The 72,089-nt window shown below is 37.1% G+C and overlaps 4 protein-coding genes across 6 annotated transcripts; 1 reads left to right on the top strand and 3 right to left on the bottom strand.

The window, feature by feature from the left end:
- Positions 1-7,446: 7,446 nt before the first annotated feature.
- On the bottom strand, positions 7,447-9,591 carry LOC145043308 (Mov34/MPN/PAD-1 family protein). The gene is made up of 6 exons (XM_078991922.1): positions 9,368-9,591; positions 9,076-9,253; positions 8,492-8,573; positions 8,228-8,404; positions 7,980-8,147; positions 7,447-7,758 (listed from the first exon to the last, which is right to left on the bottom strand). Exons 1-6 carry the CDS (start codon positions 9,507-9,509, stop codon positions 7,567-7,569), a joined length of 939 nt encoding a protein of 312 aa, XP_078848048.1. The 5' UTR covers positions 9,510-9,591; the 3' UTR covers positions 7,447-7,566.
- A 9,220-nt stretch (positions 9,592-18,811) lies between these two features.
- LOC145039012 (uncharacterized) lies at positions 18,812-20,054 on the bottom strand. The gene is made up of 2 exons (XM_078987175.1): positions 19,660-20,054; positions 18,812-19,563 (listed from the first exon to the last, which is right to left on the bottom strand). Exons 1-2 carry the CDS (start codon positions 19,846-19,848, stop codon positions 19,120-19,122), a joined length of 633 nt encoding a protein of 210 aa, XP_078843301.1. The 5' UTR covers positions 19,849-20,054; the 3' UTR covers positions 18,812-19,119.
- Positions 20,055-35,377: 15,323 nt separating this feature from the next.
- LOC145043306 (uncharacterized) lies at positions 35,378-40,268 on the top strand. The gene is made up of 9 exons (XM_078991917.1): positions 35,378-36,248; positions 36,344-37,375; positions 37,445-38,620; positions 38,719-38,837; positions 38,940-39,024; positions 39,275-39,358; positions 39,463-39,564; positions 39,669-39,767; positions 39,876-40,268. Exons 1-9 carry the CDS (start codon positions 35,487-35,489, stop codon positions 39,996-39,998), a joined length of 3,582 nt encoding a protein of 1,193 aa, XP_078848043.1. The 5' UTR covers positions 35,378-35,486; the 3' UTR covers positions 39,999-40,268.
- A 78-nt stretch (positions 40,269-40,346) lies between these two features.
- On the bottom strand, positions 40,347-45,701 carry LOC145043307 (uncharacterized). 3 transcript variants are annotated; one of them, XM_078991921.1, is made up of 17 exons: positions 45,571-45,701; positions 45,399-45,493; positions 44,427-44,800; positions 44,110-44,335; positions 43,753-43,995; positions 43,543-43,655; positions 43,376-43,474; positions 43,198-43,285; positions 42,871-43,100; positions 42,610-42,794; positions 42,330-42,529; positions 41,906-42,250; positions 41,719-41,820; positions 41,350-41,647; positions 41,122-41,270; positions 40,748-41,032; positions 40,347-40,665 (listed from the first exon to the last, which is right to left on the bottom strand). In XM_078991921.1, the coding sequence occupies exons 3-17, from the start codon at positions 44,723-44,725 to the stop codon at positions 40,447-40,449; spliced, it is 3,081 nt and encodes a 1,026-aa protein (XP_078848047.1). In that variant the 5' UTR covers positions 44,726-44,800; positions 45,399-45,493; positions 45,571-45,701; the 3' UTR covers positions 40,347-40,446. The 3 variants fall into 3 exon arrangements, with proteins under 3 accessions (XP_078848047.1, XP_078848046.1, XP_078848045.1); XM_078991920.1 differs by having other exon boundaries at positions 45,575-45,696; XM_078991919.1 differs by having other exon boundaries at positions 45,399-45,698.
- Positions 45,702-72,089: the final 26,388 nt, after the last annotated feature.

Raw genomic sequence — 72,089 nt, 5'->3', positions numbered from 1 at the left:
CCACCCTTAGTTCTCACACATAAACTAGTGCAATTTCAAGTGCCAATGACTCTTTTATATTGTGTGGTGGATTAGGGTTACATCCATGTAAACCCTAATACCCATGACCTTTCATTTCCATGAGATCCATGGGTTAAAGCTCCATGGACTTACCATTCAAGCCTATCCCATTCTAAATAAGCATTAGCCCACACTATATAAATACAAGAGTCCATATTTAATTAGTCATACTTTTGATCACCAAATTAATTCTAAATTAGTTTTAGATCAATACTAATTAAATAATATGATTTCATATTAATATATTAGAACTTATAATATATTAATAAATCATAACTTATACTATTCTCAAAAGATTATCCATATAAATTGTTCGGGTGAAGTGCAACCTAAATGGACCATGTCGGGTCGGGTCAAGTATATCTCAAATATAGTGATGGACATAGACACCTTATCCAACAGTCTCCCACTTGGATAAGTCTAATAACTATAGTTGCAATTATGACTTCATGAAACTCCCAAGACTATTCAACTTATATTATTTAATTTATGATTAATTGAAATATTGTGATTCGTAACTTCCAAAACTCTTCAAATCATGCTATTTAATTGATGGGTTAAATGAAATATTTAGCCTATATAAGAACATTGTAGCTTGCATATTGCATGTATGTCAAAACAAAATGATAGATTATATTGGTGGAGTTTGAAGATTTATATGATTGGTTCCATGGATGTAAGAGAACAATTGCAACTTTTCTAAATGTAAATGCAAGTAAATGCAAATTTGGTACATGTAAAGTTGTATATATAAACCAAGCTTCAAATTTGGGTATGTGTGTGAAGGTATACTTGAGACAATTTTTTTAATTTTATGTGTTATGGATTTTTTTATAATCATAAGATGATGAAGTGGGACTAATAATCACTTCTCATGAGCTTTTGGTAAATCAATCTTTAAGCTATTTATCAGTTAGAGCAATTAACTTTGTTAACATGTATGTATTTTTATGTCATCTTTCTCTTTTATATTAAGACAATCTATTTTTATGTCTAAGAGAACATTATTCAACATGTATTTTATGTTGGTAGTTATATATTATGTTAGTTTATATCATTTATTTTGGTGTAAATAACATCGATGGAACTTTTGATAATTGATTTTGATAAAAATGAATTTACAATTATTATTCCAAAATGTTAGTGATAGTGATGAATTAGAACGAATGATTTTAAATATGATGTAGATTTATTGTTGAAAACCAAGGATTAGTTATGTGTTATAAAAATATATTCATTATGTTTTCACAAAATTTATATGTATGTATCCATTTTTTTAAATGTTTTATAGTAATAATAATAAGTAATCTATTATATCATATTACATTAGTTAATTTCCTTTTTCCTATTCGTTCTTCACCTTAAAGTTAAAGTAAGACTAAAGAAAATATTAATACTTTTATAAGAAAATATAAGTGATAAAAATATATTTTACGTGTCACACTTCCCACTCCATAACCCACTCTTAACATGTTTTTTTTAAGATTAGTCTTAATACTTAACAATCATCACTATAGCTTTTAATTTCAAATCACTATATTACTTAACCTTTCATTCTATTCCAATGGTTATTTAAAAAGAGTTGAAAAAATAAGTTTTGTCGCATCAATGGTTATTTCAACGCAATATTTTTATAACAATGTTTTTATATATCAAATGTATGTTGATTTCTAAATATTCTTTTTGAATGATTTATAAGTGTTTAATAAGTTTTGTTTAATGTAAATGTTATACTAAATATTGTAATGTTTTTATGTTATTAAAAGTTGTAGTATTTTTTTTTTTTTGGAAAGGGAACTTCCCTAACGAGGGTTTCCAGGCCAGCTTTCGCGCACCGACTAATCCCCCGCTGCAAACATAAAGTTTTGTCTTATGCCCTGGAGTCACTGCAGGCAAACCTCCATGGCCACAAGGGCTGAGTGGTGCCAGGATTTGAACATGGGTCAATAGGTTATCCACCATATCTTCCACATGCCTTACCAAGTCACCACAACCCAAGTGGTTAAGTTGTAGTATTTTTCCATATTATTCTATTATTTTTTTCATTTTACTTTTTTATTTGATATATATGTTTGATGTACAATTTACACAACATAAAACGGTCTATAAAAGCATCAGTTAATAGTAAAAATAACCAATGATATAAACTTATTACAGTTAATAAAACTAATAGGTTAACTATATGTGTTATTTTTCTACTGACATTGGTTTTTTCATTTATAAATACTAAATCACAATTTGTAAAATTTTATTATTTTAATTAAATAATTATATTCATGCAATGCGCGAGGATTCGCCTAGTCATACATACTTATAAAGCTAGTATTTTTTTCTTGAATCCCATGAATTTGAAACCTCCATTTTTTAACTTCCTAAAACCACATTCATTTGAAACCCTCTTTTTTAACTAATGCAACTCAAAAGTTTTCTTAATTATGATTTAACACTCAAAAGTTTTATAACTTATATTATGTTTAATTAGCATTTAGTGAAAAGTTTACTATAAAAAGGTTCATCTTTTGTGTCTTTTGTGTTATATAAAATCTTACATGTAAGAAGGATGTCAAAACATCAATGTTTTGCTTGGAATATCTTTCAACCAAAACAAATGAAGTTTTTTCTATTCTTTCTTTATATTCATTTTCTCATTTAATCGTTATATGTGATTTGTATATATTACTCAATCTTGAATGTGACTCTTCAAACATCAATGTTTTGCTTCGAATATCTTTCTGATTCTTCTTTTTCATGAAAAATATTTTGATTGCAGATTAGTGAAGAATTGTCATCAAGTTTCTATGGTTGAATGGTATTAAATGAAGAAAGAAGATTCAGAAAACGGATATAGGATTTTTTTGTTTCAGAAAAGTTGACGAATATTAGTTTTTTCTTTTGATTTAAATGTATGTTTATGTTACATCTTTATTTATATATTCAACCACTCAATGCTCTTATTTATTTGATTGTAGTTTTTCCATTCTGATTATGTTTATTTTCTATTATTTTTTGTTGGGTTATCCTACACAACATATTTAAAACACAATATTTAAAAGATAACATAATTTTTAACATTTGATATGTAATTATGATAGACTTATCATGATATGTTCTTCATATGAAAGTAATTTATCCATATTACTACGACAAGAATTACATATGACATTTACAAATATATATATATATATATATATATATATATATATATATATATGTGTGTGTGTGTGTGTGTGTGTGTGCGTGTGTAATTTGTTTAACATGTATATGCACCTATGTATGTTATAAATTTATAATTAAATATTTTTATGTTTAATAATTGATGGGTTTAATAATTGATGGGATTAAAATAATACATCAAAACCAATTATTTAGATGAATATAATAATATGTGGTTTTTTTTACATGTATATGCACCTATATATGTCTTCAATTTATAATTAAATAACTTTATGTTTAATAATTGAATGGATTAAAATGATACATCAAAACCAATTATTTAGATAATAATAATAATAATAATAATAATAATAATAATAATAATAATAATAATAATAATAATAATAATAATAATAATAATAATCGTAATAATAATAATAATAATAATAATAATAATAATAATAATAATAATAATAATAACAATAATGATGATGATGATAATAATAATAATAATAATAATAATAATAATAATAATAAGTACACATTTCCAAGTACCGCATTCATTTGAAACTCACACTACAACTTAAAAGTTTTCTAATTTATATATATTTATTAGTTACAACTCAAGAGTTTTTAACTTATGATTATTAATTAATAATCACTAATAACTTTTTATTTTCCTTTCTTTTATAAGGTTGTAAAATTTTGCTCATTAAAAACATTAATATATTTGAAGAGATTTGTGATTTAAATATGAAGAGTTAATATAAATATTATAATAGATGTTTTAGTGTTTTCATATTATTAAAAGTTATAGTGTTTATTTTTCATGTTTTTTATTATTCGTTGTATATATATCTTTTTTAATACAAATGTTATAATAGATGTTTTTCTATTTTTATGTTTTTAAAAGTTGCAGTTCATATTTTTGTTCATACATTTTGTTACCAGTATATATTATCATTCGTTTGATATATAATTTACACAATTTTAAGCGCTTTATAAAATTATCAAATAGTTGTATATATTACAATGACTTAAAAATTAAACTATAATGTTTAATAAAACTAATATGGTAACTATATGTTTGTTTACTACTAACATTTTGTTTCAAAGTAGAAATATTAAATAATAATTTGGTAAAGGTTATTATTTTAACTATATAATTCTGTTCTCGCGCAACGCGCAGGGATTCGCCTAGTATACTTATACAAGAAGCATTTTTCCTTTAACCACATTCATTTAAAAGTCCCCATTGATTTTTCCTTTAACCACATTCATTTGAAACTCCCATGACTTTTCAATTTCTTTCTAATAATGATTAAAAGTTAGTTAATAGGGTTGAATAAATATTAAACCTAAAGTGTAATCATATATAAACTAAATTTCAATATTAAAAAATATATATTTTCTTCTACTTATAAAGTTATGTTTTTAACTTTTAACATATTATACTTAATTTATTAGGTCTAATATGTTGTTGTATGTAAACCGTTATCATTTTAAAGTTGCAACTTTTGAACAATTTGTATAAAATGCTTAAAATTTTAATTTAAATATAACCTTACAGGATCAACTTAAATATAAATTTTAGTTCAAATTAAACAACCCAAATAATATTTTGTAAATAGTTAAGAGTGATAAATTGAAGTGTCTTTCTAATAATAATTGTAAGTTGGTTAATAAGGTTAAATAAGTATCAAACCTAAAATGAAATCATAAATAAACAAAATTTTAATATTAAAATAATATTTTTACTTCTACTTATAAAGTTATATCTTTAAATTTTAACATTTTATACTTAATTTATTAAATTTAATATGTTGTTTTATATAAACCATTATCAGATTAAAACTACAACTTTTGAACAGTCTTAACAAAATACTTAAATTGTTAATTTAAATATATAAAATTACAGGGTCAACTTCAATATAAATTTCAATTCCGCTTAAAAACTGAAAGAATATTTTATGAATAGCTAAAAGCAATAAATTGTAGCGGTAAATGCAAAAACTAAATTGTAATATCAATTTATCTAAAATATTTTCTAAAGATATTTTTATAATTGTTAAAATTTTTAAATAAGTAGCTTATAATAACATACAATAACAATATTTACATATAACTCTATATAAATGATTATATTGTTATCATTAAAATCAAATAAAAAAATTGTTTGATGTTTTAAATAATTACAATGATAGAAATTAAAATTTTAATCAAATAATTTTTTTAAAAATTAATTAAAAATAACAACTATAAATAACATTAAACCATATATTATATTTAATTTTATTAATGAGTAACCCGTGGGTAGAGGCTATTCAAAAGATTGAGATTATTCAGTTTTAATATATATATATATATATATATATATATATATATATATATATATATATATATATATATATATATATATATTATCATATAATTCAAAACAATCAATATATTATATCAACTTAGTATACGAATTATTATATCAAATTTAACAACGTTATTTTCATATTTAAAAAAAACATGTATTTGTAAAGATTTCAGCTATATAAATGTTATGCACAACGTGTGGGCATTCGCTTAGTGTGTGTGTGTGTGTGTGTGTGTATATAAGGTTAGGCTCGTATGAGATGACCTAATTTTGTGAAACCGTGAGACGCAGCCACTCATTTATTAGATAAAATAAAAACATTTTTAAAATGCAAAATAATTGAAATTTTTTGAAATTTTTTTTTCCAATATTATTTTCGGAATATATATTTTCCAAAAAAAATACCAAAAATAAATAAAAAATAAATACAAAAAAAATACATTTTTTACATATTTTAGTAGAATATTTAGAATATTCTACGTATCTAACAAATCTAGTAGAATATTCTAAACATTTTAAAAATCATATTAGAATATGTACATTGTTCGGCAAAATGATGTGATGTAAGAGGAAGATGATAGTGAAATTTTCAAAATCTTAAAAGTAAATCAAGTTACGAGTAATGACTATATCAAATAAAACGACGTATCATGGTTTGTTTGGGTATCTAAGTTTATATATCTTTAAGTGTATATATATATATATATATATATATATATATATATATATATATATATATATATATATATATATATATATATATATATATATATATATATATTTAGAGAGAGAGAGAGAGGGAGAGATTTGACAAAAAAAAAAAAACATATAAATCCAAACAATCTCATTCGCATATCTTTCCAAATTCATTTCATTATTGAATTCATCAAATTTATTCCAATTATTCAAATCTCTCACTAACTATTCAAGAATATGGATAAAAAATAGAATTTTCTACTAGTTTGAATAGTCAGCGTCTCTCTCTGCTGAATCAGGATTTATTTATACTCATCCCTAATTCACTCCAAATTCATAGAGGAAAATAGAATACGAGGCTTTAGGATATATTTGACAAAAATAGCTGTTGAATTTATTCTTATACAAGTGTTTTGCATAAATAGTTGTAAGTTCTTAAAATACGTAAAATTACATGAATCATAAAAATTAGAAGCTAAACGCTTCAATAACTCTCAAAGTCTACTTTTACCAATGTTTTAAAACCCGGGTTTTTGGTTGACCCGGTATGATGACCGGTTCACGGGTCAACCGGTTCAACCGGTTGAACCGCCGGATCAACCCGATTTATGGTCTTTTTCTATTTTTATGTATTTTTACATTCATGCATAATGTATAAATATATAAAACCAATAATTTAATATCCACAAAGTTTAAATATTTAAAAGCATTGAAAAACATTGAAGAAACCGTAAACGGCTCGTTGTTTTGGCGTTCGCTACTTGTTTCCAACTATTCAAACCCTATTAAAACGGGTCAATCCGGTTTTAACCGGTTCGACATAAGCGGTTGAACCGCGGTTTAGGGAAAACCCGGCCGGTTCGATCCGGTTCGTATTTTTACAAAAAACCGGTCTCAATTGACCCGCCTTCTATCCCGGGTCACGGTCCAACCGGTTGAACCGGCCGGGTCAACCCGGGTTTTAAAACATTGACTTTTACTCTAGTATTAAATCCGTAGTTTAATTCAACTCATGATACTTTCAAATAAAAATTCGTCAATAAAGAGTAGACACAAAAAATAATAATAATAAAATAATGCATATTGCAAGCTTTTCAACAAGTCCAAGATAAAACTACTAAAAACACCACAATATAGAAAAAAAAAAAAAAAAAAAAAAACACACACACACATTCTAATAAAAGAAACATTCATTTCAGTTCATTTAAATCCATCAACACAACAAACAACTTAACCCATTCATTTCCAAGTATACCAAAACACACTTTCCCATAACAGATTCATCTAGAGAACTAGAACACAACAGTGTCAAGCATTGTCCCCAATGTCTGAATGATATTTGATGACATCAAATTGGAAACATGCTCTTCTAGATGCTTCTTTGCATCCTGTCTTCCCACATTTGCAATCGCCAGCTTCTCCGGTGACAATTTGTCCTCTTCCTCAACCGCTTTGTTATACTTCACCGCTAAACCCAACATCTCCTGCTTTCACCAACATCACTCTTACTATTACTATAATCCAGTACCAGTCATAGTAACATTACTGTTCCTATGACTGATACAGTACAATAATATTACTGTTACACAATAACAGTAATATTATTATGCTACTGTTACTAATATAGTAACAGTAACATTATTGTATGTTACTGTGACAGATACAATAACAGCAAAAAATTTATGAAAAAAAAAAAAAGTCTGACCTGGACAGTCTGCTCATTGGTTTTGGAATGGGTATCAAAGCGTTCAAGAGTCAAACCATCGGTCCACTTCTTCTTATGAAGGTTCAACAGCATCTTCTCCTCGAGTTTATTTTTCCTGTAATTAATGGCAATGGAATAGTAATGCCTGTTTAAACCATGGATAAGTGCCTGCAAAAGTTTAAACAACCATGATTAAGTGATTAACCCATTAAGCTCACTAAGTAAAAAAAAAAAAAGATTTGACTCACTTGGATGGATGGTTTATTAAGATGTCCAAGATTAGATGTTGTTTGGCGTGGCTCTTGGCCAAGCATCATAGTTTGGGGGTTGATTAAACGGAAAGCATCGATTACAACTTTTCCTTTCACACTTTGGATTGGATCCACCACAACTGCAACTGCGCGTTGATTCAGTGCTTCAAAACTCTGAAATTTATTATTTATTAATTGTTGTAGCAATGATTATGTTATTTATTTTTGAAATAATGAAATTGAGAGAAATTAGTAGAGAACCTGTTGAGTATTGATGTCGACTCCAGATAACCAACATCCAAATCCAGGATGCGAATGATACCACCCAACCACCATCTCTGGTCTGTTTAAAAAAAAAATAAAAAAAAAACAATTGATATTGGAAATTAAAATACAAATTACTTGTAGTGTTTCAATTGGAAAAAAAAGGTTATGAACAATATTTGGGAGCCTAAAACAAGGTTATACAGATGTTATGATTACTTAGTATAAAGAAGCATCTTTAACATTTATATAAGCTTTGCATCCATAACTCATTACAGTCACTTTTTGTTTACCATTTTCCACTATAATTTTCTAGTAAAATAATTTGGCATCTAACTTTCTTCTAAGTGATTGTAAAGATTTTCTTAGGTGCATGAGATCATGTTGAGTTATCCCTTATGACGCCAAATTTGAACATGCCCTAAGTTGTAACCACAGACATAAAAACCCAAAATATATAAATTTTTTGTTGTCGTATGACATCAAAGATTATAAACTTTGAACAGGTGATAACTTAATGGAATTCCCGAGGATGTAAATCTCTAAGTCTGCAAATAGAGAATCAATAGAATCACAATTACCTGCCAGTTTGTTTAAGCATATCAAGCATGTTGGTCTGGAAAACATGATCAACAGCTTCAACGCTAACACCAGTACCACTTTGAGGCATAGCAAAAACATCCACCACACGAACCGTGTATTCATCGACGAATTCCCCAAGCATCAAGCCCATGACTTCCATAGGAACTCCCGCTCTTCCTACAAAGCATAGGAAATCAATTTGTTAAACCCTAATCGATTTCATCAACAGTATAATCACCAATATGTAGGTCTATGTGACAAAAGCAAATAACCCTAAGGAATAGAATTTACCGTGTTTAAGCATCTTGAGGAGGGCCAGGGAGGAGATGTAAACTTGCTCCGATGTATCGAGAGTCGGAGAGTCCGGTGGTGGGTGACCTAGTGCGCCTCCTGCGCCGGCGAACATCCTCTGTAGCCGTTCCATTCCTGACATTCTGTTTTAGCTTCCGATGAAGGGATTTGAATTTCTTTGGTAACAAGCCAAGATCTGTTCGAACTCAACAGGGTTTTCTCAAGACGGATGATGGTACTTATTATGCAAACGGTTTTCAGAATAGGCCCTTAATCTTTTTCATTTTTTCATTCCCCACCCAACTTTTCATAATTTATGCGGGAAAAAAAAAATAGGACTAATTAAGGTAATTAATTTTTCGGTTTATTCACATATAGATAACTATCTTTTTTTGTACACATCTAGGTAACAAATTTTTTGGAACTATTCACATTAGGACCTGCTGTAGCAGGTTACATCCGACTACAGTAGGTCATAATGGTTATATATTAACACTTTCAACAAGTGCGTTACCCAGATTTGTACAGAAAAAATAGTTACTCAAATATGAACAAAACTAAAAGTAAGAGTAGATTACACGAATGGTCCCTGTGGTTTGGGGAATTTGTGTGTTTGGTCCCTAACTTATTTTTTTACTAAAAGGGTTTGGGCCTTGTTTGGGCCCAATGGGCTTAGGCCAATTGTGGGCATGGTTAGTTGGACTATTTATGGTAGTAGTACTTGGTGGTTTTGTTATGGGCAACTATTAAAGAAAAGATGGTTGTTGGTTTAGTTCGTGGAAGCCGGTTCGTAGCAGCTGCAACAATTATGGGATTTATCTACCGTTCGAGGTGAGTTATCCTCACTATACCCAAGGGTATAAGGCACCAATGCCAGCCCTTTGAATTATTATTTGGATTTGTTGTTGTTATGATATATTAGATCGATATTTTGGTAGATAGGATGGTTATGCTTGGTAACTTGTAGTTTGGTCTGACCGTCTGTATGTTGATAGGATGTTACATGTTATATGTGTACATGATTGATCGGTAGTTGAGGGTATTCCATCCTGAGGATGATAGGACCCTAGTATGTTGTCTCTATAGACTGTTATATGATTATCTGATATAGGTGCACATGTTTGATTGGTTATGGGCATTCCAACCTGATGGTTGTGGGTCGAGAGTATTCCATCCCGAGGATGATTGGACTCATAGTATATGGGTATTCCAACCCGATGGTTATGGGCCGGGAGTATTCTATCCCAAGGATGATTGGACTCATAGTATATGGGCATTCCAAACCGATGGTTCTGGGCTGAGAGTATTCCATCCCGAGGATGATTAGACTCGTAGTATATGGACATTCCAACCTGATGGTTGTGGGCCTAGGGTATTCTAACCCGATGGTTGACTAGACCCATAGTATATTGGCATTCTAACCCGATGGTTGATGGCCTAGGGTATTCCAACTCGATGGTTGACTGGACCTATAGTATGTTGTTTTTCATTGTATGTGTATTGTTGTGTGTATGGGTATTTTGGGGGTAACTTGTTAAGTTTTCGAGCTTACATTTATCGATTATTGTTTCAGGTACAGTGGATGACCGCGGGAAGGCGAAGATGTGACCGTACACTTCTGTGACAATCGTCAATCTTGAGTTAAGTCGAGTCATCAAGTCAAACCGGTCAACTCGATTAAACCTTGTGTATTAAGGTTTGTGTTATGTTCATACTGTATAACTTGCGATATTAATGGGAAAACATCACTTGGGAAAAATCTTGTGTTAAAATTTCCTGAGCCTTAGAGCAAATTAATGAACTAAACTGATAAAACCATGTTGCATACTAATCGGGAATGTGTAAGATCCTTAAACAAGGCTTAACAGTGTTTACGGACCTTGCATTGCGAAGCTGGACACTCACAAATGCCACACTCGAAACCCCTCTCAATCGTTTTCACTCTATCTCTCTCTATTTGAAATCTCTCTAAGTATGTGAAATCTCTCCCAAAACTCTCTTTGTATGAGAAATCTCTCTAAGTATGTGAAATCTCTCCCAAATCTCTCCAAGTATGTGAAATCTCTCTCAAATATCTCTCTGTATGAGAAATCTCTCCAAGAATGTCAAATCTCTCCAAGTATGTGAAACCTCTCTCAAATATCTCTTTGTATGAGAAATCTCTCTAAGTATGTGAAATCTCTCCCAAATCTCTCCAAGTATGTGAAATCTCTCTCAAATATCTCTCTGTATGAGAAATCTCTCCAAGAATGTCAAATCTCTCCAAGTATGTGAAACCTCTCTCAAATATCTCTTTGTATGAGAAATCTCTCCAAGAATGTCAAATCTCTCCCAAATCTCTCCAAGTATGTGAAATCTCTCCCAAATCTCTCTCAAAAGCTTCCCGTAACTTTTTAGAATCATTCAAGTCATTCCGATCCTTAATCGGGTCAAAAACGGCTTAAAACGGGGTAAAAACGAGAAAAATAGACCTTAGGAACCGAAACCTCTTGAGAGGAGAGAAGCTTCTTAGGACCCGAAGGTCCTCTTAGGGACCGAGAGCAAGAGGGTCGAACCCGAGAGCAAGGAACCGAACCCTCCTGAGCCGAAGGTCCTCTCAGGGCCGAACCTCGCCCAGGAGGAACCGAACCCGAAAGACCCTTGCAGGCCCGAACCTCGCAGAAGCACCCGAACCCGAAGGCACTGTTCACTACTGTTCATTCGGTTCATTTCGGGTCTGACTTCTCGCCTTTCATCTCCGGACCGAACCCTCGCTTTCGCCTCTCACTTCCGGTTCGCCTCCTCTCGCTTCCTCGCCCCTTCGTTTCCCTCTGTTCGTTTCTGGCTACAATCCTCAGCATGGACCGAGTCTCGGCCTAGGGACCGAACCTCGGCCTAGGACCGAGAGGTCTCGCTGGGAACTCATTTTCTCCCGGTTTTCGCGTAGTTTTGCGTTTAAGGCCCGTTCTTAATTATTTTAACGCGGGATTTTCACCAAAAATCATATTTTAACATAATAAACCCAAAATATTCACAATTTAACCATATTTTCATAAAAATCTTTATTTAAATAATAAAAGCAAGTGAGTAAAGTACAAAGAGGTGGAGTGTTGACTTTGCTTTACCTTATGACACAAGCAACCACTCCTACACCCACTCTATGACCAGCCACACCTCCCCACCTTACCTAGGTCACTTCAATGTCCCTTACACTCAATCTCTACTCATTCCCACGTTTTTAGAGCTGGAACAAAACACCCTATCTCCTCATTTCTCTCATTTGCTCTCATTTCACTAAGTATCAAGCACCATTTTTTTTCTCTCAAACTTTTTCTCCACAAATTTCGAGATTCAAGGCTGATTTTCAAGTGTTCTCCCACTATTAGTAAGTAAAATTCATCCTCCTTATGATTATTTCACTTGTTATACTCAAATCATGGATATCTTACACAAACTCCATCATGGTTGTGTTAGAGCTTCGAATCTTCAAGTGATTCTTCAAGTGTTCTTGGGTTGAACACTTCTCTTCTTCAACACTTATCTACTGAAATCACTCAAGGTGAGTTCATACCCCTACATTTTCATGTTTTCTCAAGCTTTTAGGGGGGGGGGGATACAAGTTAAAACACCAAGAACATAACTAAAATTTTCTAACAGCCTTCATCAGAAAAGTTCAACCCCATTCACGAACTGTTTTGGGCATCTTAAACATTTTTGTTTTCAAAACTGTACAAGGTTCAAATAGTTCAAATTTTTAGCTTTAAAATGAGTACTTGCACATCTCCATACGATTTTTCTACAATTTATGGTGATTTTTACAAAACTGCCTATCATTTCAAATAACAATCCGGACTAGTCTGTGATTATGGACTTTTTCACCCAAGTTGGAGGTCATTAAAAATCATGATAAAAATTATGAGTAAACTAGACTTATTTTGTGAACTCTCAGAATTTACGGATCTAGTTTTCGACTTCGTATGATTTTTCTATGATTTTTCCAAAACAGGGCAGAATGGCTAAAGTTAGCCAACAACATGTAAATATCATAACACTTTGTATTATGTTGAGCAAAGTGTATAATCATAAGTTCTAATTATTGAATGTGTTTCTTTGTTAGTTTGTCATCATGAACTGAAACTAAGTCATTCATAATAAATATTAATCATTCATTTTAGAACACGTATATTAAACTATAAAAGTATAGTTTAATAAATTCATAACACTAATACATTTCCATAAAAGAGTTCATACATATTACATACATTTTAGATAAACTATAATAGGTATAGTTTATGATACATCACACAACACACTCGTACAGAACGAGTACATTCATACAGAAAAGATTTATATTCACACACATTTCACGTAAACTTGTTAACCTACATTGTGAGACTCTCTCTCTCCCCGTACGTCCGAGTGCGGGATATAATTCCTGGTAGTTATAATCAGAATCTCCTTGAGGAAGAACGTGATACTTGTATATAGATCTATATTGGGTTTGACACCCCACACCTTGCTGCTAGCTACAGTGGGACCTGCAGGTCTACGGGTGACAAATGTCATTTCATTTTCGCGACGCCTGAAAAACATTGTGGCAGGTTCACATAGTCATAGTATGATTATAGCGACTCAAATAGGGAGATAACAATTCATAAAGTTTACGGGACTTCATAAAACCTAAGTAGGTTTTGGGTCGATTTAAATTCACTTTTTATAACAATTCAAACTCACGACATTTCTACTAAGTAAGAATGATTTCTTATACATTTTGGTCTTTGGTTATAAGGCTACATTATTCGGATTTTAAGGAAAATATCGGATTTTTCTGAAACAAACGCGACATTTACCTGTGAAAGACTTATACTAAGTTTTATAATAAAAACTTAGGAACTCACCAACCTTTGTGTTGACACTTTTTCAAACAACTTGTATTCTCAGGAAATCACTAAACAGGTAATCAAGTGCTTTTGAGGATGGGACGTTAAGGCGTCAAATTTTTCATATTTTGTCAACATATTGTAATTGATTTTGAAACATGTAATTCATACAAGTGATGTAACTTTTTCAATTATATATATGTTGGTTGTGTTTGCTTGAATTACTATTGAATTTGTGGTTATGATACTATACATGAAGTCCTCCACCCCCGGACGTTTCCGCCATCCTTGGTTTGGGGGTGTGACAACTTCCTCGATTTATGATTATGATTTATGGGACTCTGATATGAAACTATTTTGAAAACACTTTGTAGTAATTAATGGTATTTGGATATTTAAAAAGTTTTAAATTTTCATGAATTTTTATAGATGTTACAGTTGTATTACTTTCTTCTTCTTTGGTTTTGTTTAATATTTCTAAGTAGGGATGAGCATTAGAACCGCCGGAACCAGAATCGGACCGGAACCAAAGCGGAACCAGAACCGGAACCGGAATTGGTAATAAGGTCCGATTACCGGTTCTCCATTTTTATGAAAACCGGTCCCGATTCTAAAAACTGGAACCGGTTTAACATTTTTCCCATTTTTTAAAATGTGCATAACTCACATATATGAAGTCGGAATTATTTGATTTTTTTTCCAACATGTGATTTGGAGTTTGTAATTCCTTTTTTACTATACAAACATATGTTTTGGTTAGATATTGAATCGGATACATGCTCCGAAAGAAAGAATATCGATGCTGCGATTTTTCTATTTCAACATTTTTTGTTTTTTTTAATCTGTCCTATTTTTTTTAATGAGCATAATTCATTCATATGACGTCGGAATTACTTAATTTTTTTCAGCATGTAATTTGGTGTTTGTAGTTCATTTTAGACTATAAAAACACTTAATTTGGTTAGATGTTGAATCAGTTATAGACCCCGGAATACAACATATCAATGCTGCGTATTTTCTATTTCAGCATTTTTTTGGAATCTGTTCGGCTTTTAAAATGCGCATAACTCACTTATATGAAGTCGGAATTACTTGATTCTTTTTTCATCGTCTAATTTAGTGTTTTTACTTCAATTTAGAATGTAAAGAGTCTTAATTTTGTTAAGTATTGAATTATTTACAAGCTCCGGAAGATAGCATATCATCTATAATATTTCAACCGGTTCTAATTTGAAAAATAACCAAAAAACTGGAACCGGCACTAGAACCGGTGGTCCGGTTCCCAATTCTTATAATATAGGAAAACCGGTTCCGGTTCCGAACCGGTCCGGTTTTAAAGCTCATCCCTATCTCTAAGTGTTTGCAAAATGATCCTTAGTGGGTATAAAACTAGTTTTATTTTATTCAAATTACAAAGTCTTTCGTTACTAATTACGTCTAATTATGTGTTTATAATTGGACTATTTTGAATAAAAACTCAACAACATAGACATAGCAACCGTATGACAAATCCACTTATTGGAAATGACTTGTTTGATATAAAATTTACAAGTTTCATAATTTATATTGTTCAAAAATTATCAGTGACCAAATAAGATCAAAACTTAAAGTTGGTAGCGTAACAAATATTACATCAATCCTTAACTATTTATTAAACATTTTGTTATTTAGTTTTAATTTTGTTCAATTTAATGCATATTTAATAGAAAAGAACAAAAAGAAAATGTTAAATATTAAATGATTTCAAGAATAAATATCAATTTGAAATTTGAAATAGTTTCATTTTAACATTTGAACATGTATCTTTGTTATAAATATTCATTGATTTTGTTATAAATTTTAATCAAATTATTATTATTATTATGGAATTTCTTCAAAATTAACTTATTATTATGGAATTTCTTCAAAATTAACTTCTATACAAGTTACCCAATTCACGTAGTCCCACGGTACACTTCGCATAACCCACTTCTAAGGACTTTTTATAAGTCATTTCCTTTTTAACTTTAAATCAACATTTCTAAATAATTTCAAATTTGGTCCTTTGACTTTGCGTGGAGTCGATATTTCTGCAAATTAACTAAAACATGAAATATAACTAGCAAGAAATCACACGCCAATCATTGTTGGTTTGGTTCGGATAGATGGGGAGATAATCTTTATGCCAAGTGATTTCGTGTGTGTTGTTAATAAGACACCCTTTATACATTTCATTGTTACTTTTATAAAAAATCAATCTATAATCATCTATTTATAATCAGTTTTTTCGGAAAACAATGCAATTTCAACCAATAAAAATATTTTAAAAATTAATTAGGGTGTCTATATGGTAAAATAGAATGTCTTTTTAGCCAACCCCTTCATCATCATCATTTGAGCACCAAAGAAATGTTTTCTTTATAATTTTCTATATTTTTATACTTCATTTTTGTTACAATGTAATTTTCAATGTTTGTCAAACATAAAAGTTTTGGCAACCCCAACAAGATAACATGGCTCCAGCCCTAAAGAGTATCATGTGGCAGATAAATTAGTATTAGAAAGCTAGAACAGTAATCAAAAATATATAATTAAGATAAAACTTCAAAAATAGTTCCTGTGGTTTTCGAAAATATCAAGTTTAGTCCCTAAGTTCAAAAAAACTCATAGATGGTCCTTATGGTTTCAAAACTTTTAATGTTTAGTCCTTCCACCTAATTCCGTCAGCTTTCTACCGTTAAGTGAGGGGTATTTTCGTCATTTCAATATCCGGGGACCATTTATGAGGTTTTCTCTTATTATCTTAATTTTTTATATAAAAAATGAAAGAAATTTGATCTTTCTCTCTCTCTCTCTTTCTCCCTCTCTCTCCCCCTATTGCTTTGAGACTTGTACATTACGTATTCTTATAGCTTCATCTTCCCCAAAAAGCCAAACCAACTTTGACCTTGAATAATCATCGTATCCATCAGATTGGGCAAGAAACAGACAAACGAAAGGCAGATCGATGGGAGGTCCGATGCGGCTGGGAAATCACGAGGAGGGAAAAGGGTGTACGTTGAGACCGATAACCCATTGTTGGTTTACGCCTTTTCTTCATTGATCGGGAAAGGGAAGAAGGAACACGAATGGAAGCAGTCAAAATGGTGGTATGATGGTTAAATAGATCACAAGAAGGGAGTCGATCTTTAGCAAACTCCCCTTGGCTTTTCTCTCATCGTCGGCGATCACAAATCGAGGGGAATAGGAAACACTAGATCGAATGGAGAAAGAAGAATGGAAGTAGAGGTGGTTCGGTGAGGGGTTTGGACAATCGCCAAAATGAAGGAAGAAAACGAAGGCAACTTATGATGTTGGGTGACTGTTATAGCAAGGGGGTTGCTCCGTTGGCCTCCTTGGTCGTTCCTTCTCTGTTCCACTGGAAAAACACGAAGGAGGAAGGGAAGGAAACAACGAAGTAGCAGCGGAGGGAAGCAGCGATCCTCAGGGGTGTTTGGTTGTTTTCGATCAACAGGAGGAGAGGTGGAGGAGGGCTGTCCCCATTTCGTCTTCTGGCTGCTCCAGTGACTAAAACGAAGAACCTGTTTCTTGATTTTATGAATGATTTCATTGGGGTTGCTAATCGATTTCATGTCTGCTCCGGTGAGTAAAACGTAGAACCCGTTTCTTGGTGAACTTTTAGGGAGGAAGAGAAGGATGGGATGGGGATCGGAGTGTTTACCAGAGGAACCGGTGGTAGAATTTGGTGGTGACAAACGGTGAGGAATGATGTGATGGTGGTTGCAACGAAGAATGATTTGATTCACGAGAGAGAGAGAGAGAGAGAGAGAGAGAGAGAGATGTTTAATATTAAATAATTATACTTATTTTTCTTGTTTTTTTTAAAAAAAAATTAAGAGCAAAACTTCATAAATAGTTTATATGGTTGTGAAATGACAGAAATGTCATTCACTTAACGGCTAAATGTTAACGGAGTTAGCGAAAATGATCACTTGTTAAAAGTTTTGAAATCATAGAGACCATCTGTGAGGTTTTTGGAACTTAAGGACTAAACTTGATATTTTTAGAAATCACAGGAATCATTTTTGAAGTTTTAATGAGTCCACTTCTTGGGAAAAAACCACATTGTTGGGCTCATGCCCTAGGTTTGTTGGTTGTCATTCACCTAGGGATCAACTGGAGCTACACGGCTACACCTTATGGACTCATTGTAGTGTGAATTAGCATGTATATATTTTCATCATTTAAAATTTGCTAGAGACCATGCATATACACCGATAAAATTAGTTTACTTTTACATAGTAGCACCAGCTAGACCAGGTGAACAAGCCCTCTCTATCAAACATGTCGGAGTCCCTTGTTGGCTAGTCACATCTCAATCACTTGTTGGAGTCTATTTCTTTTTTTCCTTTTTTTTCTTAAAGGCTCAGATAAATCTATGAAATTGTATATCCTATATCAATTAACTAGCATCGTAGCTAATTGATATAAAATATGTAGATCCATATATATTTCTCTTGGAAAAAAATATCGACTATATATATCAAGGTAACCGAGCCGGTGTGTAATGCTTAAGGGGTTGAACACATATATCCTTGTATCCTAATCAAACTAACAAAACAAATGCAATAAATATCAATTGTCGAAAGTACATTCCTTTTGCATGCATGACCATTCTAGGGACATCCTTTTGGTTCTATATATCGAGCAGAAAAATGCAGATATAGATATATTTTGTTACTCCAGAAATACATCATGACCTCAATCTTATTATCTTACCCTTTATACTTCCTAATGATTTTTGAATCGCATCTATCAATTAATTCGCTTGAGTTTTGTTCTCAGCTTCATCAACATAACATGATTAGAAAACGGAAAAACTGATAAGTGGTGATAAAGCATGCATCTTAAGAGCTAAAGTATCTTGATAAATCTTGTGCTTTTATGCCACATCCAAGATTCCGATGGGGATTTGGGCAATGGTGGAACAAGAAGAGCCTTCCTACAGAGACCAAAGGGCCAGCCCTCACAATGACAAAGCTCTCGCATGATAGATCGCCTCTTTCTATACGGTGGGAACTCGATACTACTCATGCTGGAACATCGAGAAAGATTGGTCTTTACAGACATGAATGCTTGTGCTGCAGTCATAGAGCTTGAACAGCGAGAAAGATGACTACAAGTAGAGTAGAATTCATCTTTTTCTTCAGCATCACTTTCATATGCATGCTGTATTTCGTTTCTAGGTGGAAATACTTCAGTCGGTGAGAAACCCCATATGAAGCTATCCACCGAAAGTCCGAGCTTTCTCTTTGACTTTGCTTCCATGTATTTACTTAGAACCGCCGAAACAAAAACCTGAGGGAAAAATCATACGCATACAAACATGATATATATACAAATTGAAGCGAGAAGGATACATATATATCATTCAAATGGGTAGAGGAACATTACTTCTTGTTCATCGTCGTAATTGCTGACATCATCATCTTCTTCTTCATATCGTTCGAGGGTTTGAGAAGAAAGTTCTCTGCAAAAGGTATAGCAGGTCACAAGGGCGTCCTTAAGGAACTTGCATCGCTTGGAGGGGTTGGGTGGTTCTTCATGATGAAACAAACTCATGATTAAAAGGGAGGCATGCATGGTATTAAGATATGTTTATAGACCAAGTATATATATATACTAGTATTAGTATTCAAATTGGGATGATAGTAGCTAGTTCAATAGAAATCGATCGCAGGGGTTATTGTCCTCATTCTTTGGGTTGAAGACAAAGTAAAGATACTTTTACATAATTTGAATCTTTTAATCCAACATCATACGATCCTTTGACAAGTATCATATACCAAATCGACGGCAACAGGTTGTCTCTTAATGTTCTTGGTTTGTGATCTTTGTGCTTCTACTATGCTTAGTGCTTCGAGTTGTTTAAGTTTTTACTTTAATCTTAAGTGATGGTAACTGTGACATGCCACCAAACTCTGATTACTACTTAAAGTAAAACTTATAATATAAAGAACACCCCTCATCTCTCTTTTCTATAAAACATATCATTTTGGTAAATGTTGAATTATAAAATAAAAATAAAATATTAAACACTAACACGCATACCTTCGCCCCTTCGCAGAAAATGTGAGTATAGTAAATCACAAGAATATGATGTCATGATTAGTACATCAAATTATTTATGGATTATTACCTTATTCAAAAAGAAATTAATATATGAATTATCACCTTATTCCTACATTAGCAATCATGAAAAAAAATGTTGATTTATAAAAAGAACAATTATTGATGTGTTTTTTCATATTCTTATTGCCAATATGATTAGAGTATCTTGGTTCAATTTGCTATCAAATGTATAATTACAAATTAATACAGTAAAAAGCAATATACAAACAAAAAAAGCAAGAGAAGGAAATATAAAGGAAGCTTTAAAAAAAATTAAGAACTTGGAGAAAGAGCAAAATAATATTTCAATATATTAGCCAAATTTTATAAAACTCATTATAGATTGGCTTTTTGGTCTAACCAACACCAGATATTTTTTTTGTTACCGAAAGTTTGTTTATTTTTTTCTAAACCTTTTATATATATATATATATATATATATATATATATATATATATATATATATATATATATATATATATATACATTACAGCCCCACCTAAGCTTAGGTACTAAACTTCTAAAATATATATACCTAGTTTGGTTTCACTTGGTAAATATATCATTCTCCATAACATTTCTTTCTTTCATTATCGTTTTATCATCTCCGTTTTCTTTCATCAATTGTCGTTTATTACTTAATCCAAGTGAACATTACTAAACCCTAAACCTAAACCTAAACCCTAAATTTAAACCCTAAACACTAAAGCTAAACCCTAAACCCTAAATTTAAATCCTAAACACTAAACCCTAAACCCTAACCCTAAACCCTAAACCTTAAACCCTAAACATAAACCTAAACCCTAAACCCTAAACCCTAAACCATATTGTATCGATCTTGAATTTACATCTTGAAGTATTAATCGTGAGTCCATTAACCGTAATTTTTATATAGTAAAACAATGTATTTTCATGAGGTTTAGTACCTAAGCTTAGGTGGGGCTGTAATGTATATTCCCTTTTTCCATATATATATATATATATATATATATATATATATATATATATATATATATATATATATATAAGTATGTTCAAATGAGAACATTTATTTAGTTTGAGAATATTTGAGAACAATTTTAAAAAATACGGAAGACGTCTTTTAAGTTTTAATGAAATTTAACATAAAGATTATTTGTGATTTGTTTTTCATTCACATAACAACTGACACCCCACTTCGATCTCCGCCCGCCCAACACTGCCTCCTTCCGCTTTATCAGTCGGAGCTTCCTCCCTGCCTTCAGGTTTCCATTTTACCACCCAATTCTCTTCGTTTTCCTTGTTCTTATTCCTTCTATATATGTAGTTCATGTAATGTAGTTCTTATAACTTGATAATTTTCTAGATCGAATCAGCAGATCAAGGATTTGACGGTTTGTGTTTGCGGTTTTTGATTGTTTGATAATTCATCGCTTCCATGAAACATGTACAAATCATTTGCAAATGATAATTAACTACATATCAAAAGTAATTCTCTTGTGCATAGGACCAGGTGGTTCTGAAGGTTTATTTGCTCAAAAAACTCTTGAGATCACAGATGATGTTCTTGCAACCTATAAAAATCAAGGTAATTTTATAGCAAACACAATTTTGGTAAATAAATAGTTTCATTCTTTGTTTATATCATATTGATTTTTAAGAAATTGGTGTCTCACCTAGTGAAACAAATAGCGCCCACCAGGTGTTTGACAAAATGTCACAAAGGAACATATTTGTTATTAATATCTAAATACAACCCTTGTTGTTAACATTAGTTATTTTACTTTTATAAGGCAGTAGAACTGAAAATTATTGTAACATGTCTTCTACAAGTAAGATAGATGTAACTTATAGAGCTTAATGGGTTAAGTTGGCAACTTAACCCTAATAAGTGTAAAAGTGATATTTTATTTGAAAATTTTTAACTTTGAACCCTCATTAAGCCAAACATTAAGGCCCTTAGGTTAAATTGAATTTCACATATCTATATCCAAATAAGTAACCAACAATTATGTTAAAAGTGATAAACTTAAGGATGAACCATTAATTCCTTAATAGAACACCAAAAATGATTTATAAGATATTATGATCAATTTTCCCAAATCTGTCCTCCAACTTCTAAAATCCGTGCAAGTCAATACAAACATCTAAAAATCACGAGACTAAGTTTTCTAGAAATCTTAGTGTGTCTACTTTCTTCAAACTTTGAATCATATTTCAAAATTCCAAATCCTTGAGGGGTAAAACTGGCAATCTTCTCAGGCTGGTCTATGCTGTCACAGATTTCCTGCACTGTCTCCAAAAAATCATAGAAAATTCATCATAACTCCAAATACCAAAATTCAAAAGCCTATAGTTAGATATTGATGTATAGTTTCCAACATATAAAGGGATTGATTTAATTCTTAGCAGATTGATACAATTTATTCCAAGAGTGTTAAGTGGTCCAGAAAGTGTCAACTAAAAGTTACCAACTTGTAAAATTAATATAAAATAAGCTAAAAATCATTAGAATGAGATCTTTATATTTCTGAAAAGATAAAAGGGGAAAATTTACCAATATAATTTTATCAAAATTTAATAATAGGTTGAAAGGTAAGAAAACATATCCCAACCAGAGGACTACGATCAAAGAGAAAATAAGGAAATATGTACATAAGTTTTATAAGATTAATAAAACAAACACAAGCTAAATAATGTTATAATTTTTGTGTAGGTTCTTGGAAAGGAAAGGATCCATCTTGCTCATGCTAGCTAATTTTCAAGATCAAGGAGGTGAGTACTAACTCTCCTATTATGTAGACATTACTTGTTTTATATTATTGTTCACAAATACCCTAATAACATTTGATTATGTGTATCTAATCACATATGATTTATGTGGCTAAGATTCTTTTTCGCGTTCTCGATTCAATAATTGTTTTTTTCACTTTAATCATATGTGATTAAATACATTTAATTAGATGTGATTATATGTTTCTAATCACATATGATTTTATTTGAAAAAAAAAAACAATTCTATCTATTTAAATCATATGTGATTAGATACATACAATCACATGTAATTATATACACGATAACAAATATCGAACCAAGAACGCTAAAACAAATCTTTATCCAAATTAATCATATGTGGCTAAACACATATAATCGCATGTGATTATATGAATCTAATCGCATGTGATTTATGTAGACATAATTCATTTTTGTTTTGTCGATTTAATAGTTCTCATGTAATTTATCATATGTTATTATATGTATAATCGTATGTGATTAAGTACATGAGCACAACTATTGAATCGAGAAGGAAAAAATAAATCTTGTCGACCTCAAATCATCTGTGATTATCTGCATATACTCACATGTGATTAATTACACAAAAGCAATTATTCAGTCGAAACCGCAAAAATAAATATTGTCTACATAAATCATATCTGATTAAATACATATAATCACATGTGATTATACGTATATGATCATATATGATTTATGTGGATGAGATTCATTGTCACATTCTCGATTCAATAATTGTTCTTTGTCCACTGTAACCATATGTGATTAAATAAATATAATCATATGTGATTAAATGTATCTAATCACATATGATTTATACATAAAAAAATAATGATGTCTATATAAATCATATGTGATTAGATACATATAATCACATATGATTATATACACAAGAACAACTATTGAATCGAGAACACAAAGATAAATATTGTCCACATATATCATATGTGATTAAATGTAACATCTGGATTCTCAGATATATTATTTATTCATTTAATTTTTGGAGTTTGTGGAGGAACTCGGCGAGTTGGCGCCAAGACTCGCCGAGTAGGGACGCGGATGTTCATACTAGTTCATGTCCGGACTCGGTGAGTCCACGCTGTTTGGTGAAGCCCTAATTTCCAGGGATTGGGACCAATTTAAAGGCCCTTATGGTCGTCCATTGTGGCTACTACCCCCCCTCCCCCCCAAGAGAGTCTCAGATCGTTTGAGAAGCAAGGAGTGACCATTGTTGATCTTTGTGGTGTCATTTAGTAAGAAGAAGGAGGTTCTAGCCAAGGGAAAGCAAATGAGGTTGCTATTCTAAGGACTAAAAGCTAAGATCATTCATTTGAGGTATTATTTCGACTCTTCTTCTGTTTTGGGAAGGATATGTGGTTTTAGGGTTTCTTGTACCCTTGACTAAGTTGATTTGAGGTCCAAATAGTCCCTTCTAGAGATGAGGCTTTCTACCTGGACCCACAGAGGTCCATAGAGCCTTATTCTTCAAGCTTTATGAAGAACAATGGAGGTCATGACCTTGGGTTAAGGTATTTGGGACAAATTCACCATTTAATGCCTATTGGTTGAGTTATAAGCATCACGATTCAGACTTTATGTGACATTTATGCTTGGGAAGGCCAGATCTACGGATTAGGGGCATAGATCTGACCACATAAGGTCAATAGAGTCTGTGCATGGCATGAACTCACCGAGTTGTTCTTGAGACTCGACGAGTAGGGTCAAGGTCCACGCAGATCACTCAGTGAGTAGACTTGCTGAGTCGGGGGATAACTCAGTGAGTCAGAAGGGGGTTAAAAGACTGGAGTTCAAGGCGGTACTCGTCGAGTTGTTCTTGAGACTCAGCGAGTTGAGTCGGGGTAGCCCCGCGATTCACGCCAGGTGTGACTCGTCGAGCATAGGGTAGGAGTCGACGTATCAAGCGGGGCAGAGAGTTAGTGGACATGTGTGTACTCGCCGAGTCACCGGAGTGCACTCGGCGAGTTGGGTCAAAATTGACCGTTGACTTTTGTTGACTTTTAGGGTTTGGTCAATAATGGGGTCCTTGAGTCAAGAGGGGGGCAAAATAGTCTTTTAGCCTTCTGAGGGTGACAACAGAGAGTCGAGTCTAGCCTCGAGTGTTATGTTTCTGATGGTATTTACTTTGTGTGAATAGACGGAGGCTAGGCAATACCTCTACCGAGTTAGAGATTTACAAGACGTCTGAGGTGAGTCTTCTCACTATGCCATACCCGATGGGATAATTATATGTGACCGAAGGGTCTTATGTGTATGATGTATATGTGATGTAAGTTATATGTGATATGTTATGTGATATGAGCATGATGTGGGCCGGAAGGTCAAGATGATACGGACCGGAAGGTCAACAGAGTCTGGGATGGAAATCCTCTGAGACACTTGGATCGGAAGGTCCTATGGCCTGGAAAGGCGTATGTGCTATATGTGGTATTTTGGGGAACTCACTAAGCATTTATGCTTACAGTGTTATGTGTTATGTGTTTCAGGTACTAGCGATGATCGCGGGAAGGCGTCGGCATGAGTCGTACATACGCACATTAGAGTTTAAACATTTTGATCTTCAGGTTTTTTACTGATACAATGTTGATACAATTTTTTTATTTATGAATGCAAACTATATTTCATGGTTTTTCAAAAGTGAAAAATTGTTCAAATGTTTGCGGTGTTACAAGTTGGTATCAAAGCCTTGGTTTGAGGGATTCGGATACATCTTCGGGCGTATCTGAACTCAAATTGGGGATTTGAGGAAATTTTTAATAATAAAGTAATATTTTTGAAAAAAAGAAAAAAGGGTTTTGAGACAAATGGAGTAGAGCCGTGTGTACGATCAGCCAGCGCCCGAACGGTGATTTCCCAAAATACTCCCATAATAAGTGTTATCAGACATGCTATGTTATGTTATATGATGAATTACGATATGCATGCTAGAGTAGACTAGGTATTCTTATTAGGACTAGAGTGGTCTGATATATGATGCCTTAGTCTAGGGGGTTTTGCTGCTAGAAATGCTTAAGAGTGTTTAGGTAGCAACGAGGTGCTTATGAGAGAATTGCTAGCGAGTAGCACATGATGGTAAGAGTAGAGCACTTGGGATTTGGAGCTCAAGGAGGAGGACTTGGGATGAATGTCGATGCGGTATGGACGGTAGTATTGGGCCTGTACTACTGAATATACCGGGTTGGTGCGCAGTCCAAGTAAGAATCCTTAGGGTGCTAAGGAACCAGTGGGGTGGAGTTATCGAGTGTGATTATACTCGAGTGGGTCCCTAATATTCTTATGTTGTATTTCAGAGGGAGATCATCGTTGGGACGTGCCACACACCAGAGGTCAACGGGACAAGTGATGAGGAGATCCGTAGGATCATCCACGAGGAGGTGGCTACGGCCATCAGGGCTGAGATTCCAGAGATGTTCGGGTCTATTAAGACCACTTTGATTGAGACTTTTGATGAGCGGTATGCTGCTCTTTCTGATGTTGCTATTGCTGCAGCCACTGCGGTCGTTGCTGCTGCCAGGCCGCAAGGGGTGACTTGTTGTTGTATCGGGAGTTCAGCAACACGAAGCCACCAGAATTTGACAGAACTCAGGATCCGATAGCCGCGATGAGGTGGGTTTCTAACATAGAGGGGTGCTTCTACACATGTTCCTGTCCGGAGCATCTGAGAGTTCGGTTCGCGCTGAACCAGCTTCGCTTAGGAGCGAAGGACTGGTGGAAGTTTGTGACGGCACACTACACCCCTGCTAAGATTGTTCACTGCTATGTTCCGAGATGAGTACGTTCCCCCGGTGGAGAGGGAGCGATTGGCACAGGAGTTTCTAACCCTTAAGCAGGGTACTGAGTCGGTTACAGAGATTACACGGAGGTTTCACGAGAGGGTGATGTTCTGCCTTGAGCACGTGTCGACCGAGCAGGCACGTATGAGTCGATATCTGAGCATTTTGAGGAGATACATTCATGAGTTTGTGGCAAACTCATCATGCCGGACATTTGCTGAGCTTCAGGCAAATGCCCGGAAGAGGGAGATCGAATTAGAGACGCATGCCAAGGAGGAGGCCGAGTCTCAGAGGATGGATCGGCGGTCGGTACAGTCTCAACCGGCAGCCAAGCGGGAAAAACCCGCCGATTCGAGGACTGGGGGTCAAAAGTGATGGGTTTTGAGCATTCTAACACTTCCTAGGTGTACATGCAACCCTAATAACCTTGGATCTATGTTTGTCTAATTATCATGCAAAGTTGAATTCCAAGGTTATATTCCTATCTAGCATACATGGAGAACAATTTTAACTTAAAGTATTGATAGAATAACTTACCTTGTTGTTGTTTGTGTTCCTTGAAACCTTGTGAGCCTAGCACCCCAAGTGTGATGCCTCAAATGCTTCACACAACACCAAATGCTCTTGGAAGAACTTATGAGAGAACACACACTTCTCAAAATCGGCCAAGTCCTCTTGTTTCTTAGTGTAGGACCGATTTTAGGTGGAGAACATGTTTCTTATATAGTGTTGACACATCTAGGGTTACACCCTAATGTGTCATGACTTTTCATTTCCATGACCCATGGGTTTGTAACTCCCATGGAGCATCCTATGGGTGGAACCCAACTTGATAGTCCATGGAGCCTTTTAGCCCACTATACAAGATATGGATGATTTACATAATCAACCCATATATTTAATTAGTTATCTTTTGATCACATAATTAATTCTAAATTAATTCTTGATCAAACTAATCAAATAATATTATTAATATATTAGAACTTATAATATATTAATAATCTCCAAGTGTTATTTCTCTCATTTAGTCTATCCAATTGCATGATGCCATGCAACCCAAATGGACCATGCCGGGTCGGGTCAAGTACATACCAGAAATAGTTATGGACTTAGACACCTTATCCAACAGTCTCCCACTTGGATAAGTCTAATAACTATTACTGCAAATATGACTTCAGGAACCGATCGGCAATCGTAGCTCTTTACAAGGTTTCTCGAAACTGAGAAGATGATGGTACGCCATTTAAGATAAGTGATCATATAATCCTCTGTTCTAGATATCAGTCGGACAAATACATGGAACAATGTCTTACTTATTGTCCAACAGTTTGTTTCCCGATTTCCGATTTGTTTGACAAAGAACTTCATTGAACACATCAATTTAGTTCTGACCGGGCCCGGTACATAGGTCAAAAACAAAATCATCGAGGGGCCCAGATATCAGCTTCTAATCCAAGAAGGAACAGATAAACTTCGACTCATATGTTTGTTCTACTACTCATTGAATTACACACAAGAGCGCGATTTATAAGATCGAGTTACCAATGCATTTTTCGTACAATCAATGCATAACCAACTTGTAAGTAACAAATCATATCTCTAGGTTTAAAGACTTATATGATATTACCGTCTCACGATCACTCGAGATAGAATTCCATGAAGTGATTCTAGTGAGCGTGGGTTGAGTCCAATGCTCAGAACTTTTGAGCACTCATGATTGTTGTAGCCTTGTCCAAGACCTCTACAACCAAACATGACAGTCTTGATTCATATCTACTTCCGACATATGACCGACTGTGGAGGTTTGAATAATATGTTATACCAAACAAAATTATTCTGGAAGTCAAAACATGCAAAAGAAATATAGTAAACGATCGACAAGAGATAGCAACACTTTGCTCATAAATAAAACACTTTTATTCATCATCAGATGTCAATTACACTTTACAAATTTTGAGGTTATCTAACTACTAAATCTAATATCATCCTTCAGCCCTATGCTCTGAGCATGCTGGAGATGCTTAACCCGAGTCAGTCCCTTCGTGAGGGGATCTGTCGGATTCTAATCTGATGATACCCTCTTTGCCACGAGGAGTCCTTCTTCGATCCGATGTCTGATGAAATGGTATTTTCTGTTGATGTGTCTGGATCTCCCGTGATCCCTTGGTTCCTTGGCTAAGGCAACAACACTTTCACTATCACAGAAAATTTCCATTGGCTCTTTAATAGCTGGTACAACTCCAAGGTCTCCAATGAAGTTCCTCAGCCATAACGCCTCCTTTTCCGCCTCGCTAGCTGCAATATACTCTGATTCACAAGTAGAATCTGCCACTGTCTCTTGCTTGGAACTCTTCCAAGAAATTGCTCCTCCATTTAGGGTAAAGACCCAGCCCGACTGAGAGCGGAAGTTATCCCTATCAGTCTGGAAGCTAGCATCACTATACCCTACAACTCTCAAGTCATCACTCCTACCGAGGGTAAGGACCCAGTCCTTAGTCCTTCGTAGGTACTTGAGAATATTCTTTACCGCAGTCCAGTGTGCCTTGCCAAGGTTCCCCTGAAACCTGCTAACCATGCTCAGGGCAAAAGCTACATCAGGTCGAGTACACGTCATAGCATACATGATCGATCCTACAGCCGAAGCATAAGGTACTCGACTCATTTGTGCTATCTCAGCCTCAGTGCTAGGGCTTTGTGTCTTACTCAGTTTCGCGTTACTCTGGATAGGCAACTCTCCTTTCTTGGAGTCTTGCATTCTGAATTTCTTCAGCACCTTATCCAAGTAGGTACTTTGACTAAGTCCAATTAGTCTTTTACTCCGATCTCTCAAGATCCTTATCCCCAAAATATAGGCAGCTTCACCAAGGTCCTTCATAGCGAAACACTTTCCAAGCCAGGACTTTACTTCCTGCAAGGTTGGAATGTCGTTTCCTATGAGTAGTATGTCATCCACATACAGTACCAAGAAGCTAACTATACTCCCACTAGCCTTGACATACACACAAGATTCATCTTCACTCCTAGAAAAGCCAAATTCCTTGACCTTTTCATCAAAGCAAAGATTCCATCTGCAAGGTGCTTGCTTTAATCCATAAATGGACTTCTCAAGCTTACACACTCTATTAGGGTACTCGTTGCTGACAAAACCCTCTGGCTGACTCATGTAAACATCTTCAGCCAACTTTCCATTAAGGAAAGCGGTTTTGACATCCATTTGCCAAATTTCATAGTCATGAAATGCGGCTATGGCTAACAGAACCCGAATAGACTTAATCTTGGCTACCGGTTAAGGCTGAGCACCAGCGTCCGCATGGCAAGTTGCAGCCATTGGAGGTTCCCGAGTGGAAGTGGGAACAGATCACCATGGATTTTATCACCAAGTTGCCGAGGACTACTAGGGGTGTCGATTCAATTTGGGTGATTGTGGACAGGTAGACGAAGAGCGCTCACTTACTTGCCATCAATGAGAGCTCTTCTGCTGAGAGGCTGGCAGAATTGTACTTGAGAGAGGTGGTATCGCGACATGGAGTGCCAATCTCGATTGTCTCAGATCGAGATGTGTGTTTCACTTCCAGATTTTGGAAGAAATTCCATGAGGAATTGGGTACGAAGTTGCATTTTAGTACCGCATACCACCCACAGACTGACAGACAGAGTGAGCGGACGATTCAGACACTCGAGTACATGCTTCGAGCATGTGTGCTAGATTTCGACGGGAGCTGGGACACGTATTTTCCCTTAGCGGAGTTTTCCTACAACAACAGCCATCATTCGAGCATTAGTATGCCACCCTTTGAGCTGTTGTGTGGGAGAAGGTGTCAGACCCCCATTTGCTGGGGAGAAGTAGGGCAGCGAGTGATGGGAAGTACAGAGATCGTGCTTCAGATGACTGAGCAGATTCAGTAGGTCCGGTAGAGGTTGCTAACCGCTCAGAGTCGCCAGAAGAGTTATGCGGATAGGCGACGATCTGAGCTCGAGTTTCAGGTTGGCGACTTTGTGCTTCTGAAGGTATCTCCTTGGAAAGGAGTGATCCGATTCAGGAAGAGGGGCAAGTTGGGGCCCCGATATATTGGGCCATTCAGAGTGATCGCGAGGGTGGGCAGGGTAGGGTATCGTTTGGAGTTACCTGCGGAGTTGGACCAGATTCATGATACCTTCCATGTGTAACAGCTGAGAAAGTGTATAGCTGACGAGTCGGCGGTGGTGCCATTGGAGGATATTCAGGTGGATTTGGGCCTGAACTACATTGAGAAACCCGTGGCGATTCAGGATCGAAAGATCAAGGTCCTAAGGCACAAGGAAGTGCCTCTGGTGCAGGTCCAATGGCAGCATCGAAAAGGGTTGGAGCTTACTTGGGAGCCGGAGCGTGAGATGCGTGAGCAACATCCAGAGTTGTTTTCAGAGTGTGACTTCGAGGGCGAAGTTTGATTCTAGTAGGGGAGAATTGTAACATCCGGATTCCTAGGTATATTATTTATTCATTTAATTTTTGGAGTTTGTGGAGGAACTCGTCGAGTTGGCACCAAGACTCGCCGAGTAGGGACACGAATGTTCATTCTAGTTCATGTCCGAACTCGGCGAGTCCATTCGTGGACTCGGCGAGTCCATTCGTGGACTCAGCGAGTCCACGCTGTTTGGTGAAGCCCTAATTTTCAGGGCTTGGGACCTATTTAAAGGCCCTTATGGCCGTCCATTGCGGCTACTACCCTCCCCAGAAAGAGTCTCAAATCGTTTGAGAAACAAGGAGTGACCATTGTTGATCTTTGTGGTGTCATTTAGTAAGAAGAAGGAGGTTCTAGCCAAGAGGAAGCAAAGGAGGTTGCTATTCTAAGGACTAAAAGCTAAGATCATTCATTTGAGGTATTATTTCGACTCTTCTTCTGTTTTGAGAAGGATATGTGGTTTTAGGGTTTCTTGTACCCTTGACTAAGTTGATTTGAGGTCCAAATAGTCCCTTCTTGAGATGAGGCTTTGTACCTGGACCCACAGAGGTCTAGAGAGCCTTATTCTTCAAGCTTTATGAAGAACAATGGAGGTCATGACCTTGGGTTAAGGTATTTGGGACAAAATCACCATTTGATGCCTATTGGTTGAGTTATAAGCATCAAGATTCAGACTTTACGTGACATTTATGCTTGGGAAGGCCATATCTATGGATTAGGGGCACAGATCTGACCACAGAAGGTCAATAGAGTCTGTGCATGGCATGAACTCGCCAAGTTGTTATTGAGACTCAACGACTTGCCGAGTTGGGGGATAACTCAGTGAGTCAGAAGGGGGTTAAAAGACTAGAGTTCAAGGCGGTACTCGCCGAGTTGTTCTTGAGACTCGGTGAGTTGAGTCGGGGTAGCCCCGCGATTCATGCCAGGTGTGACTCGTTGAGCATAGGGTAGGACTTGACGTATCAAGCGGGGCAGATAGTTAGTGGACATGTGTGTACTCGCCGAGTCACCGGAGTGCACTCGGCGAGTTGGGTCAAAGTTGACCGTTGACTTTTGTTGACTTTTAGGGTTTGGTCAACAATGGGGTCCTTAAGTCAAGAGGGGGTAAAATAGTCTTTTACCCTTCTGAGGGTGACAACAGAGAGTTGAGTCTAGCCTCGAGTGTTATGTTTCTGAGGGTATTTACTTTGTGTGAATACACGGAGGCTAGGCAATACTTCTACCGAGTCAGAGATTTACGAGACGTCTGAGGTGAGTCTTCTCACTATGCCATACCCGATGTGGTAATTATATGTGACCGAAGGGTCTTATGTGTATGATGTATATGTGATGTAAGTTATATGTGATATGTTATGTGATATGAGCATGATGTGGGCCGGAAGGTCAAGATGATACGGACCAGAAGGTCAACAGAGTCTGGGATGGAAATCCTCTGAGACACTTGGATCAGAAGGTCCTATGGCCTGGAAAGGTGTATGTGCTATATGTGGTATTTTGGGGAACTCACTAAGCATTTATGCTTACAGTTTTATGTGTTATGTGTTTCAGGTACTGGCGATGATCGTGGGAAGGCGTCGATATGACTCGTACATACGCACATTGGAGTTTAAACATTTTGATCTTGGGGTTTTGTACTGATACAATGTTTTTATTTGTAAATGTAAACTATATTATATGGTTTTTCAAAAGTGAAAAATTGTTCAAATTTTTACGGTGTTACATTAAATGGATATAATCACATGTGATTATATGTATCTAATCACATAGAATTTATGTGAAAAATATTTATTTTCGCGTTCTCGATTCAGTTGTTGTTCTTGTGTTCTTAATTACATGAGATTATATGTATCTAATTAGATATGATTTATATGGACAATATTCATTTTCAAGTTCTTGTTCAATAGTTGTTCCTGTACATTTAGTCACATATGATTTATGTACACAATATTCATTTTCGTGTTTTTGATTTAATAGTTTTTCTTTTTCCACATTAATCATATGTGATTAATACATACAATCACATTTGATTAAATACATAAGAAAAAATATTAAATCATGAATATTATCAATATAAATCATATGTGATTTGATACATATAATCACATGTGATTAAGTAGATGAGTACAACTATTGAATTGAGAAAGAAATAATGAATCTTGTCCACATAAATCATATATGATTAAATACATATAATCACATGTGATTATATATTAGAACAATTATTAAATCAATGCAAGAATAAATAGTTTACATACGAATCATATGTGATTAAATAAATATAATCACATGTGATTAAATACACAAGAACAACTATTAAATCAACACGTGAAAACAAATATTGTCGATCGATGTAAATCATATGTGATTAAATACACATAATCACATGTGATTTAATACACGATACCAATTATTAAATCGAAAACATGTGGGTGGTGACGGGTGGTGGGGGTGGTTGCGGTGGGTGGATGGTGGTAATGGTGGGTGCTGGTGGGTGGTGGGTAGTGATGGGTAGTTGGTGGTGGTGAGTAGTGATGGGTGATTGTAACACTCTAAATCAGGTATGGCTTGAAAACCCTTGAAAAATTTCAAGTTTGTCATAAATGGTCCCTTGGAGTACATGGGGCGTACTTATGAGTACGCTTAGCATACTCTACATTTTAATCGCGGGGGCATCTCACGTACGCGGGGCGTACGCCGGTGACGACCAAAACCCTAAATCCAGACTTGAGACCCTATTTAAACAACTTATGACCTCTTAGACCAAACCCTACCAGCCTCCTTAGCCCCATTTCGTATATTTCAGCTGAGTTTGAGTGTGATTGAGTGTTTGGGCTTAAGAAGAGGCTTTTGGTGAGCATTTTGGGAGTTATTTCAAGAAGGTGATTTGCTAGACAAGCTTGGGACGATTTGGTGCTTCAAGAATCTGTATTGTGGACATCTTGCAAGGCTTCTAGAGGTAAAAAGTTTGCACCTTGCCATTTAAACCTTTAGATCTAGCAGGGTTTCTAGTTTGTCCCTTTTTGTTGATTTTGAACCTCATTTGATGAGATAAGCTACTCCATGAGGTGGGAAGGTCAGATCTGAGGTCCCTTAGTCATTTAGAGACATAAAAATGAGATCTTGATGGATGTATTGGTTCCTCAACTCGTCGAGTCCCTCCTCCAATCCCAAGATTAACATACGCAATAATGTCTCTGAAAATCTGGATGTTACAAATTTTGCTACCAATTGGGGTCCATGCCCCAAAAAAAGGAAGATCATGCTTGCTACCCTTTATGGCTATTTTTGGGGTGATTGAAATGCAGGAATGATATGCTTTTTAAAAAGATTTGTATCCACCCTTCTAAAGAGGCAAATAACATCATTTCGACTGTTTTTGGATGGGTGAGGGGTAATTTCGATAATTTTAATTGGGTAGATTAGTGTTGCAATCCATTTAGTATCATGTAAGTGGTGCTAGAGGTGCACAAAAAAAGGTTCACGATCCGAACCGGTAAACTGGTCCACTATGAACCGAACCGATTCAAGAATCGAATCACTGGTTTGCACCCATTCGAGATTTTAGACATTGAAACTGGTTTAGTAACGATGAACCAGTAGTCGATCCGATCAAACCAGTTTAGAACCAATGTAACCGGTTTAGATAGGTTCGAGTTTTTTCTATGATGGAACCGGTTTTACTATTCTTGAATTGGAACCGAACCAGTTCGGTTTGAAGAAAAAAAAAAGGGTTTGTGCACCTCAAGTGTTGTGTTTTGTATGTTTGTTTTCTTGGTCTCGTACCTTTCAAGGTTGTTGCTTTTTTATTTATATATTTTTTTCCGTAGTTTTCAAAAAAAAAAAAAAAAAAAAAAAGATCGTATTTATTTGCTAATGATAAATCGTCACATTAGAACCTTGGTTATGTGATGATGTCAGTTAACGCGGTTGACTGTAAGATTTATAATAAATAAATAAACTTTAAATTAAAGAGGCATAAAATCAAGATACCACCGTTTTATGCCGTATCTTCCCCCCAATTTTCGGTCTGGCAGATTTAAAACATTTTTTTGGACAAAAATTCGATGGAGATTTCTTCATCCGTTTTGCCTCATGCATACGTATTATGATGCTCTATCGTATATTTATAATTAGAACCACCGTCAACAACCACCGCCGCCGTCATGTATCAAATTTCTCTATCCGACGCCTCTTCTCTTCCTCCCCTTCCGCCAATCACCACGAGAATTCCACCGGTTCCAACAAAAACCTCAAGAAGTTGCAAAATGCAGGCCCGCTATCATCGCTTCACGGGTTCCACCGTCTCCGGCATTATCCGCTCTCCCGCTTTGCAATCGCCGCGAGCTTGATATCCGCAGCTGCTGCCGCCTCTTGCATGAGTTTCTTTGACGACGATGAATTTGAGAAAATGAAAGCGAAGAAGCAGAAGAAGAAGCGCGTTTTTAGAGATTTTACAATTGAACGTTCGAACGAGTCGTTTAGGAGAATGTTGGACACGGTGAAGCATACAGGCGTTGCTGTATCGGTTCTCTGGAAGTCGTTGAGTTCTATTTTGTCTTCGGCGAACGATGAGGTTCGGTCAGGGTTTGAGGTTAGGGTTGCGGCGTTGTTAGCGGACATTGTGGCTGGAGATGAGAGCCGGAGAGCTGCGATCGTCGGTGCCGGTGGTGGCCTGGTGGTGGATTGGTTGTTGGAGGCGGTGGCGTTGAAAGGAGGGGGAAATTATGGAACTCAGGCGGAATCGGCTAGGGCTTTGGCTTACTTGATTGCTGACTCTAATGTCTCTGAGAAGGTTCTCCGAAGGCCTCGTGCAATCCCTAATCTTATCAGGTTCATCCTCTCTGCTCATCCTCATCCTTGGGAACAGGTATATTTGTCTGAAAGTAAAACTTTTGACTGCAACTTGTTCCAATTTCCAAAACATTCAAACAATTTTGACATCCTGCTTCTCCATGTAAGCAGCAATCAAGGCATAATTCCTTCGATATTGCTGATCCTTTGAAAGGCAGGAGCATGCTTGTTACAGCTATCATGGATATTGTGACTTCCAGCTGTGACAATGTGGAAAAGGTCCATCTTAAGCCTATGTTATCAGCAAAAGCTGCAATGAGAGACATTGCAACTGCACTTCAGGTTGTTGAAGAAGGTGGCATCTACTTAGATGAATCCCCAGGATTAAAAGGCATTACAGGATATGGGAAACCTACTCCTAAAACCAGAAGAATATTTTTTAACAAAGTGAGTGATAATTATCCATCTCAACAAACTGTTATCCCTGGTTTGTGGGATGATTTGCAATCACAACATGTTGCTGTTCCTTTTGCTGCATGGGCTTTAGCAAATTGGGCAATGGCATCACCTGTAAATAGATCTCATATCCAAGAACTAGACCATGATGGACATGCTATCATGACTGCTTTAGTTGCTCCAGAAAGATCTGTAAAATGGCATGGAAGTTTAGTAGCTAGGTTTCTTCTAGAAGACAAAAATCTCCCTTCTGATGATTTTGTTTCTGATTGGAGTTCCAGTCTTCTTTCTACTGTTTCCCAAGCTAGCAAAAGTGATGATGTTCCTTTAACTCGTGTGGCTTTATCTGCATTCTTATTATCACTTGAAAGATGCCCTGGTGCTCAAAAGAAAGTTATGGACAAAAGCCTTGATCTAATGAGGGAAACTGCTAAAAGAATGAAGAAACATGAATCTGTACAAGAAGCATTAGCAAAAGGTCTTGAATCACTTTGTTCAGGGAACATTCATTTGCCTTTACATGAAGGTCAAAAATGGTCAAGCATTTTGCTTCGATGGGTATTTGGTGATTCTTCTTCTGATGCCACTAGATCTTCTGGTATTAAAATTCTCTCACATGTTCTTGAAGATCATTCCCCATCTTCCATCCCAATTTCACAAGGTTGGTTAGCCATATTGCTAACTGATGTTCTAAACCATAGAAAGTCATCACTAAAAGGAAGCAATCAGCCTAAAGATAAAGTCAAGGTTAGTTTAGTCTTTTTCTTATCATTATTTACTTATTGTAATTGACGAATTTATGATTCATTCTTGTAGACTCAAATCGATCAAGCAAATGTTGTATCTGGCACACAGGCTGCAGACAAGTTAGCTACAGCTGTGGTTAATTTAGCAGTGAATCAATTACGAAATGGTAAAAACGATTCATCTGCTCTTGAAGATCTTCTTTCTCTTGAGCCCTTTGTTAAACCATTTAAAAATATAAAAAAAGACAGTATACCTAAAGTCAATGCTGCAGATTCTACACTCGCAACACTTAAAGGAATCAAAATCATGTCAGAAATTTGTAGCGATGATTCGTTTTGTCAAGCGAGAATAATCGATCATGGTGTAATCTCTTTACTTCGTCGCCTTTTACTAAGAGATGATTATGAGAAATTAGCTGGAATCGAAGCATATAAAAGTTCATTAAATACAGAATCCAAAGATCAACAACAAAGTGGCTCCGATTCTAATGATTCATCACCTCGTACGCGGGTCCCATTTGCTGCACATATCCGTAGACATGCAGCTAGGTTTCTGGCTGTTCTTTCTGTTCATCAAAAAGTTAAAAAAATGATATTAAACGATAAAGTTTGGTGCGATTGGCTTGAAGAATGTGCAAATGGGAAAATTCCCGGATGTAAAGATCTGAAAACTCAAAGCTATTCAAGAGCAACATTGATGAATATACTTTGTAACGATGAAGATACTGTAAATAGTAGTGGAAATGGAAGTGGTAGGTGTCCTCATTTTACTGAGATGATTTATTTAATCAACCCTAATTTACCTCACTGGAAATACAAACACCCTGTAAAACAAAAACAGGAATCCACCATGGAGACACCATTGGTAGATAAGAATAAGAATAAGAATAAGAACAAGAATAAGAATAAGAATCCAATCAATCCATTTTTAGAACTCCACGAGGGTGATTATGATTGTGAGAGTAATAGTAGTAGTAGTAGTAGCCAATTAACAAGGAATGTTGATAATACTGATACTGATAGTGAATCAGTGGGTCCCACACAGCCTTCACTTGATGTTGTTTTTGTTCATGGGTTACGTGGTGGGCCCTTTAAGTCATGGAGGTTATCCGAGAGTAAGTTATCATCTAAATCTGGACTTGTGGAAAAGATTGATGAAGAGGCTGGAAAGCATGGGACTTTTTGGCCCGCTGAATGGCTTTCGGCTGATTTTCCTCATGCGCGTTTGTTTAGTTTAAAGTATAAGGTTTGTGATTGTTTTGATTTTTGAAAATGAAAATGAAAATGGTGGTTGCACTTTTTGTTTTGACAAAATTACGATTTTACCCTTTTGGATGATTGCAGACGAATCTTACGCAGTGGTCGGGAGCGAGTTTGCCACTTCAGGAAGTGAGCGCGATGTTGTTGGAAAAATTAATTACTGCAGGCATTGGAGATCGACCTGTTGTATTTGTAACTCACAGGTGTCTTTTTATCATCATATGTTCTTCTAAGAATAATTATAATTTTTTTAAAAAAAAAAAAGTTAAATTAGTTATTTTGATATTGTGTAAATTTTTTTGCAGCATGGGGGGATTGGTTGTGAAGCAGATGTTGGATCAGGCTAGGAAGGAAAACAGAGATAGCCTTGTCAGTAACACTATCGGTGTGGTATGTTCGATTCAAAAAAGCTTTCTGGAGTTATTTTTTTATGAGAAGGGCATTTACGTTTTTTACACAAACAAGAGATCGAAGCTAGCCCATGTCCCATCTTTTTGGGTCGGATGGGACAAAAATTGTAATTTTTGTCTCAATGACATCAATCCGGTCGGTTGATACAGACATATATTACAACTTGTTTTGTCATGTCATGTCATCTGTAGGGTTACGTCTGTAATTGACATTTTTGCCCCTGGTTTAGGTGTTTTATAGCTGCCCTCACTTTGGTAGCAAGCTTGCAGATCTACCTTGGAGAATGGGTTTTGTTTTACGTCCTGCACCAACGGTTGGTCCTTTTTTTGCTATTATTATTATCATAGGTCGAATATACCCTTTTCAGGAAATTACTTATTTGATAAGTTTTTTTTTTTTTTTTTTTTTTTTTTTTAGATAGGAGAATTGAGAAGTGGGTCTCCGAGATTAATCGAGCTTAATGATTTTATTCGTCGTCTACATAAGCAAGGTGCTCTTGATGTTCTCAGTTTTTGCGAGGTAGTAATACTATAAGTTCTATTGCTTTTTAGAGTTTCAATGAAGTCGCGTTAATTACCCAATTTACCCTTGTGTTGTTAATTTGGATAATGAACTTTTTTCAGACTAAAGTAACTCCAATCGTTGAAGGTTATGGAGGTTGGGCTTTCAGATTGGAAATAGTTCCAATTGAATCATCGTTTCCTGGATACGGGAAACTTGTGGTAAGTTTTCACTTCAGAAAAGGCCAAAAAAAAAAATAATAAATACAAAACTGTGTTGTTATATTTTAAATGTGGATATATTTTTTCCTTTTTTTTTTTTGTTGACAGGTGTTGGAATCAACTGATCATGTAAATTCATGCAAACCAATAAGCAAAAGTGATCCTTCATACTGTGAAACTCTACGTCTTTTGAACAAACTTAGAGCTCGTATCCATGAAAAGACATCGTAGATGTACAATTACATACATACATACATAACAACAGGCTCCTGAAACCATGTAAATACCCTATGTACAGTGTGTATCTATCAATCCTTTAAGAATAGAATATGTGTAGATATAGAGACCACAGAAATGACATTTTTACCCTTTCTAATTTCTGGGGTACTTACTACTTAGTTAACCTATTCTACCCCTGTGTTGCCCCCCTTTCTGTATTTTTAAAAAAGGAAAGGTCTGTTTGCTGGGGATTGTACATATAATATATTTATTTATTAAAAGGGCAGATAAGATTGATATTATGATATTAAAGATGTTTTTTTTTTAATATATTTATATGATTTCATATTATGGTAGCAATTCCATTGAAGAAATAAAATTGAACCACCATAACTACTACACTTTACATTCTAATGATCATATTCTATTTCTAACTTTCTAAGCTTACAGATAAACTTGATCAATGAGAAACATTTCCATTTCCATTTCCATTTGCTACTCCTAATTCTTCTTTACATGTTTGAATAACAAAACGATCAACAATTCGAACAGTATTAACTGGATCTTGATTATAAGCATTCGCCCTCCATTTACTTGGATACTTTCTGTAGTGATTCAGCTGCTGAATTTGTTTTAACTCGTTATCCCACTCCGAATCCACCTTCCACTCCTTGGGAACCTACATAACATTAAAAAAAATCAATCTCATAAATATTATACAAAGATACATAAGAAAAAAATAGATAAAAAAATCATCTCACTTTATCAACTGCGAGAGTGAAAACTTCAAGATTTCCATTATCCTTGATGTGAAAGCGAGTGAAAGACTTGTAATTAGCAATGCGTAGAGAGGAAAAGGCCTCGTCAAAATGCAAGTGAAGCCAATTGATACAAGTATACAAATAGCTTCCAAACACAAGAGAAACCACAGGAGTCGAAAACACCCAAAAGTAAAGGAAAACAGATGCGTAGTATATAATCGCACCCCCTCTAGACAGAGAATCCATTCCGTTTTTGCATATGTTAGTCCTCGTTACAGCCATCACCTAATAATCCCCCCAAAAAAAAAAAGAATTTTAGCGTCACCTTTTTTTTATCCAATTAAGGAATAAAAGGTGTCATGTCAGAGTCAAACCTCAGGAACATCAAAAGCTGACATAAGATATTTAATACACGCTGGATAAAGCCCAAAAGTCCATTGCTCTATACGTGCCCTAAGACCCGTTGGATCCGGGAAATGTTCACTCTCCACTGATCTATACCACTCATATAACGAGTGATAACCTGAAATAATTAATATTCATTCAAAATTAATTATACAATTAATTAACAATCATTGACAATTCAAAATTAATAATCTTGCCTGAAGTTGCCAAGAGATTATGTCTGATGCAAGTTTCAACACCAAGCTCCATTAACAACATAAGAACCAAAGCTGCAGCCAGATGTGCAGAAACATGAAGAACTCCAATCACAATTTTCTTTTTTCGCGACACTTTTGAAGGGACAAATGAGATTGCAGCTACTAATAATAAGATCGAACCCATAGAAGATACATATGATTCTCCAACCATGTACATAAAAATATCCCAAACTGTGCAAAAAAAACTCTTTACATGCCCAGAAAACGTGTCAGCCTGTAGGATATGATCTAGCTTACACTGTCACACACACACAAAAAAAAAATCAGAATGTTTTATTAAAAAAAAATAGAGGAAATAAAAATACGTACAAGTGGAAACATTGAAAAGGTCAATATGAAGTATATGAATCCACCAATGAAGTCAAACTGCCAGTTCTTCTTTCGGAACTTCAATATATTCCCAAGTGCAATCTGCATACCACAATTTTTCATCAAAAAAATAATAATAATAATTTCAATCGAAATCTGTCATAGGAATTGGATTCTAAATACATACACGGCTGGAATCTTGAATGGATGGATACGAGGCTTTATTTTCATATGTCGTTCCATATATTTGTTTAAAATCACTAAACACATGCGTAGGATGCAAAAACGCGCCTCCACACCCATTCACAATCAAATGTTGAACATTCACAGAATTAGGGTTTTCAATTTCAGATGCGACATAAGAATGTCTCATGTAATGATGCAAATCTCCAGCGATTCTAAGTTTACACCTCCCTTTCAAATAATCGCGTGTAAGATGCGACACGTTTTTTCCAGTCACGTCATCCCAATACCAATCAAGTAGCCAATTTGGTTCATGCGTCATAATGATCACCGAATCATTTTCTTTAACCTGTTACACATAAACAATTATTATTGTTATGACTTACGATTATGTTGAATTATAATGGAAATTGGAAAATGGAAAGTACCTGTTTGTGTATTAGCTCTGTGAAGAATTTGAATTGATCACTATCGATGTCTGAATGAAGAGCTAAATCAAGACCAAATACCCACCACCCTTTTGGTAGTTGTAATGCAAAGTAGCTTTTCTTTTGTGGCATTAACCATCCACCTAACCAGCTTTTGTGACAAATGTATCTCATGAATGTTTGAAGCCCATCAAACCAATCTGATGAAAAACCAAAATAACAAGATTTTTTAATTGCTATTTTTGCGTTTAAACCTATCAACACTACAAAGAAAACTGACCATGGTTTCCAGGGATAACAAAACACTGTGGGCCATCATATAGTGTGAGTTCAGACACACCAGAGGGTAATTCAGGCTTATTTACAGCTATATGTTCTTCTTTATACCATGAAGGTGGTTGAAGAGCATACTCAAAAGGACGAAAAAACCGCTTTTCATAAGTGTATGCTGATGGATTAGGATACCTAAATTTTAAAAAAAGATTTGATAAATTATTTGATGTTTATAATTTTTATATAAAACAGAAAAGGTGAGACTTACGCTAAGTCGCCTCCGATAAGAAGAAGGTTCCCACGGGGTAATTTGGTCAAATGACCATCATTCCAAACACAAAGTGAAGGTTGAGCAAGAAGTTTAGCAACAGAATATGAAGAGTTCCCACCATCACCAGTATCAGCCATGAAATCAAACCAAAAGTCTTCCTTTTCACTAAAATGATCATAAAGAAAATCTTCCTGTTTTGCCCCTTCATGCCCACCACTCATTGCTGCCTACAACATGAAACGCAAAATAACAAAATAAAAAGTTATAAAAGTGAAAAGGTAAAAAAAGTGAAAAAGATAGAAAAAAATAGAAAAATCAAGAAACCTGCATCATGCGCATATCAAATCTTCCAACAAATACAGTTACAGATACAAGAAGATCAAAAACTGTCTTGAATAAATCAGCTGATGTCCTGCATTACATGATCAGGTTATCTCTCATATGTGAAAAAGACATGAATGCCCTCCATTGAAAAAGTAAAGAAAGAGGAAAATATTTATACCCAGAGTACCAAGGAACCATATCCAAGAAATTAGGCTTCATTTGTTTGTTCTTCAACTTCTCAGTTTCTTTAACTGAGAGAGGGTGTGTAAGAGCCCATCTGATCATTAATTAACACTATTAATTAAAAAGGAAAAACCAAAAAATAAAAAAATAAAAAAAACTTACCCTGTTGATCTTTCAACAACATAATTAGCAATATAGAGACCAATAAAAGTCGCCCACAATGAATATATTGGAGAAATTTCATCCGATGACTCACATGAACCACTACAAGAAAACTAAAAACAAATGGCAATAAGAACATAAACAGAAGAATTAAAAAAAAAAAAAAAAAAAAAAAAGATGGAAATATAAATAGAAAACCAGAAGCATTACTTCTCCATAGATAACCCACTTAGAGAGAAGTGGATAATCACGTGCAGATCCAACTGGAGCAAACCAAGATTTGCATACTTCATCTTTGAATTCATACATTTTTAGAAACTTTGCTAACAATGCATTTCTTTCTCCTTTATTCCAAAGTGAAAAAAACCCAGAGTCTTTTCTTCCAAATGGTCTTTCATTCAATGCATGATTGCCACAGTGGCTATAAAATACACAACAGGCCACACTTAATACCTACACGGATACAAATTCCATGAAAAAAATATAACCAAATATCACATACAGAAATACCCTTCCTTTATACATAAAGAAATTAATCGAATTGGGTATGTATTATGCAACACTTACAGCACAATTTTGGAAAATAGTCAAGAAAGCAGGTCTTCTTCCAGCCACACGAGAAACAAGACCAATATACCAAAGCCCAATGAATACTAAATGAAAAACAAGGAGAACAAAAACAGAGGAGATGAATATTGTCAAAAATAAAGAAAGATTCATCCTCAAATCAACTCCCATTGACTGAAAACTTGGAAGATGGTATAAAGCTGCTACTAATATCCACGCTATATACCTACACAACAACAAATAATCTCAATTACCCTAAAACACATCCATGTAGAATCACTGAATCGGAATGAATCAGGAAATTAGAATTACATTACCATCTACTGAAATTTGAATAGCTTGGTTTCATTGTCTTCCCCACAAATGGAGAGGAAAAGAAGTAGAAAAAACCAAGTAAACAGGCGTAGATTGACCACCATTTGATGTTCTTGTCGAGCTTCTGAATCAGTGTATGCATGTTGTCTGATGAAATAAAAAATAAACAGCCCACAACTACTGCGATTATGGCATGGCGTGAATGCTCATGGGGGTAGGGGTATTTATGGGTTAAAATTGTCCGAACTGTTTCCATGTTGATGGTGTCTAGTATACCAGCAGGCTGCTTCTCTGTCCCCATTTTTGACCTTTCGTTTCAAACTCGAAGTCGATTCACAATCGGGAAGAATCAATCAGATTTACTTCGATACATTAGCTGCATGTTCAAGAGTACAAGTTAATCGGTTTATAGAACACATATATGAAGATCGATTCATGGTATTCTCGCGATTTAACAAGGTAATTTGGGGTTTTTTTATGTTAAGTTGTTAACCAATCGTTTTCGTTATTCCTATTTGTGAAGCAGGGTACTGTTTATTAAAGAAAGCATCTTTTGCATGGTCGCTATTGAGTTGCAAGTTAGGGTAATGTTTTCTTCGAAAAAATCATACTCGTAATGGATAAAATCCCAAAATACAGAGACATGACGAAAGGAATCGAGCACATTTTATTGTCGATTACGCTAGTATGTCGTATATTTTCTGGATTTGATCTTCGAAAGGCATATAGCAGTTGAGAGAAAATGCTTGCTGTCAGAACATCGAAATCATGCATTTCGTCATCATATTCAGAAGAAAACAAACTACTAAGAACAGAAGTAAAGACAAAACTAGGGTTTAGTTAAACCAAAATCTCTGAACAAGGATCAACCGAATTAAAAAAACTGCGAAAGTGTACACATTACATCGTTAGCACACTAAAGCAATCGCATAAAGAAACACAGATTAATAACAAAATGAAGAGAAATTCAGTACCTTAATGAATCCAGAAATAGAAAAGATATGTGTATGCTGGTCAAAAGATGATGAAAAGAAACTGGAGGGTGTTATGAAGGAGCATTACAGAATGTCTGCCAAGAACCAATTTCGAATCAATGGCATATACTTTTTATTATTCGTTTTATAAAAAATAAAAACACACACATACACACATGAACTGCGTGCTTTCTGTAATTTTGATTTTGGAGAGAGAAAGTGGGTCGCCAAATTTTGTATTAAATTTAAAATCAGTAGAAGTTTTGAGAAATATTTGTGATGATAGTGATTGATACGCCGATGAGAAGATCAAAAAGATTGCTTGCGGTGTTGGATCAACGCGTACATGGAAGGTGCGGTTATGGTGGAGCAATTAATAGCCGTTGGATCAGCTGTAGTGACGCTAGCACGTGGCTATACAGTACGACACGTGTTTCACCTTTTGAGCTTTTGTGAACACTTTAATAATATAGGAAGTTGTGACTTATTTCCATGCATTAAATATTCAAATATCAAATATAATACATTAAGCTTTAAATAAGAAAAATAGAGATAATGGTCGGTTCTTTTCATTATTGTTATGGCAAGTTTTAAGGCGTGTCATGATTATTGGGTTATAAATGTATTGTGTTAGAATAATTTTATTTATCGGTTTGAACATGTCCATTCACGGTTTTACTTTTCTAATGTTAGATTATTTATAGTGTACGCATGTATCAATTAGGGTTAATGTTTTGTCGCTCTACCTAGCTCTCACAGTGAAGTTCTTCTTCGAACTCTTCTAGAGCTTTTATAGTCAAAGCATTTGACGTTGTTTTGATCTTTATTCTTGTCATTCAATTCACATTATTTATTATAGAATCTATCGATCTTATTTATTGTTCTACAATTGGTATCGGAGCGGAAGATAGTGTAACCCAGTCATTACTCTTTTGTCGAGTTTGATTAGGGTTTTGTGTTTTTCTTGGATCTGTTCGTAGTCGTCTCAATCGTTTCTATTGATTGTAGACGTCAGATCTTAATCTTTGGTTTTACCCTAAAACTCGAAGTTTCGTTTTACACATCTGATCATATACTCGTGTCTTTGTGAATTTTTGACATCATGCAGCATGAAGATCCTCATACTTTATCAGTTCATCTTTTTAGTAGTATTGGATCCACTACAAAGATTCTAATCCTCTTCCTTCATGATTATGAAGTCTTTGCACTTTGAAGACAATGTTCTAGATATTGAAGAACATGGCTCAACAATATGGCAAATGATGACTCAGGAGACATATTCGTACACTACAACCAGGAAGGTTATCAAGACTCAGGCTGATTACAATACACTTCTTGCTATACACACTAATGTTCATCGGGATGAAAATGATAAGTTGTTGAGCAACATAAAGGCGATGAGAATTATACGGTTTTCTCTTCCACCGGATACCTTTCGTCACATGGGTTCATTTACTACTGCCAAGGAGATATGGGATAGGCTAAAGGAACTTTATTCGAGTAACGTTGATTTAGAACACTCCATGCAGACATTGGTTTTGTCAGAGTTTGGAGCGTTTGCACAAAAATCTAATGAAAAAGTAGATCAGACGTTCAATCGATTTAATCATCTGTTGAGCGGGATGCTTAAGCACAATTTCAGACGTGAAGTAGTTAAACAAAAAGTCACGTTTATGAATGGATTGAGATCTGAGTGGAAAGCTATTATGTAAACTATGAAGGCACATGAACAGTTTAAGAGCTACTAATTGGCAAAGCTTGTGGGAATTCTAAGATCCCATGAAGATGAAGTTATGAAGGATGTGAACATTGTTTATGGCATGGGATCCCTGGCATTGGCGGCGAAGGGAAAGAAGGCAACTGAAGAAGATTTGGAATTTGATCTTTCATATAGTGAGATCTTAAAAGAAGACAAGGCTTTGTTGGTTTCAAACCCAAGAAGTTCTACAATAAATTTTTTCCTCGTTTTCGGAATAAATACAGGCAGGGTGGCAATTCCAGTTCTGAAAAGGCTAAAGATGAGGGTTTCAAAAACTCTCAAACCGATGAAGAGAAAAAAGAGAAAAAGCTTATGGTGATTCAGGCTATGATTGCAATTACTGTCATGACAAGAATCACTTTTCCAAGGAATGCATGCTTAGGAGGATGAATGAGAAGAAAGAATCTGAGAAGGATGAAGCTTACTATCTTCAAAAGATTGACGAGCTTCAGAAGAGGAACGCTTCAAATGCGAATTCGGCATTGATCATGCAGGAGGGAAGTGATGAAGATGGATGAGTCAAGGTATGGTCAACGGACTCGGAAGATGATGATGTAACGACTGATTCCTAGTACGCATTTAATTATAATTTATTCATTTTTGAAGAGTTGCTCGACGAGTTGGGAGCCCCAGACTCGTCAAGTAGAAACGTGATTAGACGCGGGATTTAAGTCGCCTGCTCGACGAGTTGAGAGCCTCGACTCGATGAGCAGGGTTGTCAAGATGAAACCCTAATTTTGGGGTTTTGCACCCTATTTAAGCATTCTAATCCACACTTGATGGCCTCATTTACAACCTCCAAGTTTCAAACCCTAGTTTCAGAAACCCTAATTCATTTGTGAGCTTGTGAGCCATTTTTAAGTGATCCTTGTGTGTTCTTGAAGCTTATGGAAGAAGAGTGAGCTAGAGGATTCAATGAGAAGATAGTAGATCTAGAGACTTCTTTCTATCCTCATCATTTTCTGGTAATCAAGCCTCTAACTTGTCTAGTAGTTTCTTAGATCTTCTTATTTTCACCTTATTGGGTTTTTGGGTCTAAGAAGATTAACCCTTGTGATATGGACGTCCCAAGCAAGGATCCCTTCAGATCTAGAATCATTAAGGGTTGTTATGGCATAAAGGCGCAAACTCTATGCCATTGGAGCCCCCATGCAAGGTCTAAGGTGTTATTTTGGCCTTTTAAGCCCCAAAAGGCCATGCATGGAAGGAAAGTTAGGAGCTTTACGTGTTCAAATGATGTCTAAGGCCTAGATCTATGTTAGTATGCTTTAGTTTAGATTATTATGACTTTTGGACCAAGATCTATGTCCTTGAGAGCTAAAGTTTGAGCTAAACCCATGAAGAAGGGATATTAACGGGTAAAGTTTGAAGTATTACCCTCAAAAGGACATTTATAGGATGCATGAGGAATAAGAAGCTTAAATCCGAAGAGTAAGGGCGTAATCCTTTAAGAAGGCCCAAACAGACTGAAGAACTTATCGAGTCCATAGAGGAACTCGATGAGTTGAGTCGTCATGTCCCGATTCTGTACCAAATAGAACTCGAAGAGTCGGGGGGGGGGGGGGGGGTGACTCGGCGAGTTGGAACGCGATTTCAGGATTTTTGAGTTATAGAACTCGGCGAGTTGAGTCAATCCAGAATGTTGACTTTGACCAGGGGTAAAATGGACATATTACCCTTAAAAGGATTATCAGTTTTTGACTAAGTGATTATTGTGATAATGATAGCCCGTGAGTCATTGGAGTAGCCATTAGAGATTCCTCACACGAGATTTCAGTAGCCAGCTTTAGAGGTGAGTTTTCCTCCAGTAGGAACATATGCACTTCTATATCTGACTTCTTTCTTAATGATTGAATACTCACCTAAAGTAAGGAGTTCTTTGGAAGTTCTTGATTACCGGGGTATATCGGGAAGTAGGAAACACGTTCTAATACATCTAAATTTGAACTATTTAATAGGTTGTCTGTAGATCTTGCTGCTTAATTTAAGTGGACAGCAATATCATTAGTCGCCGTTAGCTAAATGTCCATTTAGGAATATATATATATATATATATATATATATATATATATATATATATATATATATATATATATATCACAATGACTTGTCACTTATAGTCCGTCCAAATTGTCAACATCTTTTGTATTTAAGTGGACCACAATACCGGTGATTGACCAGATCTAGACATGCAGGAGTGTGCTGATAAACAATATTGGATTGCTTGACAACTTTGATCCCAAATATTTTTGTTTTTGTTAAATTTGTTCACAGTTTTTCTCTATGCATAAATTTAAGGGGAGAATTAAAATTAAAAAAATCAAATAAAAAAAAATCAAACAAAAATTAAAAAAATCAAACAAAAATCAGAAAATTCAAAAATCAAACAAAAATCAGAAAATTAAAAATCCAAAAATAGTGTTATTTATGTCTTTATTTTTCTGTTCAAAAAAAAAAAAATATTGTGTGCTAACCTTGTTTTAGTTTTGTTTTTATCTTTTTGTTTTGTTTGTCTTGAAAAGTGAATCAAGGTGTAGATGAGACTTGTGGAGACTGTATTGAAATTTTTTGAGTCGAGGCTTCATCCGTGATCCTCGAAGAATTCGCATTCGAAGGAGCAAGAAATGAAGACTATTCTTCAAACATTCAATCTTTCAACCGCAGAGCAAGGTGAAGTTGTTCTTGAAGATTGTGTGACGGATTGCATTGAAACCTCCTCAATCAGTCTGTTGCTATCTTGAACCTGCTGAAGTGATCTAGAAGATTAATTCTCTCTGTTAGTTCTCTCTGAAGATTCTCAAGCTGAAATCGCTATCTTTCAAGAATCTTTTCAAGAGCCTCCTCACCTAATGTGCGTTCAATGTCAAATTTTGAAGATAAGACCAACTGCTCCAGATGAAGTCACTCATTGAAGATTCATCAAGTTCATCTTGAAGTTGTGAAGAATTTGAAGATAAATGTTGAAGCCAAGCTCACAATGAAGATTAACAAGAAAAGCCAGCTACCTTTTTAGGGGGAGCTTGTTGGGTCATTTAGAAAAGAAAGCTATAAACCAAAGGGAGATTGTTAGGTCAAAAATATGGTTTATACTTTGCTTTTCTAAGCATTTATTGTATTTATTATTTGGGCTGAAAATAGTATTAGATTATTTGTATTTTGAGCTTGGCCTTAGGTCCATATATATATATATATATATATATATATATATATATATATATATATATATATATATATATATATATATATATATATATATATATATATATATATATATATATATATATATATATATATATATATAGGGTGAGGAGTGCATGTGAGGGTAAGAAAAGAGCCAATGAGCTTAAGTGTGTGAATTCTAAGGTGTGAGAGAAACTATAGAGAGAAGAGTGTGTGTGAACTATGTGTATGGAGCTTCACTCGTTTCATTGAATACATCATAGATTCATCATCTTCTTCTTATCCTTCTATTCTATTAGATCTGAAATCATCCGTTTGATTGGGATTTCGCACCATTAAACGGATTTGATTGATACACAAGCATATTTGGGGACTTACATTGTTCCAGCTCAATTATTTACCAAAATTACATAAAAGGACCACTTTTTGTAAAAATGACATTCTTGGCCCATTATGTCGAAAATTTTACAATTACAACACATTTTTGGAAAAAAAAATGACACTTTAAGCCCATTAAGACCGAAAGTTTACTTTTAAGTGCTTATTTTGTATAAAAGGACATTTTCATCCCACTTTTGATATAAATAACGTTTTTGGCCCAAATTTAATAGAAATGACATTTTCAGCCCATTTAACCGAAAATTTACATTTTGGCCCATGTTTGTTTTAAAATGACAAGTTAGTCCATAAAAAAGTCAATAATTACCTTTTTAGGCCATGAAACTGTGAGCTGCTAAATAAGATCTATTTTTGTGAAAATTGACATATTTAGCCCTTTGCAAACCGTGAAGGCTCAAGTAGAAGCCCATTTGTGAAAATTTACACTTTTGGCCCCTTTAAAACCATGAATATCATCATAAAGAGCCATTTTCATTTAAAAATGACTCTTTTAATCCTCTCAAAAAGCATAAGTTAACGTAAGAACCTCACTTTTTGTTTATTTTGTCAAATGTGGCCCTTTACATGATTTTATTTAGTTTTCAATCATTCTTAGCATGTTTAATCCTTTCCACTTCATATTAGGTCACATAAGATGGTTTAGTTTACAAACATCACAAAGTTTAGTAGATTTTTCGAGTTCAGTGAAGATCTAGCATGTTTTCATAACATAATCACAACATATAACATGAAAACACACATATACATGCATAAATACATAGATCTAACACAAATCAACTTATATACTTCCACAAAACATAGTAAAAACCGAAAACAAGGGGGTATGAACTTACATTGGTGAAGGATTCCGTTTTGAAGAGAATATTGAAGGTGATTTTGGCCTTAGCAAGCTCCTTTGAGAAGATCTTCGAACTTATGGAGTTCTAAGAAGCATGGATCATGAAATGGAGTGTTTATGAGTGAAGGACTTAACATAAAATAAATTTGAACACCTTGATTAGAAAGTAGCTTACCAAGAATGATGATCTTTGATGAAGTGTTCTTGAACACACACACAAGCGCACACGAAAATTTGGAAGAATGGAGGGAGGAATTTATTGTTCTAGTGAGGCAAGGATGAGAGAAACGTGAGTTTGAAATGAAGAATGATGGTGAGGAGGTCCTTATGGTCGAGAGTTTGAAGAGAATAGAGGGAGTGAGAAAATCTTGCATAGAAGTATGGGATTTACCTTGTTGTATGGTGGTTATTGTATATGGATTACCACAATGCCACATTGAGGTGTTAAGATTTCAATCCTCTTATTATCTCTTCCTTTCTTCTTTATTTTTTTTAAATCGAGAGTTAGGGAGAAGGGAGAAAGAATTAGATGTTGGGATCATATTGCATGGGCCCATTAGGAATTTTTGATTTATATAGGCCCACATGAGAGTTTACGACCCAAAAAGAGCAAAGGTATGGGTTTTCGGTCCATTGATGTTCACAATAATGTTTACGGCCCATTAAGGACCATGAAGAGTTTTGTGGCCCAAAATCAATTACTTAGTGAATGTGGTTCCAATTTAGGCCCAAATGTGTATTTTTAAACCAAAATAATTAGGTTGTGGGTTTATTGGCCCATTAGGCCCAATAAAAGGATCCTGGTCCAATAAGAGGTTGAACCGGGAAAATTAGGGTTACAATCCAAAGTAGAGTGAACCTAGTGCATTGTACTAGGTTTAGGGCTTCACAAGTGAGTTGTAATTTGAATAGTTGTTTTTTAAATGAATAACATGCATAACATCAATTTGAATAGTGGTTACGAGGCATGCTGGGAGTGGATCCGGGTTAGGATCGGGAGCAGGAGGGGGCGATCAGAGTGGCTCAGCACCACCCGAGGTTATCAGTCAGATGAGCATAGACGAGTTGGATGTTAGGATTCGTGAGATCCTGCATGATGAGGTTGCTGCGATGTTCCGGGCCGAGTTGCCGGAACTGTTTGGGTCGATCAAGACCGCTATGGTTGAGTATTTCGATTAGCGCTATGTAGCTCTTGCAGAGACGGTTGCTGCAGCAGCTACAGCGGCTGTAGCAGCGGCAGGGGGAGGAGCCGGTAGAGGTTTTTGAAGGGTTTTAGCCATAAGAACTTTCCTATGTGCGCATGCAAAACCCTAATGCTTGGATCTAGGCTTTCTAATTAAACATGCTTTGAATCCAATACTTCTAATAGCTAATTAGGTTAAACAACAACATTGAAACAGATCTAGAACCATACCTTTGAATTCCTTGTTGATCTTGTAGTCTTGGAGCTTCTAGAGTCACAAATGTCACTCCTCTAATGGCTTACAAACACCAATAGCAAGGAAGATGATTTAGGAGAGAGGAGAGGGAAGGAAATCGGCCAGAGTTCTCTTACTTTTTCGTGAGATCCCGATTTCCCTTACCCATGGGGTCTATTTATAATTGTAGACTCCTTAAGGGTTACAGTCTAAACCCTAATAGGATAATCTTCTCTTAAGGCTATCCAAATCCTTTCCTTAGATAAGTCATGGACGATTTTGAAGCTATCCTAGCTTCTAGAATCCGTCCCTTGTATATCTATAAGGATTTATAGTCTAAAGCTTAACTTTCAAACAATTGACAGTTTATACCCCTTTATTTAATTAATATCTTTAAGTCACCAAATTAATTTCAGTTAATTCTATGACTTATATTAATCAAATAACTATATATTATTCTTTATAATATTTACTCTCTCTTAATAAATCATCCCATCAAGTTGCTATGGTGAAGGAAACCCAAAAGGACCATGCACAACCGGGTCAAATACTTGCCTATTATAGTTGCAACCTTAGACACTATTCCAACAGTCTCCCACTTGGATAAGTCTAGTAACTATATGCACAAGTACAATTCAGTTTGCAATCGTAGCTCTCAAAGACGCTGTCATACTTTGATCTAATCAATCCTGTCCTTTAGATAAGGGACGTACAGTCCTCTGTAAGATATCATGTTGACAATCATATGGAATGGTTAGTCAAACATTTAGGTTTCTCGATCTCTGATTTATTTGACATAGAACTTAATCGAACACATTAATTCAGTTCTGACCGGGCCCGGCACATAAGTCAAATCTAATCATCGAGTGGCCGAGATATCACTTTTACCTTCTTTGATAAAAGTTACAGATAAACTTCGACTTATATGCATTTACTTATTCATTAACCAACTATACACAACAATGCGTTTTATAACACCGAGTTACTGATGCGTTTTCGCATTATCAATGTACAATCAATTAATTGATAACAAACCATATATCTAGGTTTTAAGACTATATGATATTATCGTCTTGCGATCACCTTTTATATCGTATTCCATAAAGTGATTCCAGCAAGCGCGGGTTTGTTCCAATGCTCAAAACTAGTTCATAAGCACTCATGAACGTTGCAGCAACCCTTTGCTATGTCTAACACCATTTAGACATCTACACACCAATTCATGACAACCTTCATTCATATCTACTTCCAACATATGAATGATTGTGGACAATTTGAACAATTCGATTATTCCTAATAAACTCAATTATTCTGGAAGTCAAAACATGCAAAGTGAAACAATAGTTAAACAATTAACACAAGATAGTAACATTACTCATAAATAAAACTCCTTTATTTAATCATCAAATGTTAATTACATTTATCTATTACACGTTTCTAATACTATCTAATCTATGTTAATATCATCCTTCAGCCCAATACTCCTAGCATGCTGCAAGTGCTTAACCCTACTCAGTCCCTTCGTAAGCGGATCTGCTGGGTTATCTTATGATGATATCCTCTTAACTATGATTTGTCCTTCTTCTACACAATGTCTAATGAAGTGATATTTTCTGTCGATATGTCTTGATCTACCATGATCCCTCGGTTCCTTGGTTAAGGCAACCACACCTTCGTTATCACAGAAAATCTCCATGGGCTCCTTTATGGCAGGTACAACTCCAAGATCACCGATGAAGTTCTTCAGCCATATTGCCTCCTTCGACGCTTCGCTCGCTGCGATGTACTCTGATTCGTACGTTGAATCAGCTACGGTTTCCTTCTTGGAACTCTTCCATGTCACTGCTCCTCCATTTAGGGTAAAGACCCATCCCGACTGCGAACGGTAGTTGTCCCTGTCAGTCTGAAAACTGGCATCACTATACCCTCACACTTTCAAGTCATCACTCCCTCCGAGGACTAAGAACCATTCCTTCGTCCTCCGAAGGTACTTAAGGATGTTCTTCACCGCAATCCAATGTGCTTTGCCAGGGTTCCCTTGATATCTGCTAACCATGCTCAAAGCGAAGGCTACATCAGGGCGAGTACAAGTCATAGCGTACATGATTGAGCCAACTGCGGAAGTGTATGGTACTCGACTCATTTCTGCTATTTCAGCTTCGGTACTCGGACTTTGAGTCTTACTCAACTTGGCATTACTTAGTATAGGTAGTTCTCCCTTCTATGAGTTTTCCATACCAAATTGTTTTAGTACCTTATCTAAGTAAGTATTCTGACTAAGTCCAATTAGTTTCTTACTTCTTTCTCTTACTATCTTTATTCCCAAAATGTAAGAAGCCTCTCCAAGGTCCTTCATAGCGAAGCACTTCCCGAGCCAGGACTTAACCTCCTGCAGAGTCGGGATGTCATTTCCTATGAGTAATATGTCATCGACATATAGAACGAGGAAGCTTACTATACTCCCACTGGATTTGACATATACACAAGATTCGTCTTCGCTTCGTACAAATCCAAACTCTTTGACTTTCTCATCGAAGCAAAGATTCCATCTGCGAGATGCTTGCTTAAGTCCATAAATGGACTTCTCAAGCTTACACACTCTATTTGGATGCTTCGGATCCACAAACCCCTCTGGCTGAGCCATGTAAACATCCTCAACCAACTTTCCATTAAGGAAAGCGGTCTTGACATCCATTTTCCAAATCTCATAATCATAAAATGCGGCAATCGCTAGCATCACTCTAATAGATTTAATCTTCGCAACTGGTGAGAAGGTCTTGTCATAGTCAACTATGGGAGTTTGAGTAAAGCCCTTCACAACCAATCGCGCTTTATATGTGTGTACTTTACCATCCACGTCGATCTTCTTCTTGAAGATCCATTTGCACCCAACGGTCTTACGTCCGGGCACATGATCAACCAAATTCCAAACTTGGTTATCATACATGGATTGTATCACACTATCCATTGCCTCTTTCCAGTTCGCAGACTCCGGGCCTGCCATGGCTTCCTTATAGCTATTAGGTTCATCAAGATTTACTAGTGTACCATCACTAATATACGTGTCCCCTTCGGTAGTAATATGAAAGCTATAAAACTGGGGATGAACTCTAACTCTATCAGAACGTCTAAGAGGTAAGGACTCGTCAATCAGTTCAACCGGAGTTTCCTCCTCGGGTTGAGTGCCAATGGTAGAGGTTCCTTCATTTATCGATTCTTGAATCTCTTCAAGTTCGATTTGCCTCCCACTGTCTCCTTGGCTTATGAGTTCTCGCTCTCGGAAAACTCCTCTCCTTGCAACGAAGACAATGTTGTCCTTCGGTCTATAGAAGAGATATCCAAAGGATGTCTGCGGGTAGCAGATGAAAATACATCGCTCACTTCGAGGTTCAAGCTTGTCGTGAGTATCTTGTCTTACGAAAGCCTCGCAACCCCAAACCTTGATATATGCCAACGAGGGAGCTTTCCCTGTCCACATCTCGTGATGTGTTTTGGCAACCTTCTTAGTAGGGACTCAGTTAAGGATATGGGCGACAGTCTCTAAAGCATACCCCCAAAAAGAGATAGGTAGTGAAGCACGACTCATCATAGAGCGAACCATATCCAATAAGGTTCGATTACGCCTTTCTGCCACACCATTCAACTGCGGTGTCCTAAGAGGCGTCAATTGCGAAACTATTCTACACTCCTTGAGATAATCGTGGAATTCAAGACTTAGGTACTCTCCTCCTCGATCGGATTGAAGCATCTTGATTTTCCTGCCCAATTGATTCTCCACTTCATTCTTGAACTCTTTGAACTTTTCAAAGGTTTCTGACTTTTGCTTGATTAAGTAGATATACCCATATCTACTATAATCATCGGTAAAAGTCACGTAGAAGCGGTTCCCATCCTTCGTGGTTGATCTAAATGGTCCACATACATCGGTATGTATTAGGTCCAACAGACCCTCACCCCTTTCACAAGTACTCGTGAAGGGTGATTTAGTCATCTTTCCAAGTAAACAAGACTTGCATGTGTCATCTTCCCTAAGTTCGAATGACTCCAGCACTCCATCCTTTTGGAGTTGGGCTATGCGTTTCTTGTTGACATGTCCAAGACAACAATGCCACAAGGATGCTTTATCCATACTAGTGGAAGAATCAATATTCAAAACATCATTTCCTAAGTTATCAACAATCATAACAGTTTCATATATTCCATTACATGGTATAGCTTCAAAGTAAAAGGCACCATTTAGATAAGACAAAGTAGAACCATTCTTTTTTTTTTTAAAAGAAAATCTAAATCCTTGTCTATACAAACCATGAAATGAAATGATGTTTCTAGCCATTTCTGGCGAATAGCAACAATTGTTCAAATCTAAAACTAAATTATTCCTAAGCACTAAAGAATACACTCCAATCTTGGTCACAGGCGACGATCTTCTGTTCCCCATGATTAGATTGATCCTTCCTTGCTCCACATCCCTACTTCTTCTTAGTCCCTGCACATTAGAACAAATGTGATAACCGTAACCGGTATCAAGAACCCAAGAAATAGCATGATTAGAATCGTTAGATTTGATTGTGTATATACCTGCGAAAGATGGCTTGATATTTCCTTCTTTGATTGCTTGCAGGTAATCTGGGCAACTTCTCTTCCAATGTCCTATCTTGTAGCAGTGGTGGCACTCTGCCTCCTTCGGGTTAGGGCAGGGCTTAGCGGGATCAACTTTGGTCCCACTAGAAGAGGCACCATCTCGGGCTTTAACCTTGCGATGGTTCTTGGACGAGGCCTTCCTCTTCTTTCCCTTTCCTTGATCAATAGCCAAGACAGGAGCAGCAGGCGGATTGGGAGTTGGTGCAACAGACTTGTCTTTGAAGTTGCTCTCAGCGACCCTCAAGAGACCTTGGAGTTTGCTTAGGGTGACCTCCTCTTTGTTCATGTGGTAGGTCATCCTAAATTGGTTGTACATCGGAGGCAATGAGTGAAGCACCATGTCGATCGCCAAGTCTTCTCCAAAGTCAACATTTAACTTGCGAAGGCGGTCGACATACCTTTGCATCTTTTGCAGGTGCACGGTAAGAGATTCTCCATGACCCATCTTAGCGGAAATCATGTTAGTGAAAATCTCATAACGCTCTTGTCTCGCGTTTTGGTGGTATCTCTCCAATAAGTCTTGGTGCATCTCGTACGGGTACATGTCCTCGTAGGACTTTTGGAATTCGGAGTTCATTGTCGCGATCATGATGCAATGCACTTTCGTTGCATCACGCTCGTGAGTTTCGAAAGCGGTGATTTCGGCCGGAGTAGCGATTTCGGGGTTGATTTTCTCGAGCTTCTCATCGAGGACATACTCCTTATCCTCATAGCGAGCAATGGTGCGAATTTATCTTATCCATTCGCTAAAGTTCGTTCCATCGAAGGTGACCTTTTGGCAAAGGCTCATCAACGTGAAAGAACTAGCAGCAGCGTTGTTAGCGTTCGACATCTACAAATAGAAAGGACAAAGATAGATTAGAATAAGAATCCCTAATTATCACCTAATAATAAAAATTAGGGCTAGGATCCAACAATAACATTTACATACTAGAAAAGGGATGTCGTAATCTAACATGCAAATAAATTGAAGGTAAGTGAATGACGATTCACTAATTCTCCATCACAAAACTTAAACTATTAGTCCTAAGTGTATTGAGAATTCCTAGGTTCGGATGAGATTCATTGAAACTATTCAATGGCATGTTTAAATCTCGAAATGCCCCTCTTGTTTTTGACTGGGATACCGAGGATCACAAAGCGGGTGTAAATTACCATGCAAATTCACATGGTGCCTTCATTGTAACGATCACCTATTCGATGTGCCGGTAAACCACACATGCTCCATCGAACTATGATAAACAATGAATCACCCTTTGCCACCTATGCTTAGAACCAATTAGTGTGCCCGTAAACCACACACGCTCCACTAACTTCTTAGCAAGGGTGCAAAGTGTAATTTCATGGGATTGCATCAATTCACTTTTTCCTAAAGTAACTAAGATTGGGAAATTTTAAAAAAATGTGTAGTTACTTTGTATTACTTATTATACTTTTAATGAGAGGATGAGATTGCCCTACCCTACCCGTTCGGCTAACGACCCTCCACCAATCAAGCAAGCGGTGGGTGTGAGTGTACACCCATTAAGCACCATTTTATAGGCTGCAACCTTATACCCACCTTATAGATTGGCTTCGTGAATGAGGCCTACTAACGGTAAGACTAGCATTTAGTTATACACACACACACACACACACACACACATATATATATATATATATATATATATATATATATATATATATATATATATATATATATATATTATTCTAGTAATATCATATTAGTATAGGGTTGTATTTTAAACCTTTTAAAATCTAGGGTTTGAAATTTAAGTTGTCTAAATTAAAATTTTTAATCACAAACATAAATTTCAAAACTTGAGGACAAGTTTTAAACATTTAAAACATGGAGGATCAAATAACAAATAATTCCAATTAACAATTAATATCCTAATTATCTATATTTGATTTATTAAAGATTTCTTTTAAGATAATTACCAAAATAATCAAAATAATTAATTAATTATCATATAAGGAAATTAAATATTTTATTAGATGATAAATATCTTAAATTAGATCAAGATTATAGTCATATATATCAAAAAATCGGATTAGGGTTGATCAAATTAGTTTAAGGAAAGTTTCCATAAGATAATTATCAAGAAATTCCGATTTTTGCTCTTCCTGACACTAGAACTCGTCGAGTTCCCAACTGGACTCGTCGAGTCAAGCCAACTCGTCGAGTCCACCATGGGACTCGTTGAGTTCATGACACAGAAACCAAAAAATCGAATTTTGCAGGTTTGTTTCAGTTAATCAAGCAACAATTTAAAGAAAACCAAGCCAGGCTCTGATACCACTGAAGGGTTTTAGCCATAAGAACTTTCCTATGTGCGCATGCAAAACCCTAATGCTTGGATCTAGGCTTTCTAATTAAACATGCTTTGAATCCAAGACTTCTAATAGCTAATTAGGTTAAACAACAACATTGAAACAGATCTAGAACCATACCTTTGAATTCCTTGTTGATCTTGTAGTCTTGGAGCTTCTAGAGTCACAAATGTCACTCCTCTAATGGCTTACAAACACCAATAGCAAGGAAGATGATTTAGGAGAGAGGAGAGGGAAGGAAATCGGCCAGAGTTCTCTTACTTTTTTGTGAGATCCCGATTTCCCTTACCCATGGGGTCTATTTATAATTGTAGACTCCTTAAGGGTTACAGTCTAAACCCTAATAGGATAATCTTCTCTTAAGGCTATCCAAATCCTTTCCTTAGATAAGTCATGGACGATTTTGAAGCTATCCTAGCTTCTAGAATCCGTCCCTTGTATATCTATAAGGATTTATAGTCTAAAGCTTAACTTTCAAACAATTGATAGTTTATACCCCTTTATTTAATTAATCTCTTTAAGTCACCAAATTAATTTCAATTAATTCTATGACTTATATTAATCAAATAACTATATATTATTCTTTATAATATTTACTCTCTCTTAATAAATCATCCCATCAAGTTGCTATGGTGAAGGCAACCCAAAAGGACCATGCACAACCAGGTCAAATACTTGCCTATTATAGTTGCAGCCTTAGACACTATTCCAACAGTTTTCAGTATCGGGACTTCGATAATACGAAGCCCCCTACCTTCGATGGAGTTGAGGACCTGATTGTTGCTATGAGATGGTTATCAGACATGGAGGGTTGTTTCTTTACGTGTTCATGCCCTGCTGATCAGAGGGTGAGGTGTGCTATGAACCTTTTGAAGCTTGGGGCAAAGGATTGGTGGAGATTGACCACGAGATCGTATTCTGATGCGCAGCGAGCTGCGGTTTCTTGGGATCAGTTCAGAGAGATGTTCAGTAATCGCTATGTTCTGCTAGTTGAGAGGGAGAGATTAGCCTAGGAGTTCCTGGAGCTGAAGCAGGATTCTGAGTCGGTGATGGAGATCACCAGGATGTTCACTGAGAGGGCGATGTTTTGCCCTGAGTTTGCTTCTGAGCAGGATCAGATGTCCCGATATCTGAGCATGCTGAAGAGGGATATCAGGCAGTTTGTGTCTACGCAGAGGTGCGAGATATTGTTGGAGTTGTAGGAAGCCGCTAGGCGGCGTGAGTTGGAGATTGAGCTACAATTGAGGGAGCAGAGACAGGCCCCGGCACAGTCGCAGCCGGCATCGAAGCGGTCCAGGACCGTTGATTTCAGTTTGGGCAGTCAGGGCAGCCGCACTTGTGGGAAGTGCGGGAAGGGTCACACCGGAGTTTGTAGGTCTGGAGGTGCGTGCCGTAAGTGCGGAAGAGAGGGGAATTATGCGAGGGATTGTCGTCAGTCAGCCCCGGTTCAGGATATGAGGATTTGTTACCAGTGCCATCAGGTTGGTCACATGAGGGAGAATTGTCCACAGCTTACTACAGGACCGGTGCAGGCTCCAGCACTAGCCACGTTGAGGATTACGGGTGGAGGTCAGGGTGGATCAGAGCCCCCGAGGGCTCAGGGTCGTGTTTTTCAGCTTACAGCAGAGGAGGTCAGGGCAGTGCTGGATACAGCTGCAGGTATGTTTCCTTTTTGACATTTGTTTATCTTGTGATTATTATGGAGCATTGTATATCTGCTAGCCTCGATGATTTTGGTATTGTAATTGTTGTTCCTCGAGGGTTATGATATGTTTAAGGGTCTTAGTATTGGGAGTTTCGTTGGGTATCATTCATGGAGTTTATCGGTGGGGAATCAGATTCCTGGTTGGAATGTCGGGTAGCATATGCGGTCTGAAGAATGGTTAGCTGAAGGTCGGACTTCTTTCAAGTCTGAGATGATCAGTGTTGATATGGGATTTTATGAAGGTTGTTCGTTCTTATGGGAATCGGTTTGCGTGTAAGGGAATGTGATGTGTAGGTATGCTAAGAGAGGTCGGTTATGGCGACTGGTGGTTGATAGTTAGAGCTCTAAGTGGGGAGAATTGGAAAATTCTCCGGAAGATCGACAAGCATGAGAGGTTGATTAGCTGTCTGGGATTCAGCAACGGTTCTATCAACCAAGAGCGTAGGCTGGTTTGAGCAAGTGATAGGAAAGCAGGGTGGGATACAGGCCAAGGGCTTTGTAAAGGGCGATCGATTGTGGAAGGCCTAGGATCAGGACGGGATTGAGAATGTACGATGGAGTTAGAGTTCGAAACCCCTAGAGGGATAGAACAATATGCATGGAAGAGTTTTCCAAAGGGATAATTCGGGTTGATGAATGCTAGTCGAGCGGTCCGGACAGACTGGAGGTCGGTGAGTGTACCAGTCAGGCCGAAGGCTCGGGGACGGTTGATATGTGCATAATTAGTTAATTATTTAGCATATATTCTTAGTTATTTTTGATTAATTATGTGAATAATGTGGACAAAAGGTACTTAAAATGTTGTGAATTGTGTTTTCAGTCCAAAAGATATGCTTGGAAGCAAAAAGGAGAAAAGGAAAGCAATTGAAGATTGAAGAGTGAAAGAAGGTGATATACTCGGCGAGTAGATTGACCCTACTCGGCGAGTACACGAGGATATTCCAGAAGATAAATACGACTGCTGATTCAAGACGGATAAGTATGGATCTACTCGGCGAGTTGATTCTGCTACTCGCCGAGTACACCCTGTTTTGGGATATCTATAAAACACAAATCCTTATCTCATGGGAAGGGACTCCTGGCGATTTTTGAAGGTTTAGTTGCGACTAAGAGATTCAGAAGGCGCTAAGGAACCCTAGGCTTCACTATTTGGAAGAATTCAAGCAATTAGGTTAATTCTACCACTTAGACTTAGGAATTGAACATGTTTGCTTTAGTAAACTTTGTTTTTATGTGTGTTTCTACTGCAATTATGAGCTAAATTCGTTTTTATTTCTGTTTGGGGAATACCAAAGAACTCCTATGGTTTGATTATTGATTATTGATTAATTGTCTTTTGGTGATTTATTAAATTAAGTTTGTTAAAGAACCTTATGTATTAATCACTACTATTTTCTGTTAATTGGAAGGCAATTAGGTTGCATGAATATCACTTAATTGTTAACCTCATATGTCTATGTGAATGCTAAACCATATGCTTAGAAGTAATGATTATGAAACTAAGATTAATAAGAAAATAGGAAGATTAATGTGTGAGCTTGTTTGAGAAACCATCAACAAGAGGTTAATTGAATTAATAACTTAATTGACCATTACAAATCTTATTTAATCCAAATAATTAATCTAGGGAATTAATTAGTTTAAACACTTGATCAACGCTTAAATTAGTTAATTGTCTAAGGGTTAGGAGTAATGAATATGAACCTAACTATTATAATTGGTAACCAATAGCAATTAATCTATCTTAAACTTAAATAACCATAGGAGTGAATTGGTTGAAACTAAATAGAAACATCTTTATCAAATTTGGTGAATAGTTGTTGCTGTAGTTAATTAGTTAATTTAGTTTGTCTAAGTTTCTAGTCTTGCAAAACTAGAGAAAAACCCTTTACTTTTATTATTTGTTTTAGTTAAAATTAGTTATTAGTTTAATTTTCTGTTCCCTGAGTTCGATACCTTATTTATCAATCTATACCACTTAAAGACAGGTTCACTGCCTTTGTGTGCTCAAATTATTAATAAAAAGTAGGGATAAAACTAGTTGGTTTTACACACATCAAGTTTTTGGCGCCGTTGCCGGGGAACGGTTCTAAATAATTAAGCTAATTCCTAATTTTTTCGATCCTTTGTGTGAGTTTACTTGCATAAAGTTCATTTATTGCAATTTAGTAATTAGTAATTAGGTTTTAGTATCTGTTTTTTTGAAATATCACTGATACTCGCCGAGTGCAATCGCACCTACTCGGCGAGTAGCAGTTTACTCAGCAATAGATTTTCTTTATTTTTACAATTTTTTTTATTGATTAATTTTATTTGCTAATTGTTATTTTTTTTATATGATTCTAATGTGTTAAAATTCTGTTTTGCTTGGGGGCAAACAAAAGTCAAGTGTGGGGTATTTTGATATAGACATATTTAGTTATAAAATTCATGCATGATCTTAATACTTTATGTTGATTTTATCTCATTTAATGAACAAAAGGTGCTTAATTAGATTAAATATTTTATTTTCAGCAACAAAGACATGCTCAAAAGAAAAATGAAGCGGAACTAGCTATTGGAAGCTTGAATCTTGGATTTTTAAGAAAGAAGGATGTTGCTGGACAGCTTGACCCCTCATCAGTGTTTTGTCCATATCTCATGAACCGTAACTCCGATTGACGAGATTCAAAATGTTCTGAAAAGTAGACACAATTTCGGACGACTTTCGTGTTTTGAGAAAATGCTGATTCCAAACGTACTCGGAGAATAGGGTCGATTACTCGCCGAGTTGGTCAGAAGTTTCGCGATTCTGGACGCGCTGACTTGCCGTACACGGGTTTTAAGTGATGGACTCACCGAGTAGGTCACTGGACTCGCCGAGTACCCCCTATTTTGTGAAAATCTATATAAAGGGACTTTCAGATTGATACCCTAGGATGGAGATGAACCCTTGGAGGCCAATTGTCGACTAAAGGTGCTGTTGGAGCGTGGGAAGCAAGGGAATCAACCCTACATTCAATTTTAAGGAGAATCAAGTCAAAATCAAGTTTACTCTTACCTAATCTCTTGTTTGACCTATGTTTTTACCAATTGATTTCATTTTTGTGCTTGTTTCTGCTGTAATCATGAGCTAAAAACTCATAACTTCTGTTTTTACCAATTGAAGGCCTGGTAAAGCGGTCCAGTCATGCTGAAGACTCTGCATGTGATGATAGATCGGTATGAGGGAATGGAATGAGTATGTTGCGATGTGATGGCATCAGAAGGTCTGGTCCCGGGGTATTAATCATGATTAGTGGAAGGTAGTGCATGGACTAGAGAGCCCTTGCGAGCAGATTCAGAGTATGCGGGGTGCATGGGATAGTGGTTGTGCCATAAGGGAATGGTGTAGCGTTGGGCAACCACCGTGGCACTTGCCGTAGTGACAAGGTGGCCAAGTAGATTTCCCTGGATAAGGAAAGGGAAAGGTATGTAGCTCCGAGAGGGAGTGTAAGTTCACGGAAGTGAAAGCATTAGCGTGGAGGTATGATTGAGGCAATCGAATCATGGTTGTTGAGCAGTGTGTTTGTGCCGGTGGTATGGAATCACATCCAGGTTGGGTGTCTGCTGAGGTCGCGGAAGGAATTCTGCGGGTATAGGGCCAAGAGGTTTGGAAGGGATGCAGGGATGGAATCTTTGATTTCCAGTTGGATTCTGAACAAGGAATTATGTATGTGGTGGAAATTCATCCTGGGGGATGTTTGGAGGTGTCGTCAGTATATCGGGTTTTCCCAACCCAAGGATGCTAGAGCCAGTCCTGCGTGGGTATGAAATTGCGGAGGAGAACTCATGGGAGTTGCTCTAAGACTAAGGGATGTGTCATCCTGTCAGCATAGAGTGGATAAAGTTGGACTCCGCTCGGAATTCCGGTGGTTCAGGGTTATTTCTAGCTTGTATGATTCAAGTGATTGTTGTGATTTGGAGTGAGTGAAGTATCATGGAGTGGTACTCGGTTGATAAGTGTGGTTATCAGAGGATGAGGCCGGTGGCTGGCTTGAAGCGATGGTCAGGACACCGCAAGAGGGAAAGTTGGGTTTTGGGTTTCGATGCCTGTGTTTTGAGGAATCTGGTCTGGTTAATACCAGGAGGTGCATTGCAAGAGTAGTTCTGGAGTTGTGTTGTTGCAGGTTTCGAGGACGAAGCCTAATTTAAGTGGGGGAGAATTGTAACATCCCGAGTTCAGGAGTGCATGTTCAAGGTTCAAAGTGTAAATGTGAAAGGGCAACTCGGCGAGTCCATGGGTGGACTCGGCGAGTAGGGTCGCGATGTTGGTCGCGTGTTAAGTGACCAACTCGGCGAGTCTCATGGGTGGACTCGGCGAGTTGGTGCTGTATGGAGAAAACCCTAATCCCAGGGGTTGAGCCCTATATAATGAACATAAAACCCTCTCCCTAGCCTCTTTACCCTCTCTTGAAGTCCAGAAAACCCTAATGCACGTTTGTGAGTAATTTGAGAGCATTTGAACCTTGGAGAAGAGATTTTGGAAGAGATCTTGGAGAGTTAAGAGGCTTGGAGCAAGGGGCTTTGCTAGGATTCGGATTTCTATTCTGTTGGAGCTTCCTTTTGAGGTATTATTTCGTTTCTTGGGTTGTTATTCATCTAGATTCATCATTTTGGGGTATTTGGAAAGAATAACTTGTGATATTTCGAGTTTGGAAGTTAGATCTGGGGTTGCTACCTCAGATCTGGAATGGAGAAGGTCTAGAGTGCATTAAAGTCCTTGTTCTTGAGTGATTGGTGAAGCTATCTTGTCCCAAACCCTAACTCTAGAGTGTTACATGCTTAGATCTCTTTGGATTCACGTAAAGTTTGCCACTTTACGTGATAGATGGGTTGTAGAAGGGTAGATCTATGTTTTGGATCATTTGCATGGCCTAGAAAGCTTCTGTATGGATTAAGATCTAGGGGTACTCGACGAGTTGCATGAAGGTGGGCAGGAACTCGACGAGTTGGAAGAACAACTCGGCGAGTTGGTTGAAGATAGCCTTAGACTCGGCGAGTCTGGTCTTGAGGTCCTAGCCTTTCCTGGTTAAGCTAAGAATCGGTGAGTCAAGGGATAACTCAGTGAGTTGAGATGGGACTTTTCAGAGTTGAGGGACTCGGCGAGTTAGTGGGCTGACTCGGCGAGTAGGGTCAGTCATGAAGTTTGATTTTGACTTTAACCAAGAGTTGACCAGTTGACTTCTAAGGGCATTTTGGTAATTTTTGCTATTTATTGGGTTCAGTCTTTTGGCATTATCAGGGGTGGAGTTTGTGTCGGAGGTTGGATCAGCGTGATCTTATCTTTTTAGTCAACAGTTGCAAGGTGAGTTATCCTCACTATATCGACAGGGTCTAAGGCACCAAGGTCGGCCCTTTATCGGATTGTAATCCGGGTATTGTTGTTATGTTGTTGCTTTGCTATGTTTGCATCCTGGTAGTTAGGATGGTATATGTTAGAGACCTGGTTAAGGTCGGTATCCTGGTATATAGGATGATGCTATGCTAGTGACCGGTTAGGTCGGTATCCTGTTTAGAGTATGTTATGTTATGTGATCTGCTAGATCGGTTTGATTGGATGTGAATTGTTATATGATTGTATGTTTATGTGCACATGTTTGTTTGACTGGGGTTGGGTTGAGGCGGGTCCTACTTTGTGCTGTAGGCCAACATACCCAGGGCGGACCGGTTATTCCGAAGTCCCAGCGAGCGGTCTGGATAGGCTGTAGGCCCCACGAGGGCGGACCAGATGTGCCGAGGCTCGGAGAGTGGACCAGGCTGTGTGAAGGCCCGATGCGGGCGGACCAGTCATACTGTAGACTCAGAGAGTGGACCAGGTGGGTTGAAGGCCCAGTGCGGGAGGACCAACCATACTACAGACTCGAGGGATATGGCTAGACTCGAAGGGTGGACCAAGTGGACTGAAGGCCCTGTGCGGCGGACCAGTCACACAGTAGACCCAAAATGCATGGCTGTTCTGTTCGGTTATGATATGTTATGTGTGGTATATGTGGTTGGTATTTTGGGGGTATCTCACTAAGCTTTCGGGCTTACAGTTGTGGTTTAATGTTTTTCAGGTACTTCTGGAGACCGTGGCAAGGCGAATGCATGATCGTATCGCTCCTCATGTTTATGTTTTATGTTATGGTTCTGGGAATACTCTGATAATAAAGTATTGAAAACCTTTTTGTAATAACTTAATGAATTGGGATGTTTTTGAAAATTTTAAATTGGCTTGAATTTTTAAAGTGTTACAAGTTAGTATCAAAGCCTTGGTTTGAGTGAATTGGAGGAACATTCGTGTGAATCCAGTCTCAAATCAGGGAGAGTTTTCAAAAGAGAATTTAAAATGGTTTTCAAAATGAGTAAAAAGAGGACGCAGAGGTACGATCAACCGGAGCCAGTAAGTAGACCCAAAATACCATGAAAGTTATTTGTTTATGTGATTTGATAGAACAACATGCTAGTACTAGGCTAGGGATCTTCAGGAACTGCATTATAGTATTGCATGATTTGTGATGCCTGCTAGCCTAGGGTTTCTTTCTGTATGAGATTTCCAGTGTTCCTCTAGGAGTGAGGGTTGAGTGCTTGGTATGTTTGTTCTTCACTAGGGTGTTGTGGTGATACTTGGTATAAATATGGGTAGGTGTGGAAGGTAGTATGGGCCCGTACTACTGAAAGCACAGGACCCATACGCGTACCAAGGAAGTCACAACCCCTAGGGCAGTGTTGAGAGTCAGTTCCTGGGTTAGTGGGAGGTATCTGATCTTTGCGGTGTTTTCAGTAGGGTGGTTACGAGGCATGCTGGAAGTGGATCCGGGTCAGGATTGGGAGCAAGATGGGGCGATCAGAGTGGGTCAGCACCACCCGAGGTTATCAATCAGATGAGCACATACGAGTTGGATGCTAGGATTCGTGAGATCCTGCATGATGAGGTTGCTGCGATGTTCCGGGCCGAGTTTCCAGAACTGTTTGGGTCGATCAAGACTGCTATGGTTGAGTATTTCGATGAGCGCTATGCAAATCTTGCAGAGATGGCTGCCGTGGCAGCTACAACGGCTGTAGCAGTGGTAGGGGGAGGAGCCGGTAGAGGTTTTCAGTATCGGGACTTCGATAATACGAAGCCCCTACCTTCGATGGAGTTCAGGACCCAATTGTTGCTATAAGATGGTTACCAGACATGGAGGGGTGTTTCTTTACGTGTTCATGCCCTGCTGATCAGAGGGTGAGGTGTGCTATGAACCTTTTGAGGCTCGGGGCAAAGGATTGGTGAAGATTGACCACGGGATCGTATTCTAATGCGCAGCGAGCTGCGGTTTCTTGGGATCAGCTTAGAAAGATGTTCAGTACTCGCTATGTTCTGCGAGTTGAGAGGGAGAGATTAGCCCAGGAGTTCCTGGAGCTGAAGCAGGATTCTGATTCGGTGATGGAGATCACAAGGAAGTTCACTGAGTTGCCCTGAGTTTGCTTCTGAGCAGGCCCAGATGTCCCGATATCTGAGCATGCTGAAGAGGGATATCAGGCAGTTTGTGTCTACGCAGAGGTGCGAGACATTGTAGGAGTTGTAGGAAGCCGCTAGGCGGCGTGAGTTGGAGATTGAGCTACAGTTGAGGGAGCAAAGGCAGGCCCCGACACAGTAGCAGCCGGCTTCAAAGCGGTCCAGGGCCGTTGATTTCAGTTTGGGCAGTCAGGACAGCAGCACTTGTGGGAAGTGCGGGAAGGGTCACACCGGAGTTTGTAGGTCTGGAGGTGTGTGCCTTAAGTACGGAAGAGAAGGGCATTATGCGAGGGATTGTCGTCAGTCAGCCCCAGTTCAGGATATGAGGATTTGTGACCAGTGCCATCAGGTTGGTCACATGAGGGCCAACTGTCCACAGCTTACTACAGGACCGGTCCAGGCTCCAGCACCAGCCACGTTTAGGATTACAGGTGGAGGTCAGGGTGGATCAGAGCCCCCGAGCGCTCAGGGTCGTGTTATTCAGCTTACAGCAGAGGAGGTCAGGGCAGTGCTGGATACAGCTGCGGGTATGTTTCCTTTTTAATATTTGTTTATCTTGTGATTATTATGGAGCATTGTATATCTGCTAGCCTCGGTGATTTTTGTATTGTAATTGTTGTTCCTCGAGGGTTATGATCTTGTTAAGGTTCTTAGTATTGGGAGTTTCGTTGGGTATCATTCATGAAGTTTATCGGTGGGGAATCAGATTCCTAGTTGGAATGTCGGGTAGCATATGCGGTCTGAAGAATGGTTAGCTGAAGGTCGGACTTCTTTCAAGTCCGAGATGATAGTGTTGATATGGGATTTTATGAAGGTTGTTCGTTCTTGTGAGAATCGGTTCGCGTGTAAGGGAATGTGATGTGTAGGTATGCTAAGGGAGGTCGGTTATGGAAACTGGTAGTTGATAGTTAGAGCTCTAAGTGGGGAGAATTGGAAAATTCTCCGGAAGATCGACAAGCATGAGAGGTTGATTAGCTATCTGGGATTCAGCAGTGGTTCTGTCAGCCAAGAGCGTAGGCTGGTTTGAGCAAGTGACAGGCAAGTAGGGTGGGATACAGGCCAAGGGCTTTGTAAAGGGCGATCGATTGTGGAAGGCCTAGGATCAGGACGGGATTGAGAATGTAGGATGGAGTTAGAGTTCGGAACCCCTAGAGGGCTAGAACAATATGCATGGAAGAGTTTTCCAAAGGGATAATTCGGGTTGATGAATGCTAGTCGAGCGGTCTGGACAGACTGGAGGCCGGTGAGCGTACCAGTCAGGCTGAAGGCTCGGGGACGGTCCAGTCAGGCTGAAGGCCCTGGAGGGCGGTCCAGACCTGCTGAAAGTTCTGAGAGTGGTCCAATTGGGTTGAAGTCCTGGTAAGGCGGTCCAGTCATGCTGAAGACTCTGCATGTGATGATAGATCGGTATGAGGGAATAGAATGAGTATGTTGCGATACGATAGCATCAGAAGGTCTGGTCCCGGGGTATTAATCATGATTAGTGGAAGGTAGTGCATGGACTAGAGAGCCCTTGCGAGCAGATTCAGAGTATGCGGGGTGCATGGGATAGCGGTTGTGCCATAAGGGAATGATGTAGCGTTAGGAGACCACCGTGGCACTTGTCGTAGTGACAAGGCGGCCAAGTAGATTTCCCTGGATTTTGATCAAGGAATTATGTATGTGGTGGAAATTCATCCTGGGGGATGTTTGGAGGTGTCGTCAGTATATCGGGTTTTCCCAACCCGAGGATGCTAGAGCCAGTCCTGCGTGGGTATGAAATTGCGGAGGAGAACTCATGGGAGTTGCTCTGAGACTAAGGGATGTGTCATCCTGTCAGCATAGAGTGGATAAAGTTGGACTCCGCTCGGAATTCCGGTGGTTCAGGGTTATTTCTAGCTCGTATGATTCAAGTGATTGTTGTGATTTGGAGTGAGTGAAGTATCATGGAGTGGTACTCGGTTGATAAGTGTGGTTATCAGAGGATGAGGCCGGTGGCCGGCTTGAAGCGGTGGTCAGGACACCGCAAGAGGGAAAGTTGGGTTTTGGGTTTCGATGCCTTTGTTTTGAGGAATCTGGCCTGGTTAATACCAGGAGGTGCATTGTAAGAGTCGTTCTGGAGTTGTGTTGCTGCAGGTTTCGAGGACGAAGCCTAATTTAAGTGGGGAAGAATTGTAACATCCCGAGTTCAGGAGTGCATGTTCAAGGTTCAAGTGTAAATGTGAAAGGGCAACTCGGCGAGTCCATGGGTGGACTCGGCGAGTAGGGTCGCGATGTTGGTCGCGTGTTAAGTGACCAACTCGGCGAGTCTCATGGGTGGACTCGGCGAGTTGGTGCTGTATGGAGAAAACCCTAATCCCGGGGGTTGAGCCCTATATAATGAACATAAAACCCTCTCCCTAGCCTCTTTACCCTCTCTTGAAGTCCAGAAAACCCTAATGCACGTTTGTGAGTAATTTGAGAGCATTTGAACCTTGGAGAAGAGATTTTGGAAGAGATCTTGGAGAGTTAAGAGGCTTGGAGCAAGGGGATTTGGTAGGATTCGGATTTCTATTCTGTTGGAGCTTCCTTTTGAGGTATTATTTCGTTGCTTGGGTTGTTATTCATATAGATTCATCATTTTGGGGTATTTGGAAAGAATAACTTGTGATATTTCGAGTTTGGAGGTTAGATCTGGGGTTGCTACCTCAGATCTGGAATGGAGAAGGTCTAGAGTGCATTAAAGTCCCTGTTTTTTAGTGATTGGTGAAGCCATCTTATCCCAAACCCTAACTCTAGAGTGTTACATGCTTAGATCTCTTTGAATTCACGTAAAGTTTGCCACTTTACGTGATGGATGGGTTGTAGAATGGTAGATCTATGTTTTGGATCATCTGCATGGCCTGGAAAGCTTCTGTATGGATTAAGATCTAGGGGTACTCGGTGAGTCACAAGGGTGTA

This window comes from Lactuca saligna, chromosome 4, assembly GCF_052625555.1.
Source record: "Lactuca saligna cultivar CGN05327 chromosome 4, ASM5262555v1, whole genome shotgun sequence".
In the NCBI taxonomy this organism is placed as follows: Eukaryota; Viridiplantae; Streptophyta; class Magnoliopsida; order Asterales; family Asteraceae; genus Lactuca; species Lactuca saligna.
This window is presented reverse-complemented; position numbering and strand designations above follow the sequence as displayed.

Excerpts from the sequence above, each read along its gene's own strand:
- LOC145043308 (XM_078991922.1), bottom strand. The coding sequence starts at position 9,509 with ATGTCAGGAATGGAACGGCTACAGAGGATGTTCGCCGGCGCAGGAGGC. Across the intron at positions 9,254-9,367 it reads CCTCAAGATGCTTAAACACG|GAAGAGCGGGAGTTCCTATG; the intron begins GTAAATTCTATT and ends TATGCTTTGTAG. Across the intron at positions 8,574-9,075 it reads ATGCTTAAACAAACTGGCAG|ACCAGAGATGGTGGTTGGGT; the intron begins GTAATTGTGATT and ends TTTTTTAAACAG.
- LOC145043307 (XM_078991921.1), bottom strand. The coding sequence starts at position 44,725 with ATGGGGACAGAGAAGCAGCCTGCTGGTATACTAGACACCATCAACATG. Across the intron at positions 44,336-44,426 it reads TATTCAAATTTCAGTAGATG|GTATATAGCGTGGATATTAG; the intron begins GTAATGTAATTC and ends GTTGTTGTGTAG. Across the intron at positions 41,271-41,349 it reads TAATCTCTTGGCAACTTCAG|GTTATCACTCGTTATATGAG; the intron begins GCAAGATTATTA and ends TAATTATTTCAG.
- LOC145043306 (XM_078991917.1), top strand. The coding sequence starts at position 35,487 with ATGATGCTCTATCGTATATTTATAATTAGAACCACCGTCAACAACCAC. Across the intron at positions 36,249-36,343 it reads ATCCTCATCCTTGGGAACAG|CAATCAAGGCATAATTCCTT; the intron begins GTATATTTGTCT and ends CCATGTAAGCAG. Across the intron at positions 39,565-39,668 it reads ATGTTCTCAGTTTTTGCGAG|ACTAAAGTAACTCCAATCGT; the intron begins GTAGTAATACTA and ends AACTTTTTTCAG.
- LOC145039012 (XM_078987175.1), bottom strand. The coding sequence starts at position 19,848 with ATGCATGCCTCCCTTTTAATCATGAGTTTGTTTCATCATGAAGAACCA. Across the intron at positions 19,564-19,659 it reads ATTACGACGATGAACAAGAA|GTTTTTGTTTCGGCGGTTCT; the intron begins GTAATGTTCCTC and ends TTTTTCCCTCAG.